Raw genomic sequence first — 71894 nt, forward strand, 5'->3', positions numbered from 1 at the left:
CACATCCGGAATTACCAATATAGGAGCACTCGTCAATCTCCTCTTTAGCTCTTGGAAGCTCTCCTCACACTTATCCGTCCAAGTGAAAGGTTGGTCCTTCCGTGTAAGCAAAGTCAGAGGCGCCACTATCTTGAAGAATCCCTCTATGAATCTCCTATAGTAGCCCGCTAATCCCACAAAGCTCCTGATCTCTGTGGCCGACTTAGGACTTTCCCACTTTACCACTGCCTCGACCTTTGTCGGGTCCACTGCAATCCCCTGGGCGGATATCACATGCCCCAAAAACTGAACCTCATCCATCCAGAACTCACACTTGGATAACTTGGCATACAGTTGCTTCTCTCTCAAAACACCAAGTACCAACCTCAGGTGTTCTGCATGTTCTTCCTGGGTCCTGGAATAGATAAGGATGTCGTCTATGAAGACTACGACAAACTTATCTAGGAAAGGTCGGAAGATCCTGTTCATATAGTCCATGAACACTGCCGGAGCGTTGGTCACGCCAAAAGGCATAACCACATACTCATAGTGGCCATACCTGGATCTGAAGGCTGTCTTCTGTACATCATCAGCCTTTACCAAAATCTGGTGGTAACCTGATCGCAGATCTATCTTCGAGAACACTGATGACCCATGTAACTGATCCATCAAGTCGTTAATCCTCGGGAGCGGGTACTTGTTCTTGATAGTCATCTTGTTCAGTTGCCTGTAATCCACACACATGCGTGAACTCCCGTCCTTCTTCTTCACCAACAACACTGGTGCTCCCCAAGGTGAAGTGTTGGGTCGGATGAACTGTTTCTCCATCAGATCTTCTATATGTTTCTTGACCTCTACCAACTCTGCCAGAGCCATACGATACGGGGCCATTGACACCGGGCCCGTCCCTGGTATTAGATCTATAGAGAACTCCACTTCTCTACTGGGAGGTAATCCTGGAACCTCCTCCGGGAATACATCCCCAAAATCCTGGACGACTGGTATCACAGACGTCGTCTCTCCTCTCTCCACCTCCATAAGTGTGAAGATCATGTAGCATTGCGCACCGTCCTGTAGTTCCCTCATAACACCCTGGGAGGACACCAACTCATGCTCCTCTGAGTCGGGAAACAACAACTTCTTCTCCCGACAATCTATTAGAATGCGATTGGCAGAGAGCCAATCTATCCCTAAGATCACCTCCAACTCCTGTAGATGTAGGCAGATTAAGTTCACCCTGTACCTGCGCCCCTCTACCTCCACTGGAAGCCTAGCACACAAGGATGACGTCCTGACCAAACCCGACGCCGAAGTAGACACCGCAAGCTCACACTGCAGCTCGCGCACCGGCAGACCCAATCGTTCCACACATGCATTTGACACAAAAGAGTGTGTCGCTCCAGAATCATATAACACACAGCAAGAAGAACCAGCTATCATGCAACTACCCATAACCAAGTTACCTGAGTCTGATGCCTCAGTCCCTGACATGGCGTACACTCTGCCCGTTGCCTGAGGCCTGTTGCCTCTGTCTCTCCCCTGATGCTGATGGGGTGTCTGAACTGGAGGGCGTGTCGCTACCCTGGCAAGGTTGGGACAATTCCTCCCAAAGTGGCCTTCCTTGCCACAGTTGTTACACCTACGATAACCATCCCTACGTGGACAAGCATACCTCGGGTGGGGTCCTCCACACGTGAAACACCGAACTCTGCCCTGCTGAGGAGGAAAGCTCCTAGACTCCTAAGGCTGATGGTGTGGTCTATCATACGGTCTCCTCCTCTCCTCATGTATGGGCCTGGACCCAGATGGTCCACCTATCCTCTGCGACGGTTGTGGCTGCTGTGGGCGCTGACCTTCCACCTCCCGCTTCATCTTCTCCATCACCCTGGCCTTCTCCACCAGAGCGGTAAAGTCCTTGATGGACAAGGGAGCCACCATCAAGCGGATGTCACCGCGAAGCCCATTCTCGAACTTCCTGCATCGCCACTCCTCATCGAGTGGTAGGGTGTAGAAACGGCTGAGGTGTTTGAACCTCTCAGCATACTCAGTGACAGTCTTCCCTCCCTGGGTCAACTGGAGGAATTCCACATCCTAGGCGTATCGGATGCTGTCAGGAAAGTACTCGGAGAGGAATCTATCCCTGAAAGTTTCCCACGTCACTGGCTCATCCCTCTCCTCCAGGATGGATCGGGTGCTGCTCCACCAATGCTCTGCCTCCCCCGTGAGCATATACACAGAGAACGCCAACCTGTTCTCTGCAAGGCACATCTTCGCATCATAGATGCGCTCCAGGTCCTTCAGCCATTGGTCCGCAGCGTCAGGACTAGTCTTCCTGTCAAACTTCGCCGGGTGGTGTTTTAGAAAGTCCTCCAGGCTCCACTCCCTGACTGCCGGTCGTGGTTCAGGACCAAACACAGGGGCAGCCGCCCTGTTCTCCTCCAACTGGCGAAGAGCCTCCATATGCTGCCGATGAGCATCCTCGGCAGCTATCCTCGCAGCCTCCATCTGTTGCATCACTGCCTGTTGCTGCTCAAGCGACGCCGCCTGCCGCTGCATAGATGCCTCATGCTGCTGCATCATCGCAGCACTCTGCTGTGCCATAGCTGCTACCATCGCCTCTATGGCTCTGGCGATATCTGGTGCGTCCCCTTGGGATGATTGAGAAGTCCTACGAGGAGGTGCCATAGTTCACTGGCACACAGAAAATCACTTGGTTAGGCTTGATAAAGGCAAGAATTCAACTAAGAACACTCAGAAGACACAGAGAAAGCTAAGCGGACAACTCAAGTTCACAGGCCTAAGGAATGACCGCTCTGATACCATAAATGTAACGTCCCATTTAATTATTAAACGAAATTAAAGGAAACGTCACGCGATAAAGTATAGCAGCATAGTCTTGGGGTCCTTAACGCAACCCCTACAACCTGGCACACCACGATGCCAACATAAAACAAATACAATTCTAACAAGGAGTGTAGAGTAAGAAATCATAAGACGATACAGGGGCCGGAGCCCTAAGAAAATCATGAATAAAATGACTCCAGCCCAGATGGCTAAGCTGCTGAATCACCGTTCCCTTGCTGACCACGAGAACCTTGCCCATCTGCTCCCATCAACCAAGTTGATGATCATCGCAAGGAAGAACAGCCACATACAACACAACCATGCAACAAAATGGGTAAGCTAGAGCCAACACATATTCATCATACAGTCAAATATATTTTCATCATCTCATAACCATATAACAACCAAACATGTTATGACTCTTCATTCAATACACTACGACTCGACTCGACTCATCCGGATACGTATAACTTGGTCGAATTCAGCGGATGCTTGCACTTGTGGTGGATACCTCTGCTCGACCCTAAGCTGCTCGATCCTGAGCTATGTAATACAAGTGTTACGATGAATCAAATTTTCCCTCACCACAAGGTTAGCCCTTAATGAGTTTCAAGCCTCCTGCTACCCTCACCACAAGAGTCAGTCCGCTCTAGGTGAGACTAACTGGCTCCTTAGAGTGTCAGGATACAACCTTACCTTGAATCCTTACCTAATTATACAGATGGGGCACCACCATGGACACCCACTAACAGGGGCCATGGAATTACGTCCCGACCACTGAAGCGCAACCCTGAAAGTCCCACCTAGAGACCCCAAGAAATTATGCACTGACACGGAACAACGTACATAAACAACCAATAATTTATACATATGTTGCACACAAGATTTCAACCCAACACCCATAACAAGATTCCATTTCTCATATGTTGAATCGCTACCGTCTCGTTATTCCCAAACATGAGTAAAGTGTTTCTCCTCATAACATAACCATGCCCCTGGTTTACCAACCATCAAGATTTATTGTTACTCATACCAAACTTGCCACTCCAATATCATGAATCATCTCATACCATTATCATGTTCCCGTCACGTCAAAACTCACAACTCACCACTCGCCCGCCACACCATTTATACAGGCAATCCAGTTCATAAATTTAAAGATAAAACTCATACTAGCATGTTGTTCACTTTTTAAAATCCAAGAAACATCGAGACCAAACCATTTCTCACCCAGCATCTCGCTCAGGCAGAAAGGTCTCGCCCAGGCGAGGAGGACCCTCGCTCAGGCGAGCTCCCTTCGCCTAGGCGAGAGCTCGACTTCCAGCCTGGGAACCCTGCGCGCGTTCTCGCTTAGGCGAGACTCTCCTCGCTTAAGCAAGACGTTCGTTCGCCCAAAACGTGCAGTGGGTCGCCTGGGCGACCCTTCACGAAGAAACACTTAGGCGAGTCCCTATAACTCTCGCCTGGGCGAGACAGGTTCGCCTGGGCGAGTCTATCAGACTCTGCCACTGTTCCTCTCTGCCATCAACACAGTTTCATTTCCAGACAACAAATCAATTCACACCATACGTTCACAGTCACATATAAGCACGAAAATCATGAAACAACATCCAAGCAAGCATTTTTATACCGAACAAGAGGGTTCTAGCTTCCCTTACCTGGGAATAGCTAGCAAAAGACCCGACGCGCCCTTTATACCGAACACACGAGCACAACGACTAAATGAACGAACGTAAGAGCTGAAAAGATGGCTGAACAGAAGCACGATATGGTCACTAGGAACCCTAGCTGGGAAAAGAACGGAATGAGCAAAAGAAACAAGTATGGGCCTGCCACAACACTTACATGGAGTAGGAAACAACCTCGAACTAGCTCGAAGACGGCAGAACCCTAACCCTAGCAGAGCGTCACGTGAGAGCAAGGGGATGACGGCTGGTTCTTTTCTGAAAGTGAATGAAATGTGAAATTAGGGTAACACTAAGGGTTCTTATATCATGGGCCAGCCTTTAGGCCCACTGTTGCAGGGCAGCCCTTAGAATTAAGGACAGAGTTACGTAAACAGATTTTTTTTTAATGGGCCTTACATTAATTATTTCAACTTTTAATATAAAAATATGAAATTAATGTATATTAATTATTTCTTAATCACCACTACTCACATTTTCGAAAAAAATATAAACCAACATATAAAACAAAAATTGCAAGGGATAAAAGATAATAGCTAAAATTCAAAATGAATAGACTCGAGGTTATTTAGACGAGAGAGACAAAATCAGAGGTCTTTGACATATGGTTAAGATATCCCATGAACACATCTGGATAACACAACGCTACTCTGTTTGCGTCAATTCCTTTATTTATTCTAACGACAAGAAACGCGCCATTTGCGGCTACCTCAATTTTTGTCGCTCATCATTTTGTCCTATCTAAATCTACTGCTAATTGCATTATATAACAGTTCTAGGCGCATTGCTCTCTGCAAACTAAATTTGGAAAAGAAAAAAATTCACAATTAATTTTAAAATAACAATTATACAATAAAAATATTATATTTAAACAAGTCAATTAAAACAAGAATATGATAAAAAAATAAAATATTATTAAAAACAGTCGTATAGGAGTAGTGTTGTGTGAAATATAAAGAGCGTAAAAACATTAGAAAATTTATTATATATTAGAACTAGAGAGATATAATGCCATTTTTTTATATCATATATATATATATATATAAAAGGGCAATTTAAATAAATAAGTTTACGTTGAGAAACAAATAATCATCTAAAATATCTGTTAGACTAGTTTTTTTAGGGTACTAATATTTGGACACTCAACAATATTTTACACTCATCTAAAAAAGTTAATTTTTTTAATAAGCAAAATACTCTTAAAAGTGAGTTATCAATCAGTGCAAGTGGTGTAAAAAAAAACACATTTTCCGTCTCTTTATTCTATATTTTGTCTAGAATGATCAATATACCGCATTCACTTTGTAACCGAAATATTCCTTGCAAAAGTAAGAATATATGAGTGACGAACCACGTTAAATACTATATAAAGCATTGTAACGTAACTCCAACCTAACACGAGGAGACAAAATGAGTTTGGCAAAAGCTTTGATTTTCACTATATATAAATGATAGACGTGCCGGCCCAAAGAAGCTATAAATGCAGCAAATCTATTCACTCAACTGCAACGAAACTAGCTAGCCATAAAATTAATCAAGCTTAACATCATAATGATGACAAAGCTTACCCTATTCGTGTGGTCAATGGTTTGTGTAGTGGCTGTGGCCTCTGCTCAAAGTGCCGTTGTGGAGTCTACGTATCATTTATACCAACCGGAGCAGCATAACTGGGATTTGCTCGCAGTGAGTGCGTATTGCGCCACTTGGGACGCAAACCAGCCCCTCTCATGGCGAAGCAAATATGGATGGACAGCTTTCTGTGGACCTGTAGGGCCTCAAGGACAAGATTCTTGTGGCAAGTGCTTGAGGGTACGTAGATAGTTTCATATCGACTAGAGATAAGACTGTTTCATAATATATAATTACATCAGTGCAAACTTCATCTTACAAACCGATTTTACGATATATGCTTTCTTTCGTTATGCTTTAAGCAATAACATTCACATGCATGCATGCTTTTGCTTTTGATCGATGAAGAAATCACAGTAATACTTTATAGGTGACAAACACTCGAACAGGAGATGAGCAAATAGCTAGAATTGTGGATGAATGCCAAAACGGGGGTCTGGACTTGGACGTTAGTGTGTTCCAAACACTTGACTCCGACGGAAATGGGAATGCTGAGGGCCATCTTACCATTCACTACGAATTTGTCGACTGTGCTGACTAAACATGTCTTCGTATAATTCAGCAGAAGGGTTGCTTCTTATTAATTATGTTTAATGAGAAAAGTACAAGCATAATCATGATCAATAAGTTATTTTAGGTACTTACCGATTGCATTGCATGCGATTGGAAGAAAAAATGTTGTTGTTTTATTCCGTTTCATTTTTTACACAATAAAAATCTTAGTGGATTTTGCTAAAGTGTTTTTTTCTTTTTTTGTATGAATATTATTTTGATAAAAAAAAATTGATGAACTTCACAACACTTCTATAAATATGATTATAATAGATTAATTTCTTTTGTAACTAAAATAAAGTAATAAAATAATATTTTTATCTAAATTGATAGTTTAAGAAAATATTTGGTTAAATTATCATTTTTCTTTTCCTTTATGAGTTTGATATCAAAGTTTCAGTCAACGGATGGATATAAATAAAGTGTATATTGTTAACATTGATTTGCGAGTACGTGGATTTGGTTTGATTTGATATTCTAAAGTTAAAAATAAACCAGGAATTATATTTTGATAATTTTTAAGTATTTTATAAATATAGAGAAATCAGAAAATGAAAAATAAAAAGCCATTTAAAAAATATCATTTTAAATTGTAAAAAAAATTGTCAAAATTTACTTGTTAAAAAATTATTTTTCAATAAATAATTAATAGGAATTTATATTGTTTAGGTTGGTTTTTTTTTTGTAATTTGAGGTCCATTTAAAGTCAAATTTGTAAAAATGGGTTCGTTCAATGTTTTTTTGCAAGGTAGGATCAAGTTATTAGGGTGAATGACGACATTACAAATGATTTTTTGTACGAATCCCTCGTAGCCAATAAAGTAGACAAAATTGAAACAATTAGGAGTAGATTCATGACACGATTTCACTTAAAAAAAAAAGAAATTGGCAGGATGAAAGAAGACTTCACCTATAATTCGGGATGTCAACGGGGCGGGTAGGGTACGGGTAGTAGCTCTCCCGTACCCTACCCGCTGGATAAATATTTGTCCCGTACCCGTACCCATATCCGTCGGGTATCCGTTATGCGGGTACCCGCCTATTTTTTTCATATCTGCGGGTATCCATGGGTACCCGCGGGTATTTACAAAAATATTTAAAAGAATAAATATTTAACCATAATTAGTGCTTGGATCAACAAATCCACCTTCTCCTATTGATTCTTGAAAAGCAAACAAATAAAAAATCATTAACAATTTATATTGTAGTTTATTTTTGAATGAAATATTAAAGAAATTACTAACTTCATCAATGTCCATATCTTGCAATATTGTATAAAGTTTCATGTTGTCCAATTTTAATCTAGAAGAGCCTGAAAACATAAGAAGTTCATTAAAATTTTTTAACAATCACTTTATTAAAATATCTAAGTAAAAGTGTTAATTTCATTACCTGTTGATCCATAACTAGTCTTTGACACACATCAATGCCTCCACAGTATCTAGAAGTAATCTACTCTGATCTGGGATAAGAATCCGACCACCATTACTGAATGAAGACTCATAATGTTTTTTAGTAGTATATATATGAGGATATTTTTATGAATTAAAGTTTAGCGGGTACGGGTATCCACGGGTACGGATACTATGATACCCGTACCCACCCTGTTAGCATGCGGGTATCAAAAATATCCATACCCGCGGATAGCAGGTATCCATTTTTAATATTCGTTTCTTACTCGTTGCGGGTTTTATCCGCGGGTACGGATTTTTTTTACATTCCTACCTATAATATCGTGCAACTTAATTATGGACACATTTTACAAATTTGAATTCAAATATACTCCAAAATAAGAAAAAAAAAACTACTTTTTAGTGGTGTGTGTTTAATATATGTTAGATTTTTTTTTTAAATATAAGTTAAAATATAAAAATCGTACTTTGAAAGACACAACAGTAACAGTAACAGAGAATTTAAATTCTATATGTAGGTAGGTATAAACTCGAGCGCGTAATGTTCTTTCTTGACCGTCAATTGAGCTAATTTAGACTTTTTTAACTCTATATAATATACCAATCATGAAAATGTTGGTAAAACTCTTGAATCACTCTTACCAACCAAGAAGAATATCTTTGTTAATAAATATAATAAATCAAGACAATAAAAGTTGAGTTATTCATATGAAAACTTTAATTCAACATCTTATACATGACGAGATTTCTTGCAGCAACTGCCAGATAGTGGACTATGAATTTATCAGTGACACAATGTAGTGAGCCATGTAAATCGCAGAAGCTTACGTACGTCTAGGTGTATAAATAAAAACAAAATCAACCAGCAGTGTAAAAATTCTTATTTGAACAAATCAAAATGCTAATTTTCCCATTTTATCGTTGCGATCTTCTTTTAAATTTATTTGTATTTGTTTAGTATAAAACTTTTATTATATTATCGAATCTCAGCGATAATTTAGGGGATGCGTTTAACAAATAAATTTTAGGTAGATGTATATTATATTATCGTGCAATTGAGATAATTGCGTTAAAGACTGTGTAACGTGTATAGCATAAAACATTGTACAAGGCTGCATGTGGGTGTGATTGCGAAATCAATACACGGGTGTTGACAGGGAAACCTTGTGCGCAATAATGTGTATTGAACAGTGCAGTGTAGTGTCGATATTCGCCGCGTACAAGAAAAAGCAAGACAAATATATGAGCTTCATAAAATCATATTTTTTCTAGTCCAGACAGGAAATTTCCACGTAAAAAAACTTCATTCAGTTTCTTCCACATAATTTTCAAGGGAAACATTTGATTCAGACCATTGTAATATACGAGTTACCACATTCATTTTTCGATCTGATGACTGAATATTCCTTTGGAGACTATGTACAGCGTTGCAATGCAACTCCAATGTAATAATACGAGGAAACAATATATGAGTTTGCAAAAGCTGTGATTTTAACTATATATCATAGATGTGCCGGCCCCTATTAAACACAACATCTAATTACTTCAAAGTGTGCCATTCTGTGACTGTAGAAGCTGAAGGCAAAGCTTTCCCAATGCATGAAGTAAGTCATATGAAATTGTACGTGTTTATTTGGTTTGACTTTTCATGAACTAAAAGTCGTACATGGATTAAATTTACCCTAATAAAGTAATTTTTATTAATTAATATATAATATTTACTTGAGAGAGTCGAACAGGGACAAAATTGAGGTGAGGCGGCGAGAACTTGAGAGTGGGCTTATTCATTGGATGTCCCAACCATTTTGTTTTGTTTTGTCGTGATATATGTATATAGACAGACCAATGATGCATGATGACTCTGACCTATGTTGTACCGGTATCATTCTCATCTTATCATTAAGAGCCTTACTTTGTTTTTTGTAATCAATTTCTGCTCTTGCCACAAACGATTTTTAGTAAACAAAATATTATATCATTCACAAACAGACAACAGACCAAATTGGCCTTTTTTGCTGTTTTTTTGTTTTTTGTTTTCCTTTTCATTACCCAGTCCCCATTCAGCTCCTAAAACAACGTGGTTGGACAAAACAAGAGTAAATCGATGAGTTGAGGAGTGAAATAGGGTAACGTTTTCTTGTTTTCTGGTTGCTAGACGGCAAGGAGCAAAGGATCATTTTTCACGCATTTTATTTGATAAGATAATGATATTATGATTTTTATTTTTTTACTTCTATTTTTTATATTTTAATGTGTTTTAATATCAATCATTGATTAATATATCACCATTTTTTATTTTAAAAATTAATAGTTCACACGTTAAAAAGTAAAAAATGAGAATTAGAAAATAATTTTTCTATTTTATAGGACGTTGTTCTAAGGTTTTCTGTATTAATTTTTAAACAAAATTTTGTCAAATTATAAATAATGAGGGTATGATTTTTTAAAGATCAGAATGTTAAAGACTTTACTTTCCATTAAGACTTTGTTATTTTTCTTATTTCCGTACATTCATTTCTTAAAAATAGTTTTGGAAAATATTATAATTATAGATAAATTTAATGATATGGATTAATTAATTTTAATTATTTTTCATAAATATAAATTCCTTATTAATGGGAGAAGTATATCTATTTAGATATAAATAGTATAAAAAGCTAAAAAATCAACTGTGATTTATAATATATTATTTTACTATTTAATAAAAAAATTCAGAATTTCTTTCAATGAATATTGGATACGTGTTTGTGTTTAGAGGCTTTGGCTTTTTTTTTCGTAAAGAAGTAAACGTGTTTGGGTAGATTTGCTGCACCTTCTTCTCTGAGTGCATTAAATGTTTGGAAAATTACTTAACAACCACATGTTGCTTACTTACTGTGTCTATCTTTTAATACTAAATGTTAATAAATGCTCAAAATAACAATTTTTGTATTATTCAAACAAAGATAATATTTATAATATTTTTTATGTACCCTTGTATATATTTTACGGAAAAAAACAATAATTTCCATTAACGATTACTGAATATTAAAACTCATATTTTTATACCAGTACAAAATAAACTTTAAAATATAACCCATCTCATTTATTTAATAATTCAAGTAAAACAAAATGATTTTAAAAAAAGAAATAGCCCTTCAAAGTTGCCTCAAGCTGATTGTATAATGTGACAGATCTCAAGGTTTCGATATATCACTGTTTAATAACTTCACCTAAAATACGAAAAATTAAATAGTTTTGTTATTAAACTGTTTGATATTATCCTTTGGATTATATATACCAAAATTTATTTTAGGCATTTGCCTTATGTATGTTTTTTAATTATATATATAACATTAATTAAAATAAAGTAGTATTGTTAATTAAAACATTTATTTACATGAGAAATATATAATTTAATTATTTTATAAAAAAATTAACATTTAGATTGATTGATTTCATATCATTTAAAAATTTATCATGTGTGAAAGTTTAAGATTTGAAGACTGCTAATTTCATTCCATACATAATTATATGTTTCTGATGCAATAAAGGGTATTTAAAAGATTTAATTTTTTTTCTCTGATAAATGAAGTTAGTCTAATAACGGAAACATTATACTCTTTTATTAAATAATTTAGTTGAATTGATTCAATAGTGCTATTGTAAATCTCTCATTATCCTTGAACCCTTCAAAAAAAAAAAAACATTACACCTTTTTTATAAACTTATGTCATACCTAGTAAAAGGACAAGTTTCACCAATATTAGCAGTAATTAATTGGTAAAAATAAATAAAGAAGTTTTTATAGTACTTTGGATTCCATTAACTTAAGATTGTTGAACTATTGAATCTTAATAGCTTAGTTTAGCTAATCCCTCTGCTTTTAGAATTTGGACAGTTTAGTCTTACCAATATTTTCCTTCTTACTAGGATATTAAATTTTTCCAAATTATTTTTCTTACGCTTCAAACTCTCCTCAGTTACCAGACAACGAGTGACTATTATTTTTCTTATCTTAATATCTACTCTCACATAAAATTACATAACTTTAAAACAAATTCATAATTCAAATTAAATGATAAAATGGACTTATTGAACTTTCAAGATAAAGATATATAATTGGTTAATAATATTTTGAAACAAGAAAGTTCAATAATTTAATTTAAATAAACTAAAATATAATTAAGTGAAAAAATAAATTGGTTAACTTTATGGGGTGAAATAGGTTAAGTACGCATACGCTACGTGATTTATTAGTGAGACGCTGCATAGATAGGATCTAGCACCCATAAGTCAACTTCCCTGTTAGAGATTCTTAGACATCAATGTTTGTTCCATTAAGTAGCGTTACACACACACACACATCTCAACGAGACCTTAGTTACTACATCTGATAAATGCATAAGTGGAAAACAAAATTAGTGGTAATGTTAATTAATGAGTATTGAGGCATAAAATTTAATTTTGTTTACGTAATTTAAGAGGAGGAGGAAAGTCACAGGGGTGTCAGAACTTGGGAAAAAACATAATAAGTTTTGTATGTGTGTTTGGGTGATGTTGGTAACAGAAAATTTTGCTATTTTGGGGGAAATGGTAACCAGAAAGGGAGAAGATAGGATGAAAAAAACGAGGAGGTTGGGATAAACAGTTAAGGAATAGTGATACATGGTATTACCAAAGTAAACAGTAATAATCTGGGAGAGTTGAAGTCAAATATGTGAATGACACACAAACACACGCACGGCACAAGAAGCGTTGGTTTGTTAGTAGTGTGTGTGTGTGTATGGCGTGTGTATTGCTTTGCTTCTTCTTCTCTTTCTCTTCATGCTCTCTTTTCTTTGTCTCGGTCTAACACCAACAACACCCAAACCCAACAACGACAACAACATTGGACGGTGCCCGGTTCATCTTTACGTAGTTTTTCTGCCGAAAATCGAACCCCATCTGGGGATTTGGCCCCCAAAAGCCGCCACCTGAATTCCCTCCCCAGATCCATATCGGTTCCACGTCGAATCCAACAGGGACAGAACCACCGTGGTGTGGTGTGGTTCACTTGGCAGGATTGGAATGCAAAGTTAATTAATTTATTCGTTATCGTAGCGATGGTGTCCAGCCAGGTGGTGAAAGTGAAGAGAGATACGCTACGACCATGCATGACATGCCCTCTCTGCCATAACTTCTACAAAGATGCCACCACCATCTCTCTCTGCCTCCACACCTGTTCGTCTCTCTTACCCTTCGATTTCTGTGCACTTTCTGATTTCTATGCTGCTCTTGAAAAAATTTACCCGGATTCTGACGTTGCTCCAGTTTACCTACCCCGCAATCTGCAATGCATTGCTCTTTGTTTAATCCCTCTGGGTTCTTACTCATCCTTGTCCTTGCTCTCTAATTTATATCTAATTGGCTGGATTTTCATGATTTGGGTTTTCAATGCGCTTGCTTGATACTTGTGATTGGTGATTTCGGTGATCTGGTTTCCTACGACACTTTCGTCTTAGATTACTGCTATTGCGTGAAGAGAACGTTAAATAATTGTTTTGTGGCTTCGGTAGAGCAATAAGATTGACATGATAGCTGGGCTTACATGGTTTACTTTTCTGTTTGTGGTTTTTCGGTTGTTTGCATTTCTATGATTTCACGGGTAAGGAATGGAATCATCCTAATTGTGTTTTGAGGTGGCGTACTGTTGTGAAGCTTTTTTAGGATGCAGTGGACTTTCATGATATGTTTGTTTGGTAATTCGAGCAGCGTGTGATGTTAATGACATTCCTGAATCACACACTTACATCTTCTTGCTTGCACATGTTTTGAGTTCATTTGTCGACACTTTCGAGGATCTTCTCTGCAATTCACTGAAGTATCATTCGAACACCAGTTTGCAGGAAGTGCATATATGATAAACTATCGGATGAGGAGATGGATTGCTGTCCTGTGTGCAACATTGATTTAGGCTGTCTTCCGGTTGAAAAGCTCAGGTCGGTTGCTCTTTGTTTGCCAACTTAATTTTGCATTTTTTGCAATTTATGAATTCTTTTGAACTGAACTGAACTAACATGCTGCTGGAATTTCTCGTTGGAAATGGATTAATATCTGCAACGTTGTTTATTCTGTTGCGTCTTCTCTTCACTTCGTTGTTAGTATTTGTTGTTTGCTTGTACATGAGAATATTTACTAATGCTCATGATCAATCTCTTCCTTTTTCTTTCTTGGTATAAAACCTGTTTGTCTGGTGTGAGCGAATGAAGGTTGTGGTCTTGAATATCTTTCACTGTGTAATGCAAAATTTCATCACTGAATATTCTCTTTCTTTAAGTTGGATTTATACTTTTCTCTTCCCTACTTGCAGAAATGTTAATCACAACATATAAGTTGCATCTGTGTTGAATTTTTTCACTGATAAGTCAGATACATAGTTCTGAACATCTATCATATTATAGAGGGCACCCTTCTTCCTAAGTCTGAAAGACTACTAATAGCTTAACATTTTCAACCGAGATTGAATCTTGTATGTGAATTTCATTTGCAGCTTGTGATTTTTGATGAAGACTGATATTTTTATATAATGGATCTTCAATATGAAACTCAGAGTGACGTCTTCTCCATCTTCAAGTATATTATATTTGAATGAGAGTTATACTTAGAGGCTGCATGAATAAATTGTTTTTGTAGATTTATATAAAAAAAACGCAGTTTAGTAAATTTGTTGGATGTTTGCGAAATAATCAAGGATTCCTATTGATTATATACAGGCCAGATCATAATTTGCAAGATATAAGGTCAAAAGTATTCCCGTTTAAGAGAAAAAAGATCAAGGCCCAAGAAGTTTTGTCTTCAATATCACTGCCAACTAAAAGGAAGGAAAGATCACTTTCATCATTGGTAGTCAGTGCTCCCAAAGTTTCAATGCAACCCGGCTTTACAGGAAAGAGAACTAAAACCAGTACAAGAAAAGCTGCTGCTGCTTTACGTGGATGCAGTTTTCTTCTTGAAGAATCCATAAAGAAGGAAGAAACAAATGGTGAAGATAATATGGTAAGCTCAATTTTATGGGGCAACAGGACTTGGTGTTAATTTTTCTTTATGTGTTTGTACTTTTTCTGGTTTTTATGTGACATTAATTAAGCCTTAGTTTTAAGTAATAATGGTCATGTAAGTCATGCACAATGTGATAATGGTCATGTATAATCATTGGTTCCCTATATGGTTGTAGGATCCTTCCATGGCTGAGCCTTCTAAAAAGCACAAGCCTAATGAAAATAAAGAGAACAGTGTGGAACATGCAGAAGGGAAGGTTGATCTCTGGACACCACTGAACTGTCTTGTTGAAGCTGCCAACCGAACAAAGTCCTCCAGGTCAAATTCACAAGCAATTCCTCCTGCCAAATTAGAGTCCCCAGTTACTCCTCATGCTGGTCAAAATATACCTGAAATTACAACCAAAACAGACCAACCTGTTTCTGTCCACAGTGAACTAAACATTCCAAAATCCAAAAATAAGGATACTGGACATAAAACAATATTTGTGGATGACAAGGATGCAAACAGCTTGCCTTCGGGACCAGTGAAGAGAAGAAGGTTGCGTCCTGCTGGTCAGAAAAGAGTTGCAGCATCTGAAATGTCTGCCTCATCCCCAGCTCCACTAAATGCAACAGGGAGCAAGTGCAACAGAAAAAACAGTCCTATCTGGTTTTCATTAGTTGCTTCAGAGGACCAGTAAGTCTTTTTGTATACAACAATCATAGTACTAACAAAATGTTGAGCTTCTGTTGTCATTAAAGAATTGATGTTATTATTCAGGAAAGGAGATGTTCCCTTGCCACAGATCTCAGCATGTTATTTGAGAATAAAGTAATTATTCTGATCTCATTGCTAATCTGTTTGTATAATTACTTTATTTATTTTGAATTAGAAGTTTTTCTTTGGTTATGACTATGACTTTCGCCTGTGGATAACTGCTTCTCATTTTGGTGTCATAATTAAGCTAGCAAAGAATAATAAGATATAAAAAAGCGCGTTTGTTTATATACGCTCTATCATGAGTTCTCAAACTCTTAAGGATTATATTGGAACTCAAGAGAAAAATATGTTACTGCATTTAGATATGACTGACAGATGTTCAGGCAAACACTTCATCTAGTATTGAAAGAAAGTTCAGAATGCAAATAGTGAAAAGTTAACCTTCCAAATTTTATAACTTAGTTTTAGACTTACTCTTTCCTTAGAACAACCATAGATTAAAAAATCAGCAAATTAGTGATCATTGTCTTACAGCTTGTTTGGTTTCACTTCCCACAGGCTAGCGCACATAAGGAACTAGGAAATCCAAAGCTAATGTGTATAGCTTTCTCCCTTTTTGTGGGAATTAAGCGTGAGTCTTTTGTGACGCAAAACCAGACAAGCTATAAGTCATATGTCGATTTCATTTTGCTGTGCTATTCTAGGTAGCAGATGCACAGATTAGTGATTATTGTTTGAATCACAGTTTTCGCGAAGAGAAACTCAGCTTCCATTTGAATAATTTGAAATGCGTTGATTTTTCTGGCTTTCATTTTATTGTTGCTTTATCTCTTTCTTTTTCTGCTAATTTTCTTAAATGCATTCCCTTTGTTTATGATAAGAATTTATATGTGATGATTATGTAATTCTTTATTCCTGACCTCATGACAGGGATGGTAATGTGCCCGTCTCATTTATTCAGAAGTACCTTGTGAAGAAACTTAATCTTTCCAGTGAAGCAGAGGTGAGTAAATTATCATCACTATTTAAGAACAAGGAATTGCTGGCACGTTCTCTATCTCCTCCTTTCTGTTTTTTTTTTCTTCTGGAATTAGTTTTGGTTCAAGGATTCTAAAAACTTGTGGTCCTGAATCGTTTTCTGAATAAGGTGTGTCTTTATTGTTGTTTGCGAGAAACTATAGGAAACCAAGAACATAGTGCTGCCTTGTGGAGAATTTTACTAAACTTTGTATGCTTTAGGTAATAGAAGCAGTAAATATTACAAATGCAGAACTACTGACACGACCCCATGCAACCACAGAATTTGCTGAAGATTTTGGAAACAAATTTCCTGTGTCGAAGTTCTAACACCAAGTCACCAATTAGGCACTAAGAACTGATTTAACATTGATGATACTGAAAATAGGACAATACCTGAATTTCGCTTATATTGGTCTCAAATTTTGTTGTCTCTGGTGCATCCCTGTCCCTAAGGTCCCAAGGATATTTAATAGTTGCATCATATATAGCTGTAGATAGAACTTTGCATGTTTTGCATGTTATGAACTTTCAGTTGCCATAAGATTTGAAGTTATTTGGACGTAAATTACGATTTAACAAGTGTTGATTTCAGAGAAAAAGAAATAATTGAAGTTTTACATAAGCAAAATTTGGGCAGTGGTAAGTGTTTGTAATTTGCACAGGTGGAAATAATGTGCCGGGGTCAAGCAGTTCTTCCATCATTACAACTGCATACTTTGGTAGATCTATGGTTCCGGACAGCCTCAACCTCGAAAAGGATACCGGCATCAGTGGGGTCTTCAGCCAAAGATTTTGTGATGGTTTTATCGTATTGTCGAAAGACATTGCCCCCTTGAACATGTTCCCTGTTCTATCTATATATATCATTTTCACGCGGTACTTTTACATACACACATTCAACTGTTTTGATACCGTTGTCTCCGACATTACTGCCTAGAGATTTGTTCATTTAGACGAGGAATCTGTGTGATTTTGTTTTGCTAGTGACTGAGTATGTGCAGCCACCAATTTTATTACTTCCCTTCCATTTGCTGTTATTCTTTGGATAATCGAACATTTTGTCAGATCATGTCTTCCCTTTGGTAAGAATCGTATCAGACTTCAACTACGTTAGTGTTTTTTACTTGAGTAATGGTGTTTTTAATATTATGCATTTAAGGTCTATGGTTCTCTGAGAATGGAAAGCAACTCAGGGATTTGATTAGGAGACAAAAATGAGAAAGGAAGAACCGTGAATAATAGTAAAAAAGCAAATAAGTAAAATACAAATATAGAATTGAAAATATACTTTTCTGTTAACCGCTTTGAATTTCTTTTAGAAAGTTGTTGATTTTATTAAGACGATATCTATTCCATCGATTAAAAAAAAATCAAATTATAATATACGAGTAAGTTTAAATTTCATTTTAAGACTATTTTATAACTTTGAGTTAAATTTAAATTATTTTACTTCAATGTGCTATGAGAGTCAATCCAAAATCTAAGTGGAGTATATTCAATTTATATTACTTGATATCGAATTTTCTTTCATTATCATGCTTTATATTTTTGGTGTAAAGTGATATATCGAAGATTTTATATCAACTATAAATATGAATAAAAATTTCACTTTACTAAATCAATTATGTAAAATCAAGGAATTTAGATTCTCTAAAGATTTTTATGTACCGTTTTTTAAATGTGCTTTTAAAATATTTGGTCATTAATTTTAAAGTTTTAAAATATCTTAATAAAAAATTTAGAATACTAATATAATATAATTTTAATATTTATTATATGACATCACAAAAAATCAGAAGAAGATCGAGTTATACTTAAAATTAAAATTCAAAACCTTAATAATATCAATGGCTTTAACTTCACTTTTATAAATAAAGGCTTTTGGTTTCTTTCATTAAATATAATTTATCTCTCAAATTTAATTTAATTTGAAAGTTATGTGACTAAATATTATCATATGATGTTAGGAACAAGGCAATAAGACAATAAAGAAAAGAATAAAGGAAAAAAAAAATAACACAAGAAGATTTTAATGTGGTTTGGCATATTTTAATGTGTATGTATAGTTCATGACTACATTAGAAATATTTTTTATTTCTAGTGTGTTCTACTTTCTCATTTTTATCTCTAGTCAATGTGAGACTTAGATTTACACTTGAATTCCTGATATATAAAAGCATGCTGACATGATTAGACTTTATTCACAAAAGTGAACTTAGAAATTAAAAAAAAAAAAAAACATTCCTTTCCCATTCTCAATCATTAAACACTTCAAAACTCCAACTTATGTTCAAGAAAAAAATATTGAGTCTGGTCTAAAATTTTATATATATATATATATTCAAACACAGTATCATTGATTTTCATAAATTTTCTTTTTATTTCTTTTTAAATCTCATAATTTTTTTCTTTATTTCTTTAATCCAAATAATCGAACTTTCACCTTTTTTTTAAACATACTTAAATTCACTATTAAAAAGTAAGACAAAGTTAACAATTTATCATATCTCAATCCCTTATTTCGGTTCAAAAGAATTGATTCTCATTAACTACTTAGTATTACATGAGAAAAAAAAAGTTATCTTTTATAATTTTCTAAAGTAAAGTGCGATCATTTTAAATGTCCAATAGCATTTAAAATAAATTTTAAAATTCCTTCTTTCACAAATTATATGTAGTGAAACTTCAAAGTGTAAAGTGTATATGTGATTAATTTAGATTTAAAACAATATTTGAAGTCAATCTACTACACATCACCGATAAGTATAGTTTTATTATTATTTTAGATTTAAAATGTTTTCCTTTTCTTTACTTTATTTTTTCTTAAAGTTTATAAAATAAAATTTTGCCGTTTCATATATAAATTATACTTTTAAAACAAAAAATATATAAAAACAATTTTTTGGCATGCCTCTTCGTTTTGAATCCAAGAAATCCTATTACTTCAATCGCTCCCAAGGTCAACATATTATTTTCAAAAATCATTTAATAATAATTTAAATTATTATATTTGTAAATAATATATATATATATATATATATTAATAATAAATTATTATTGTTATTATTTTAATTCAAATACAATATATAACATGAATCAATTTTTATATACTATAAATTTTATTTTATTATTAAATGTTAAATTTTGTTATAGCACCGGTACAAATATTAGTCCTGTTAACATTACAAGGGGAGTCATTAGTCATCCTTGTATTGTTGTCGGATCAGAAACCCTAATTTGAATTCGAATCACAAAATGCAGCAGGTAATGGAAAACCATGATAACTCTTCAGATTGCACTTTGCTATTTCCTCGGCTTCATGTTAAAGCTGATCGTTTTTGTTTTTTTAATCCGAAAAGGGGGGTGGATCTGAGACGGAAGTGACATGGGAGGACCAACAGAACATCAACAAATTTGGAAGGTTGAATAATCGCTTTCACGAGCTTGAAGATGAAATCAAAATCGCTAAGGTATTCTATGCAACTCTTTAATTCGTGTTCAGTTTCTACTATCAGCCCTTTCTGTTTAGTAGTGTTTGTGCAGAGCATTTTATTTACTTTTTTGGTTATATTTATCGAAATCCCTCTATGCTTAAGATTTAGAACTTATGACGACCCCCAAGTGTTAATGTAATGAATTTCATTTTGCAAACTGAGTTTACTAGATCAACCTTGATATTGTTACCAATTGAAACATGAGTTAAAGCCAAATGTTGGTGTGTAAACCTACTTTTGAGGGAAACCGAACATCATCGAATTGAGTTTACTGGGACACATGTGAATTGAAGGTGGCAAAAGGGTATTCCAAACGTCTTGAACTACTTCATGTAAATACTGATACTTTTTTTAGCTTTTCATTAATATATCTATCCTTGGGTGGATGCCTTTGGTAGAGTGGATAGACGCCTTTGGTAGAGACAGGACGTAAGTGAATAATTTCTTTGTATCAATACCAAAAATTTCCCTGGATCCGTGTGAACTATGTTAGGATAGTAATGTTAAGATTCTTGCCAACACTCTATGGCAGCGGACTAGAAAGAACATAGATACTGTGTGAAGTTAAGAAAATTGACTCCCAATTCTAAAATGAATTAGAGAAAAGATAGAAGACAATTACATGATTATATCCTGCAAAAAAAGAGTATGTGGACTAACTAATTCTAATTTTGCTTGAGTAACCTACTAAAGTAACATCCTTAACACACTCGCACAAAAGGTTTAAATTTCAGTTTTATTAATTTGTTTTCTCTACTCTCTGTTTCAATATATTTAAACACATGCACAACGGCATAATGAAATTTAGTTGTTGTCTTGTTGGTGAAGTGTCTGTTCTGCCAGTCGTGCTGTGAATTTAATTTCACTGCCATCCAAGCATTTTGCTATGGTAAATTTATTTGGCTTCTTTTTTCATAGTATGATGCAAATACAGCAAGGTATTTTTTATAGGAATCAAATGATAATTTGGAGGATGCAAGCAACGAGTTGATTCTCACAGATGAAGAGGTGGTTCGGTTTCAAATAGGGGAGGTTTTTGCTCATGTGCCAAAGGATGAAGTTGAGAGCAGGATTGAACAGATGAAAGAGGTGACGAGTCAAAAATTAGAAAAACTTGAAGAGGAGAAAGAATCTGTACTTGCTCAGATGGCTGAACTGAAGAAAATTTTGTATGCAAAGTTCAATGACTCGATCAACCTTGAGGAGGATTAGGTACTTACTTCTTGTTGATAGATATCTACTTGGTTACTTTTTTGTTAATATGACCTATTGGACCTCTGGAATTTGAATCATTTTGTCTCTTTCAATTTTAGAATGTTTGTTGTCTTGCTTGAACCTCTTTCAATAGTTGGCCTAGGTTTCTGCTTTATTTGGCTTCTTGAATTTCATGTTCCCTTAAACTATCCTCAAGGGGAGGAGGGGTGTGTAAAATCTGCTCTCTTATTGAGGTCATCGAGTACGTGAATTAACTAGCGGAAGGGTGTCCTAGTTTAGCTAATAGTTTTGAGATTAAGTTCGAAGTAATACAGTTGTAATGAGTTTTTGGAGTCAAACTCGAGTAATGAAAGATGATTCTATGAAAAAAAGAGAGGATAAAATACATGTGTAATCTGTTTAAAATTTTGTGAAGTTTGATTTTAGATTCTCTCAACTATTTCTGAAAAACAGTATTGTTAGTATTCTGAACCATTATTTGAAGTACTTTATTTCTTTGTAGAGGGTTATCTAAATATTTTGTGGACTAAAAGTGGTGCTTTTTAACATTGGAAAGACCAAGAAGGAATAATATATTTAGAGAGACCAAAACTTACCTTTAAAATTTAGGAAAATGTTTTTTGACACTAGATGCACCACTTGACAGCTCACTTTTAGAAGTATTTTCTTCATTTAAAAAAGTTAACTTTTGTATATGTAAAGAAAGAAAAAGATTAAAAGGTAAAATAGTGGATGTAAAGTATGTGTAAAAATATGTTGTGTGTCAAAATAATAGCACTTTAAAATTTAAATTTAAGATATCGAAAACATATTTTACTCTCCTATTATCAGAAAATGTTACTTCAAACCATTTAGTTTACTAGACAGTTTGGGTATATTTTTATATCGGTCATTGGAATTAAATAGCTCAAGAGCTACATCTTGGAAATTTTTAAAATGTTTTTCGTTAGGTTCCTGGCCTTGCATTAAGGTATTTGACATTTTATTTTAATATGTAATTTTGCATAAAGAATTTTAATGCAAATTACACTGGACAAAGTCAAAGACAAATAGAAGTTTTTTTTTAAATACTAATAAATAAATTATTCAACTTATACCATGTTAAATACATGTTTTCTTTCCATTTAAGTTGCATCATTAAATACTTGGTCCAACTAATACAAAATTGTTCCAGTTTAGTAAGTAATTTTAATTAGTAAGTAATAGTTAAATACTTAGAGTGGGAATATCCAAATTAATCACTGTATTCTTTTTTAAAATATTTGGTTGAAGTTGAAGAATGATCATACCAATTCATAGAATAAAATTGCATATCAATTTGTATTTAGAGACAAACCAGATGAATCAAATAAATTTTATTTTGGTATATAATGGATATAATGAAAAAAGTCTATTAATCTATTAAAGATTTATCTAAAATTATATTCATTTAATAAAAATTCTTTTTAATCTATCAATTAATATTTTTTTATGAATGGATATTCAGTCTTTCTATAAAAAATGATATTTAAAAAAAAGATTTTTATAGTTATGTTTTTGAAAGGTTTTCCAAATTAAATTTTGTAAAACAATTTTTTTATTTCTTTAAAGATAAATTTTAAAAAACTAACTACAAAATCGGTTGGATTAATTTTGTCCCTTTGATTTGAAGAAATAATGGATAAATTATTAGCCATTTATATACTAAAATTAATAAACTATAGATAAATGAATTACTTGGCATCCTTCTATCTCAATCACATTATTGATTTTATCACACATCAATTTTCGTACACATTATTTTTTCTCCTTATAGCTCAATCTCGTCATACATTTAATCTCACTTTATTGTTTTCGTATCTCCCTTATTCACTTTGTATTTATTGTACTAGTATACTTTCTCTTGAACAATTTGAATAACAACAGTAGAAACAAAACATCAATTCGCACACCTAACAGAAAGCACTCTTCTTTCTGTCATGGGCATCCACCATTTTCCAAGGATCCGACCGTATCCACACACTACATCAAACCATGAAAGATTCCAATGTCATTTTTCAAACACATTTCTATCATATCCATATCTCAAGTCAAAAGGCTTCCTAGTTCCTGCACTATTACGTTAATCACCATCTACAAAAACACACACACACATAGAGGCACACAAAAACTATTCGTCAAAAGTGAGGAGTTTAGAGTTAAAATGAACGACCAAATAGACAGTGGGGGAGACATCGTGCATGTCAACCCAAAGAGTAAGCATAAACTTTAGAATCGCGTCATGACAAGCAGCAGCCTCCAAAACAACTATACATCAAGGATAAAATTAGTCCCATTCTAATAATCATTGTAGCATACAAATCAAGAATCATATCTGGAAATCACCAAAAACTTAAAAGGTGAAGACAAATGTTATTCTTAAACCAACCATTCATGATTGCATTCATCTTCTCTCCTCACATAAACATCATAAAAACCAGGGGGAGCAAAAGCTGATTACCAATTCACGCCAGACATGCGCCGCTCATCATTGCATCGACACATACTAATCTTCATATAATATTCACCCAGCCATCTTTCAGGTACCCTTTTAATACGCTTTACTATAATATTATAATAGCTTTCTTCCCAAACTCACCCCCACACCCCTTTCACCCTTTCAGTGTGCTTTACCTTATTCCCAGCAACATTCAACAATGATGAGGAAGACTTCCACTTTCTTTCAGCTTAAAGAATCGCGAGAAACCCCCCCAAAGAAATTTTTACAGAAAGTCCACAAGTAAAAGGCTATGCAATCAATAAAGAGCAAACCAACATAAAATATGACAGGGCCCGCCCCTGTAACAGGTATGAGAAAATGAACAATTCCAAGACTACAAGCAAAATACAATCAACATTTGGTAACGAGTTCAGTTTAAGGTTAAGCAAATGATGAAAATTACCACGAGTAACATAGCAGCCAACAGAAACAAAACCGTCATCTGTAAGACACGTTAAATAGACTACAGATCTGCGATGGAAGAAAATGAGGTTATGCAGAAAGAGACCCAAACTTATCAAATAGAATGTAAACAAGGAACTGATAAATAAGCAAAATAGCTCCATGGGGAACAAATTTTTATCCTCGGAAAATCGTCGTGCCTCTATGACAGAAATCGATAAAGCCACACCTAATTCCAATACCCAATTCAATGTTGATCAATGCCTCCCCACAAACACAGTTACAAACCCATCCCCACTCAGGAAATTAACACACTTGCGATTCGCGACTACTCTTCAAAACCAAGTACCCAGCTTCGAAAATTGAGCCCTGCCTTTCTCAATTGCACATTTATACTTCTCAAACTAGGAAAAGAAAAATTCAAAAACCCGATGGTGGTGGCGGAATTGAATGTAATCAAATGGGGGTATAATTAGTTCTGAGAGGCTGAGTTCCCACAACGGAAAGCAACCCACTTTCCTCCTCGAGAAACAAATCTTCAGTAACCCTAAACGCACCGTGCAGGCCAACGAACACCACGGCGACGATCAAAGACACCAAGACGTTGAGGCCAACGTGAGTGGAGACGAGCGCGACGACAGTGATAAACGCCAAACCGCAGAGCACGGCTCTGTCGTCGAGGGTTTGGTTGAACACGACGAGGGGGCCGTGACGAGAGAAGTAGAAGTAGAACCAGGCAACAAAGACGAGGAGAAAGACGATCATGGAGATGGGATGCCAGAGGAGGCTGAGGAACACGATGAGTAGTGTTACGGCGGCGTAGTTGTAGCGGAAGTAGCTGAGATTTCTTCGGAGTCGGATCATGGCATCGTCGTAGGAGAAGGGGCGGGAGAGGGCTGAGAAGTCCAGGAACTCGCGCCATGGCCGAGGGGTGACGAAGGAGGTGGTGGTGGTGGTCGGCGGAGTGGCAGTGGTGGCGCCGGCGATGGTGCCATAGCCGGCGGTGGGAATGTTGGACATTTGGGAACGTAGGTTAGATCTGGAAGTGTGGCATGTCTGTATATGCTATTTGATTGAGGATTGATTTCACTTTCCCTCTCTCTTTAGGGCTGTTTAATTTCCTTTTCCTTTGCTTTCTCCCCATTGCACTTTCCAGCAAAATAATATCTTAATTTCCATTTTAATAATCTATTGTTTAAGCAAAATAAATTCAAGAAACCAGATCGATACAGCATAAAAGTTTAGACAAGAAAATAAAAAAAGATGAAAAAATATAACAAAATAAATTAAAATAATAATTTATTGTTTGTTTCTAAATAATAATAATAACTATTTCATTATTTTTATTAATAATGATAATATTAATTAACAAAACTATGACATCCTATAATTTCTATTATACAGAATTTATTACTATTGAAGTTTTTGTTTTATACTGATTTAATTCCGTTGGAAGATACCTGAACAAGAAAATAATTAGCTAATAATTATATTGTTTAATACGATTAATTATGATGTATTTTAAAAGTAAATTCACGCAATTTTCTTTAATTTATCTGTGCAGAAGTTTTATTACGATATTCTCGATATGTGTATTGATATAAGTATCTTATTAGTTTCTATGTTTATCTTGAAAATATCGATATCATACATATAATATATATATATATATATATATATATATATATATATATATATATATATATATATATAAAGTTGTTAATATAAAGAAATTATAAATTAATATTATTATTTTATAAATCAGATGTTCCATTAGTAAGTAACAAAAAGATATCTTGAAGTATAAAATATAGATACATATTCAACACAAATATGTGACCAAAATTAATGTATGGGAGAATATAATATGAACTTCATAATAATTTCTAAATTACAGAATTCTGAATGCCTTTAAAAATAATGCATTTTGAAATATACATTAAAAAAATCTGAATCTAAAATTACATTATAAATTTAAAACATATTTAAAAAATTAATGTTCCTTTCTTCCATCCTATGATCCTATGCTTTTCCTGTTCTTCTCCTTCCTTTCTCATATGGTGGATCTAAAGGTGGCACTGGAAGTAAATAGGTGCACCACCCCTGGATACATGGCTGGAGCAGGGGAGAAAGAAAGAATAAAATTATCATTACATCACATCTATGGAAGTGCAGAATAAAAGAGGGAGGTGCAATGAATAAACAGCCCATATTATTTTTTTATATATAATTTATACACAAACGTTAGAATTGTTATAATTTTTTTAAAATTTTATATTTGAATTTATAAAGTTTTTATTTTTAAAACAACACCAACATTTATCTATAAATTATGGATATATAAATATTTAAAATTATCAACTATAATAAAAATACCGTTGTAAAATTTATATAAAATTTAAATTTGATACAGGATGAAATTAATTCAATTTTAACAAAATTGGAACTAAATTGAGACAAAATAACAAATATAAGGACTACATTGAGACTTTTCACATCCAATAGTGACACGTGGCACTGTCACTACCACATCACATTGTCTCTGCCACGTGGCACAATGTCAGATTGACACGTGACAATTTTAAACTTTTTTAAAAAAATTATAACAAAAAAATTAAAAAAAAAAAAAAATCAAAAAAATCACGTGCTGACACGTGGCACATAATTAGCACTATTACTGGACAACTAACTGAAAGGAACTGATTGCAACGAATTTTCAAAAATAGGGACTCAATTGATTCAAATAAAAATGGGGGGACCTACTTGAGATTTCGCTACAAAAATGGGGACCTCTAGAATGATTTAACCTAATAAAATTGACATTTTTATTAAGTATTTGTAGAAATATTTTTAAATAAGTTTTTTTTTAGTTTTATTATTAAACAAAGTTAAACCCCAAACTTAATTTCAAAAATTAACAATTTTGTAATTATATACAAAGGCATCAAATGTATCATATATTACAAACTTAGTAAATATTAAAAATCAAATAACTTGTCACATACAAGTTTAGGAACTAAATTTCAAGTTCAAAATAAAATCAAAGTCCAATATTTTGTGTAGAATTTAAAGTTAATTTAAAATATTTATAGAAATATTTAATAAAACGTTAATTTTAGTAAGAATATCACCATAAAATTTATAAAAAAGTAAATTTAGTGTGAATTTGAGGAAGGACAATATTACTTCATTTTTACAAAAATTGAAACTAAACTAAAACTATAAAAAAATATAAGGACCAAATTGAGTTACTTTTTTGACACATGGCACAACTGTTAAGTGACACGTGTCAAAAAGAAAAAAAAATTAAATTTTTTTTTAAAAAATTAAAAAGAATTTAAAAAATCAAAAAAACCATAAATTGACACGTGGTATTGACTTTAATACCGTCTGGTCAAAGTTAACGGTGAGACCAAATTGAGTTATTTTTAATAAAATGAGGACCAAATTGAGACAACGAAAAACTCGAAGACTAAACTGAAATTTCATGACAAATAAAGGAATCAAAAGAGTAATTTAACCTATAAAAAATTATAAATTAGTATCATTATAAAAATATTATTGTTTTATAGATTAGATACTTCATTAATAAGTATTGATAAAATATCTTAAAGTATAAAATATGGATGCGTGTCCGATATAAATACTTGAGCAAAATTAAACCATCGGGAGCATCATAAGAAGTCCATAATACTTTCTAAATTACAGAATTCTGAATGCTTTAAAAATAATGCATTTTGAAATATACATTGAAAAAAATCTGAATCCAAAATTACATTATAAATTTAAAACATATTTAGAAAAATAATTTTCAGATGTTTCGAAAGATCATTCTAGAATGATGTTCCTTTCTTCCATAGTATGATCCTATGATCCTATGCTTTTTTCTGTTCTTCTCCTTCCTTTCTCATATGGTAGATCTAAAGGTGGCACTGGAAGTAAATAGGTGCACCACCGCTGGATACATGGCTGGAGCAGGGGAGAAAGAAAGAATAAAATTATCATTACATCACATATATGGAAGTGCAAAAATAAAAGAGGGAGTGCAATGAATAAACAACCCATATTATTGTTTAGGGTTTAGGGTTTAGTTATATGGACCTAAATAATAAAGTTCAATCTTCATTAGTCCAAATTAGGGATGATAAAAATATTTGTATCCGAGAATATCTACAGATAGAATCCATGACAAATAATTAATACCTGTGGATATTTGTTATTCACGGGTAACAGATATCAAGTATTTTAATACCTATTTATAAACGGGTCGGGTACAAGCATCATATTATCCTCATTTGCGGATACCTATTATCTATAAAAAATTAAAATTAAAATTATGTTTTATTAAGTTAAATTTAATTAAAATTATATTTTATTAGATCAAATTAAATTAATATTTATTTTATTTTATTTTACATTTTATTTTACATTTTTTTGTAATTTTATATAAATTTAATTTTAAAAATTTATAAAATATATTTTTTAAATATTTGCGGGTATCCACGGATATTAGTGAATTTTAAAATACCCAAGAATATTTTTTAAATGGATATCAGCGTGGATAACGAAACATGTAACAAATGAATTTTTTTGTTTAGGTCGGATAGACACTATCTGTGCCCGACCCGACCTGTTGTCATCTTTAGCCCAAAGGATCATGAAATGCTCGTGTGAAGAAATTTTTAAGAACCATCACAATATTTTGATACCAATATTTTTTACACTCCTATAATGATTATTTTACACTTAATTATCTCTTTTATGTTATAAATATAAAATTTTATTTATTTAATAGTCATATTATCTTAAAACCAGGTTATCAAATGATTGGGTTAAACTTAGAAACTCCTTTTATTTACAAATTAAGTTGAAATGAGTGCTACAAGTATCATTCACGAGCCATGAATGATCGTAGATTCAATCTTTTGAAGTGACTAAACTTACTAATGATCAAATCACTACGAACAAAAATAATATACTTATAACAAATCATGTCATTTTTTAAAATATCAATTATATATTAGTTTTAACTACACTAAAATATATACGAAGAAATGGATTGAAATTTTGGGGTAAAACTTATTTTAGTTGAAATCTAGGTTGCATGAACCATTCTCCACAGCATGACAACTTCTTTTCTTTATCATATTTATTATGGCCACCCAACTGCAAGGAAATTTCTTCAGATCACCACAATTTAGCTGCATTTATGAAGTTGTATACCCATTTTACATATTTAGCTTCAAGTTTTATTTGTAGGTAAAAATAAAAACAAAAAGCTGTGTTCGATAAGAGTTTACAACACTTTATTAAACACTTTGCATAATTTTTGTTTTCTTACTCGTTATGTGATGAAAGTGTATTAATCTAGAAAAATTATAATATACATAATTAGCAGTTGCTTCTTATGAGATCTCTTCCCATTGTAATGAAGATTGAATCTAGTGAATATGGATGACAAATATAGGTATTGTATAAATTTAAACATGTCTTAATGTTAATAAAAATATCCTCTTTACATTGAATTCTTTATAAGATATTTTTTTTCTCTTTATTTTAAGTTTTACGTTTTACAGAAAATATATATAATATTTTATTTTCTTCTTTCTGAAAGAAGTAGTAAATTTTTAATATTTTGGTATTTCGACTAAAAAATCGTTTTTATGTATGGATAGGACAATTAATTTGGGTTTCACCACGAAAAGAATGGAGAAAATAGAAGAAAAAGGGATTGGGGGAAAGAAAATGAGTACGCCATAATCAACAATTACATTTTTGCAAGTTTATGTTTTACAATCAAGTCACAACATGTGAAAGGATGTCCTAAGCTAAGGAAAGGGCGTAACACTGATCATCTATTAATACATATATATTTATGTATATACTCATGATTGGTGTGAAATCTCTTAAGTGTCTTCACAGTGAGAGCTCTTATCCTGAACTGAACCCACTTTGCTATTGTTTTTTTACTTTTTACCATTTCATCCAAAAAATAGCTATAGGAATTCAAATACACTCTGCCAGGGACACTTTAGGATTAGAACATCAAAAACAGAATAAATAAAATCGCTCAAGAAATCTGGGTTCATCATAATTGCGTCCATGCCTCTGCTCTAACCAAATTCCAAATTCGACCCAGCAAAGTGAATCTGTTAGCCTCCGTCAAAAAATCCCTTCCCAAGGAATAATCGTAATACAGTTTAAGCAAAGTCTCTTCTTTTATTATTTTTTTCTGTTTTTGTTTCGTCCCTTCTCTGTACAGAACATCCCACAGGTTATTTTCTCAAGATGATTGCATCACAGAACAGGCTACGGCTTGAGCCCAATGCCTTAACTTGGTCTTCACATGTTCAGGGTCATCCCCTGCAAAAAAAGATTGTACTTTAAAGCAATAATAGTGAATAATGAATAATGAATGTTGAATGAAGAAGATAAAGGGACCTGGGCTACAAATCTTCCAAGAGTCAGAGTCACTTCTAGGGCTTCCAAACGAGGAAGAACGACCTCCGAGGGAAGAGGAACGACTCTGAGGGGTGGAGACAGGGCTAGGAGACAACCTGCGGTTGACAGCGAAATAAAGATCGAGTGCGGGCAAGGTGTTACACAGTCTCTGACCGTCTTCCTCGTTGAATCCGAATCCAAGTTCTATACACCCTTTAAGCTCATTCAGGTCCTCGTCGGTCAAATCATCACATACCGTCGAACTTCTCCGCCGCTCCTGCATCCGCCTTCTTTCCCATGCAATGTCCCTTGGCTTCTCGCACATCGATAACTGCTTCGACAACCTCTTCTTCCACAATGGTGGCGCCAACAACATGTGTTGCAACTCCTCGTCTGACTCACTCGGCGATGAGGAAGAAGAAGAGGAAGATGACACCACCATCTCGTTATGATGATTATGATGATGATGATGATGATGGTGGTGGTGATGAATCTCCATCTGCTTTTCCTCTCTCATATGATGATGGTGATGGTGATGGATCTCCATCGCAGAGGGTGGTTGTGGAGGAATTGAAATTGATGTGGTGGTTGTGACGGCGGAGGCGGCAAGGGGGAGGCGCCTTGCGTGGCCTCGCCGTGAAAGGTAAACGGATTATGGTGGATAAATTAATGAATTGTTGGTGGAGTGCGACAGGGAAAAGGAAGAGGATAGTGTGTTCTAATATTGGCGGGTTTTGAGTTGGGGCTTTCAGTTTCCACCGTCCATTTGTAACTGTCAGCGCCAACATTTTAGGAGCAATATTTAGTAGGCTATGTTGCATCTTCTGCTTTTTTCAAGGGCGTTGCTACATTCTGGTGGAATCTTTGGGATCATACGTAACAATAATTCAACTCACGTGTCTCTCCACTTCGATCTTCTTCTTCACTTTTGTGTTTTAAATCATCACCACATACTGTTACTCGCTAAATTCATGCCAAAATTGTTTGTCATTAATGTTTAGGTAAGTAAAATTATAATCACAATCAACCACAAAATGAAATACAAAGCTTCTTATTAACATCATTCTAGTTCTATAACAAATTATTTAGTTTTCGATGAATAGGGATTTTTGGGAAAATTTATTTCTAATTATTATTAAAAAACTAGTTTTTTATTAAAAAAAATCAGAAAAATTAAGTAACATAATTTTATATTATCACATATTACAGAATTTAATACATAAAATTATTATAAATTTATAATAGTTATTTAAAAGACCATATAAAATTTCTCGTTAAAGTAAAAAACTTATTTTTTTTTAACTTGAAAAACAAGGTTTTAAGATTGCAAGAATATTGTTCATCAGCTATAAAAAAAAAAAAAATATAACATTATATTACTAGATTTATTTGGTACGATAAATCATTAATTTTTTTATTGAATTCTTTTCAAGCTAATTGCAACTATTTAATTTCTTAGTAGTGCATATAAATTTTCTAAAATATTTAGGATTTGAAAAAAATCATCACTGAATGACTGAATTTTTACTAAACTTACCCATAACCTTTGTTGGTCGGAATTAAAGAAATTTAAAGGGTGGAAGAGAATATAAATGTGTGAAAAATGAGTGAAAATGAAATTGATTGAAGTTAAATGAAATGGAAAGAGAGAATAAATAAATAGAAAGAGTAGATAATTAAATATTTTATAGGAAAGAAGTGAAGAAAAAAAAAATATAGTTTTTATATTAACTTTCATTTCCATTGTTTTTTAATTAAAAAAGTTAATTCAATGTTAAGTGAAAGTCATCAAAGTTATATATATTAGAATGTACGCGTGTACGCGTTATCGATTACGAAAAATAAATAAATAAAAATGTATTATGCAAGAAAAACTCTCCAAATCATGTCTGTTTGTGATTTCTTTATATAATTGCTTGTTCTATTATTATAAGAGTGTATTAATCGGGAAAAAAAAATATAGCATATACAATAGCAACTATATGCAGTGAAATTCCACTCTGATTAATAAGAATGAAGTGGAAAACAATGACAAATATTAGTATTATTCGACCCTCTAGTGACGAAAACTACTTCGATTAATAAGAATGAATATAAATAATATTTATTTTTTTTAATTAAATATGAGATGAGAATTATATATATATATATATATATATATATATATATATATAACTAAATTACCATACCCATATATTAATATATTATTTTCAAGAATTATACTTTCGGATGTAGGGTTGAATATTTAGTTAAATAATTTCTAAGTCCTTTAAGTCTTGTCTAATATTATTCGTTTGATGTGCATATTTATTAACAGATCGAGGTGTACATGTAAAACTCATTTGATGCTAAAGTCATCATAAATCGTTAGTTAAAACAATAAATGTTACAGGTAATGTGAAACAAAAGTTTTAATAACCAGATATTTGGTCTCAATTTATAATTTTTCTTATGGATCCATTATTCGGTCAATCACTCTTTAATTCATTTTGATTACTAACTTATTTATGTTAATTAAGTTACTAATTGATTCTCAATTGTGTTGCTTGGTTGACCGAATAATGAACAGAAAAAAAAAAAAGAAAAGGAATAGTAGTTGACACGTGACCTGCATGGTTGAAAAACGTGAACTATTTAAATACCGTTAGTAAAAAAAGACTAAATTGATCAAAATTTGACAAAAATGGGACCTAATTGAACACAAAACAAAAATGAGGACTAAATTAAATAAAAATAAGGACCAAATATATATTAAAGCCAATAAATAAAAATGTATTATGCAAGAAAAACTCCCTAAATTATGTTTGTTATTGATTGTTAACATAAAATTGAATATTACTGAAATCAAAACGAATTTTTTAAAATAAAACTTCTATAAATTTGAAAATTAAACTTTTATAAGAGAAGGAAATTTTGTATTTCTTCTAAAATAAAACTTTTTTTAGAAAACTTTTTCTATTTTCAAAATTTAATAAATTTCAATTATAAAATTATATATTTTGCTATATTTTAAAATTTTTTAAATAAATTTTAACCTTTTTTTTCTATTTAATTTTTTTTTATAAATTTCAATTAAAGAACTTGATTTATGTTATATTTTTATATCGTAAGTTATTTATCCCAGCAATTTAGGATTAATGATCTTGTATATAAAATGTAATTAAATCTTCTAATGATCTATTAGGAAATAATGTTAGTTGTAGGGATGGCAACGGGGCGGGGCGGGCACGGGTTTCGCTATCCCATACTCATCCCCGTAAAAAAAATTCATCCTCATCCCCATACCTAAACCCAACGGGTATTAAACTTTTGACCCATCCCCATCCCCACCGGGTATAACCTCGTACCCATACCCATATTCATTTTCTTACTACTTCAATATTAATTTTAATTAATTTTTATAAAATAATAAAATTTTTATGATAAAGGAAACATAATATTATCAAATATTCAATATTAGAATGATGATTGTTTCTTCCATATCAAATACTTTAAAATAAATTATAATTGTTTACATTTTATATAATAATACCAAATAAAATTTCATGAGAATTAAAACAATTATTAAATTTGCAAATATTAATGAAACATAATTGATAAAATTTAAAAATATTTTTTAAAAAATATAAAAGAAAAACAAATATTCAAATTAAAATATATTTTAAATGTTTGTTTACTTCAATCTTTTAAATTCTAATAAATCTTTTTTTATACACTAATAAAAGTTATAATACATCATTTGATCAAAATGATACAAAGAACATAATTGATATTTTAAATGTTTGTTTACTTCAATCTTTTAAATTCTAATAAATATATTTTTTATACACTAATAAAAGTTATAATACATCATTTGATCAAAATGATACAAAGAACAAATAATAATCATAATAAAAGTTTAAAATAAATTATAATTGTTTACATTTTAGATTATAATACCAAATAAAGTTTCATGAGAACCAACACATTTATTAAATTTACAAACATTAATGAAACCTAGTTGATAATATTTAAAAATATTTTTTTTAAAGTATAAGCAAAAAACAAATATTCAAATTAAAATATATTTTAAATGTTTGTTTACTTCAATATTTTAAATTCTAATGAATATCTTTTTTATATACTAATAAAAGTTATAATACATCATTTGATGAACAAATAATAATCATAATAAAAGTTTAAAATAAATTATAATTATTTACATTTTAGATTATAATACCATATAAAATTTTATGAGAACCAACACATTTATTAAATTTGCAAACATTAATGAAACCTAGTTGATGAAATTTAAAAATACTTTTAAAAAAAATATAAAAGGAAACAAATATTAAAATTAAAATATATTTTAAATGTTTGTTTACTTCAATATTTTAAATTCTAATGAATCTCTTTTTTATACACTAATAAAAGTTATAATACATTACTTAATCAAAATGATACAAAGAACAAATAATAATCATAATAATAAAATTTAACATAGATCTTGTATCTTTTGAACTTCAATTATGTTGGATGGTGATAAAAAATATTAATGACAATTACATTAAATTTTTATATTGTAGTAAATAAAAGTTATTTATATAATTATAGTGAAAAAATTATAGTATGATTGATAATGAGTTAAAAAATAAAAAATAATTAAATAAAATATATCGAAATAGTATTATACATAATGAAAATAAACAAGAAATAAAATATTAAAAAATTAAAAAATGTTTACAAACAATTTGAGAGACTATTGAAAGAAATCGCACAAAAGAAAACAAATGTATAATTAAGGGTATGATAAGTTGAAAAATATCTTAGAGATCTAAGCAAACTTTTCAAATATCAACATATATACTCAGTAGTTGAGAAATAACAAAAAATGTTTTAGTGAAATAAAAAAGTTATTCAAATGAAACAAAAACTAATAATAAGAATAATAAGTAAATGATTTTTTTTATATTACCTAGTAAACGAAATGTTTGTGCTATTAAATACTTAAATTGAGAGTATTAAACATTTTCATGTGAAAGAAAAATATACATTAAATAAAAATATTAAAAAATAATAGAAATATTCAAATGTGAGACATAAAATTTTTTAATTAACATACATATTTTTGAACATAATTACATAAAGATTATGATAAGATGAAAAATATAATTGAAATGCAAAATTAGTTTAATGACAAACCAAATAATTAGAATAAATAAAAAATAATATATATATATATATATATATATGGTTATTTAATTAATTAGGAATATTTTAATAATTTAAACGGGGACGGGTAATATGGCGAGGATATGTACATCCCCATACCCATCCCCATACCCAATTGAAAAAATCGGGGATTCCCCATACCCATACCCAGTCAATTCGGGGATTCCCCGTCAAAACGGGGACGGGTTCGGACAATACCCACGGGGACGGGTTTATTTGCCATCTCTAGTTAGTTGGGTAAAGATTAGGGATGCCAACGGGGCGGGTAGAGTACGGGTAGTAGCTTCTTTGTACCCTATTCGCCTCATACTCGTATTTATATCCGCAGGTATTTACAAAAATAATAAAAAATAAATATTTAACAACATATATTAATCGTAAATTCAAATAAAAAAAATACATAACATTCATAGATTTTAAAAAAAGTCCAAATAACTCATTTAATTAGTGTTGAATGACATTTTACAAAAAAATGATTTTTTTAAACTAATTGAATAAAAAAATAAATCATTCAAAATCAATATGTTAATATTTTAATCATGTTTTTTTTAATTTAAATTAGAGTATAGCGGGTACGGGTATCCACGGGTACGGATACTATGATACAGGATACATGTACCTGTCCCGTTAATATGCGAGTATTAAAAATACCCGTACCCGTTATTCGTGGGTATCCATTTACAATATCTATTTCATACATGTTGTGGACTTTATCCGCAGATACTCGCTGATACAAATTTTTTTGACATCTCTATCAAAGATATTAAAAAAGATAAAATGTCAAAGTTTTCGAGAAACCTAAAATGATAGGTAAAAGAACTGAATTATAAATCCACATTTGAAAAAGAAAAATTATCGAATTAATAATTTTATAATTTTATTTTTAGAAAAAAAAATCATGAAAAATTATTTCACTTTATATCGCTACATTATTTATATATATATATATATATATATATATATATATATATATATATATATATATATATATATATATATATATAGATAGATAGATAGATAGATAGATAAAAAAAAATTATGAATAAAATAAAATAATAAAATTCTCTCGTAACATATCTCTTATATTTATTATGTATCTTATATCACTCATATTTTGATAATCTCTAAGAGTTTTCAACACTTATAATTATATGGCCTAAACATATTTTATATTGTAATATGACTCTTACAATTTTATAAGTCCACATTAAATTTTTTATCAAATTATAAATTTAAGCGAATGTTTAATATATATATATATATATATATATATATATATATATATATATATATATATATATATATATATATATATATATATATATATATATATATAATATGCACGTAATCTTTAGTGGACAAGACTGGTACTTAAGGTTTGTTCTATTCAATTTTACGTTATAATTTATGATCTCATGAAAACTTTGTCTATTTTCTTACTTGATTAACTGAACTCATCCTACTGGGTTAATAATAATTGTGGCAGAAGGTTTAATCATTTAATTTTTATTTAGTATACTAAATATGGGTTCTCCTATCATCATCATCATCAGATTGGATTAAAGTTGACTAATTAGAAATTTTCTAAATATGGGTTATCATAAAAGGGTTGGTTCGGATAGAAAGAAGTAAAATATTTGTTCTACGTTTAAGTAGCAATACACTTGGAACGTAATACGGGGATTATCAATATTAAAATTGTATGAAAACAAGATTTTGTATATTATTTAATCAATTTTTTTTATTCAAAAATTAACTCATATGAAAGCAAACATTTTCTGTTGTCGCTGATTTTTCCTATCTAATACTGTGAGCAAAAAATGACAGATTGTCACTCCCAAATTGTATGGATATGGAATGCTAAAAATAGCTCATACTCGCCCGTTTAGGATTCAAAAAATGTCGCAACCCCTGGAAGCACAATTACGATTCTCACTCTCTATCATCAGTTCCCAAAAGCGCACAACGGAAAGGAAAAAAAAAAATCTTCCGAAATCTGAATTCTGGAGCAAACCAGACCACTAACTCCTGAAGAAAATAATATTAAATAATAAAGTTTAGGATCGTGTTGTGTTTCTTTGCCTGGTTTGGGCCGGTTCCACCAATCCAGGTTTAACGTTTACACCAGCATTAACGATTCACGGCGATGGTGGAATAGTGTTGCAACCATCGTTTCCATCACATAGAACAGACACCAATCCAATACAGTTTATTGTTAGATTCTGGCGTACAGGAAAACGAAAAAAGAACACCTTTTATTCACCTTTTTGGTTCCTCTCTCATCACGCCACAACACAAAATCTTTTCCTGTACGCCTCATCCTCTCATCTTCCACTTCATCCATGCACACCCGCGCGAGTCTCTTGCTGCTCTTTTTCTTCCCTGTCTTGTTAAAAGCCGCACCCTCCTCCGATAAAGACGAAGGTGGCAGCGATTCCTTGATGTTGGGATGTGGGTTGGACAAAAACGGTGGCAAAGACAGCGACGGTAGACAATGGAGCTCCGACGAGAAGTACCTCAAAACGAAAAACGACCTCACGTTCAAAGCCTCTTTCCAAGACCCTTCGCTTTTGTCCGAGGTTCCATATATGTCTGCACGAATTTTCAAAACCAAAACATCCTACAAGTTCCCCATCCAAGGTGACAAACGTTACTGGCTCAGGCTCCATTTCTACCCCTCCTCTTACGACACCTTCGACTCCGTTCACTCTTATTTCTCCGTCACCGCAAACAGCCTCAAGCTTCTTTCCAACTTCAGCGCCTCCGTCACGTGCCAAGCCCTCTCACAGGCCTACCTCGACCGAGAGTATTCCCTTGCGCCTTTGGATTCCGACACTCTCACCGTCACCTTCAAGCCCTCTGCCAAGCACGATAAAGCTTTTGCTTTTGTTAATGGGATTCAGCTCGTCGAAATGCCGGAGTTGTTTGACGAGGCTCCCTTGTTGGGCTTCGACGGCCAAACCATGGAGACCAACGCTCTGCATTTTCAGACCATGTTCAGGTTAAACGTTGGAGGACAATACATAGCTCCAAATAATGATTCTGGTCTATCCAGAATGTGGTACGATGATACGCCTTATATTTATGGTTCTGCCACTGGTGTCACCAACCAAGCTACCAAGGATGAAAAAATCGACTACAAAACCCTGCCAGAGTCCATTGCTCCTGTCGATATCTACTCCACTTCCCGATCCATGGGAGGCGATAAGAATATGAACATGGGCTACAATCTCACATGGATATTCCAAGTTGATCCGAATTCTATGTATCTTACCCGGTTGCATTTCTGCGAGTATCACTATTCCAGATTGAATCAGATTGTTTTCAAAATCTTCATCAACAACCGCACAGCGGAGACTGCTGCTGATGTGATTGGGTGGTCCGGAGGTAAAGGAGTGCCAACGTACAAGGATTATGTATTATATGTGAGAGATCGGCCAGGTGATGATCAACTCTGGCTTGCTTTGCACCCTGCAAATGAATCAAAGCCAGAATTTTACGACGCGTTACTCAACGGGGTGGAGGTCTTCAAGCTCAATGACACAGACCTGTCTGGTCCCAATCCTCAACCTTCTGACTTGCTGATTCAATATGAGCGCAAGGCAAATACTTTCCATAGCAAACATGAGACTAATAGGACTTTTGTTATAAGCACTGCTGGGGGTGCTGCAGGTTTTGCCTTGGTGGCTTTGATAATTGTTGCTGCTCGTCAGAAAAAGAAAAAGAGAACTCCGGGGACGTACAGCGCCACGTCCAGCTGGCTCCCTCTTTATGGCCATTCGCAGACAGCAGGCACCAAATCCACAGTATCAGGGAAGAGTGTGGGCCATGCCAACCTAACCGCCATGGCTCAAGGATTGTGCCGCTTTTTCTCCTTACAGGATATGAAGCAAGCAACCAAGAATTTCGATGAATCTAACGTGATAGGGGTGGGAGGGTTTGGAAAGGTTTATAAGGGTGTTATCGATAATGGGTTCAAAGTGGCAGTGAAGAGATCGAACCCGCAATCAGAACAAGGAGTGAACGAGTTCCAGACAGAGATTGAGATGCTGTCCAAGTTGAGACACAAGCATTTGGTGTCCTTGATTGGTTTTTGCGAGGAGGGTGATGAGATGTGTCTGGTTTATGACTACATGGCTCTTGGCACCATGAGGGAACACCTTTACAAGGGAACCAAACCATTGGACCTGCTATCATGGAAGCAAAGGTTGGAGATCTGCATAGGAGCCGCAAGAGGCCTTCACTACCTTCACACTGGAGCAAAATACACCATCATTCATAGAGATGTGAAAACAACCAACATTCTCCTTGATGAAAACTGGGTGGCGAAGGTTTCAGATTTTGGACTGTCCAAAACAGGTCCAAACATGAATCAAGGTCATGTCAGTACTGTGGTGAAGGGTAGCTTTGGATACTTAGATCCCGAATATTTCAGGAGGCAACAGTTGACTGAGAAGTCTGATGTGTACTCGTTTGGGGTGGTGCTGTTTGAGGCCCTTTGTGCAAGGCCTGCTCTCAACCCTAACCTTCCCAAGGAACAGGTAAGTCTTGCGGAATGGGCATTGTACAACATAAGAAGAGGAACACTTGAGGACATCATTGACCCCAGCATCAAAGGGAAGATGAACCCTGAAAGCTTGACCAAGTTTGCTGATGCAGCTCAGAAATGTGTATCTGATCTTGGATTCGAACGACCCTCCATGAATGACCTATTGTGGAACCTCGAATTCGCTCTCAACTTGGAAAAAAGCACAGATGGTTCAGCTGCTCTAGATCACGAAGGTGAGTTCTCAGAAGTAAGCTTGGAAGACAATACCAATAACAGGGCTGCTCATTACAAAAACCTCAGCCTTGAAAGCGAGAAAGGGCTTAGCCAAGACCCCAGTAATGATAACTCTGCTGTCATCTTCTCTCAAATTGCCAATCCATCAGGACGATGAACATAAACCACTATAGAAGCCAGGTTCAGGATTACAGAATCAGCTTTTAGCGTTTGTTTTAGAATACACTGTACACAGTTTCATACTTCTTTCGTTTCTTCTACCAGTTGTCCCGTTAAATAGCTCATATGTTTGATTGTCTATAGCCCAATAGCAACTTGTTGTACAAAAAGTCAGTAAAAGCAAGCTTACCCTGCTTGTTAGGTATATTATATGTAGATGAGTATATGTGAATGATCAGTATTGTGTCGTCTGAAAAATCAGCAGTTTCGGATTCAGATTATGTATGTGTGAACTGTGATGATTCTGTATAGAAAGAACTTGGGGTTCCTTTTTTATGTATATCACTCCATGCTGTGAATTGTTGTAGGATCATTCGTAATTAATGTTTAGTTTTCATTTGTTCTATTTCATGTGCAGCATTGTTTCTCAGAATTGTTTAATTTAATATTTGATGTAGAGATGGCAAATAAACTCGTCCCCGTGGGTATTGCCCGAACCCGTCCCCGTTTTGACGGGGAATCCCGGCATTGACTGGGTATGGGGAATCTCCGACTTTTTCAGTTGGGTATGGGGATGGGTATGGGGATGTACATATACCCGCCATAATACCCGTCCCCGCCATATCTCCATTCTCGTTTAAATTATTAAAATATTCACAATTAATCAAGTAACTCCTATATATATATATATATATATATATATATATATATTTTATTTTTTTTTCTATTTTTTTTTCTTTTAATTATTTCATTTGTCATGAAACTCATTCTCATCTCCAATATATTTTTTATCTTATCATAACCTTTATGTAATTATGTTAAAATGATGTATGTTAATAAAAAAAATATTATGCCTCACATTTGAATATTTATATTATTTTTTAATATTTTTATTTATTATAAATTTTCCTTTCACATGAGAATGTTTATACTCTCAATTTAAGGTAATATAAAAAAATTCTTTACTTATTATTATTATTATTATTAATTTTTGTTTAATTTAAAGAACTCTTTTGTTTCATTAAAATAATTTTCGTTATTTTTCAACCATTAAGTATATATGTTGATATTTGAAAAGTTTTCTTAGTTCTCTAAGATATTTTTCGTCTTATCATACCTTAGTTATACATTTGATTTCCTTTGTGTGATTTTTTTCGATAGTCTCTCAAATTATTTCTAAAACACACATTTGTTAGTTTTTTAATATTTTTATTTATTGTTTTTTATTTTTATCATGTAGAATAACATTTCGATATATTCTATCTAATTATTTTTTATTTTATAACTCATTATTAATCATAATGTAATTTTTTCACTTTAAATTCTGTTTGAAGTGGTTAAAATTTTATATATATATATATATATATATATATATATATATATATATATATATATATATATATATATATATATATATATAATGATATTTAGGAATAGTATATGATAATTCACTACAAGAAAAACATGAAATGGTGATTGATTTAGTCAGTAACCCATATCAGTCACTATTTTTCGTCATTGGTGGTAGTAGTTGATTTATTGTTTGAATCAATGACTAAATTAGTGACTGATTCAATGATCGAATCGATACTTGATTTAGTGACCAATTTAATTACTAATTTATTTGTAATTTAACAAATTTTTTGGTCACTAATGATATTTCTATTTAATTTTAACCACTTCAAACGTAATTTAATAATTAGTTCTCTAAAGTATTTTTCATTTTATCATACCTTAATTATACATTTGATTTCCTTTGTGCGATTTCTTTCGATAGTCTCTCAAATTATTTCTAAAACACACATTTGTTAGTTTTTTAATATTTTTATTTATTGTTTATTTTCATCATGTAGAATAATATTTCGATATATTCTATATAATTATTTGTTATTTTATAACTCACTATTAATCATACTGTAATTTTTTTCACTTTAATTGTATAAATAACTTTTATTTACTGCAATATAAAAATTTAATGTAATATAAAAATCATATTGTAATTTAATATTTTTTTTCACTATCTAACATATATTGAAGTTCAAAAGATACAAAATCTATGTCAAAATTTTATTATTATGTTTATTATTTGTTCTTTGTGTCATTTTGATAAAGTGATGTATTATAACTTTTATTAGTGTATAAAAAAGAGATTTATTATAATTTAAAAAATTGAAGTAAACAAACATTTAAAATATATTTTAATTTGAATATTTGTTTTCCTTTTATTATTATGTTTATTATTTGTTCTTTGTGTCATTTTGATCAAGTGATATATTATAACTTTTATTAGTGTATAAAAAAGAGATTCATTAGAATTTAAAAAATTGAAGTAAACAAACATTTAAAATATATTTTAATTTGAATATTTGTTTTTCTTTTATATTTTTTGAAATATTTTTTAATTTTATCAACTAAGTTCATCAATGTTGTAGTTTGCAAATTTAATAAATGTTTTGGTTCACATGAAATTTTATTTGGTATTCTAATATAAAATATAAACAATTATAATTTATTTTAAGGTATTTGGCATCGAAGAAAATCCTCCAAATATTGAATATTTCATAATATTATGTTTTTTTTACCGTAATTTTTTTCTTTTATAAAAATTAATATTGAAGTAGTTAGAACACGGGTACGGGTATAGGTACGAGATTATACCCGTTACCCGGTGGGGATGGGGATGGGAAAAAAGTTTGATACCCGTTGGGTTTGGGTATGGGGATGGGGATGAATTTTTTATGTGGGGATGGGTATGGGATAGCGAAACCCGTCCCCGCCCCGCTCCGTTGCCATCCCTAATTTGATGTGCTGTATGAATGAAGAGAGATAAGGATACCCCGAGTCTCTCGGTGTGTTGTGAATGCTTTCTTTTTATTTTATTTTTCCCAAAGATCATGATAAACAAGGGTGACAAAACCGGTTGGGTCCAGGCAATCCGTGTTAAAAGGGATGTGTTAGGTTGAAGATTGTAACCCGTAAGTACGTTATGGTCCTTCCGTCCAGCCCGTCAACTTGACGGACCAAAGTACGAACCAAACCGTCTTGACTCGTTTTAAAAAAAATAAAAATAAATGTAATTAAAAAGATTAATTTTTTTATATTATATTTTTAAAATGTGTAAATATATAATAGTATTGTAATTTAAATCATAACACCTACAAATTAAGTTTTAATTATTAGTTATAATTGAATAATTTAATATGTAAATTTAATAATTATTTTAACTTATCTAATTAAAAACATTAACTAATAATTCAAAAGTTTACAAAATATTTTATTTGATTAAATATGTCTTTAATAATAATTTATATGTATATATAAATAAATTTAAAAAATAAAAAAAAATTGAGAAATTTGAAAACAAATTTAAAAAAATTAAAAAAATTAAAAAAAAAGAAAAAAAAAGTGGACGGACCAGCCTGGACCGGCCAGTTAGCTCGTCCTATAATGGATTGTGATTATTGGCCTGTTTCTATTTAACGGACCAGCCTGACCCGATCGTTTTTTACGTGCCACATACGGGTCTAGCTAGCCTGTTTTGGCACACCTAATAAAGATATCCTAATTCTCATGCTCTGCGTTCTTGGTACAATTTTCTTTTTATATGTTTACATGTTTTCAAGATCACCAAATTAGAAATCTGGATTCTCTCTTTTGTGATGTTTTTGTATTTATTTCTTCAAAATATATCCATTTTAATACAAATAATACTAAAAATTCACTATAAATATAATTCACTAAATTGGTCTTTAAAATTAGCTACCAAAGTTTTGACTACCAAAGGAAATTGATCACTAAAAATTAGCTACCTAGATTTTGGTTACCAAAATGACTTAGTTTCTAAATTGGTCTCTAATTAATTAATGACCAATTTAGTGACTAATTATAATTTTTTATTTATAATAGTAATTATTTTAGTAACCAATAATTTTTTTTTTAAATTAGTATCTAAATTGGTCACCATATTAACTAACAACTGTTGGTCACGAAAATGAGTTACTAATGAAACATTTTCTTTTAGTAATTCTTCCTTTTTTTCTCATATGATTCTCATCTTCTCTTGAAATCAGAGACCAGATTTAAGATGCTTCGGACCTCTTCGAAGATGCCTAAACAATTTCTTCATTTGCGTAAGTAAAAAATCTAACCTTTGTCTCCTTGTTATGTTTGGGTTGTTTATCTTTGCTTGAGTTCTGATTAGAGCCTCATGTTTCTCTATAATTCTTTCGTTTTGGTTTCTTTAGGTTGATTGGGGTTTTGCAACTCAAAAATCAGGGGGTTCTTCGTTGTTTCAATTTTGGTCTACGTTTGAGATGAGGGAAGCTATTTTCTTTTAATGGAAATAAATTTGTCTTGCATGTTATAATTTGGTAGATTGAATTGCTTTAAATTGTTGTGTTTTGATGTGTTGAACTGATGAGCGCATGGGAAATGTTAATGGTTATTGGGTCTGGTTTTTGCATATTAAGAACAGATGAAAATCTTCTATTTTAGCTTAAGCGAGAGCCTTCTTGCTCAAGCGAAAAAAATCTAGCTTAAGCGAAAATAGTTATAATTTCACTTTGCTCTATGTTCGAGTTTTAATTGAAGCGAGAATTTTTAGCTTTAATGAGAGTCCATGTCGCTTAAGTGAAAAATTCTAACTGAAGAGAGAACCCCTATCGCTTAAACACGATAATTTCTAGCTCAAGTGAGAATTGCTACAGAATTAACTAAGTTAATTTTAAAAATATGATGTACTAAGTTATGCATAAATGATGTGGTATCTTTTTTAGACTTGACTTGGTATGTTGTTGGAAAATGTGATTGTTTGATATTTAAAATTTGAGATGAGATTATTAATATGTGAATATGAAAATATGTTTAAGGATATATATGATTGTCAAAATATTGTTGTGAAGTTGGGATGATAATGAGTTTGTGAATATATATATATATATATATATATATATATATATATATATATATATATATATATATATATATATATATATATATATATATATATATATATATATATATATATATATATATATATGAACACACTACAAGCATTGTATATGTTTAACTTAATTTCATGGGCCTCATGAGGAGATTTTAAGGTGGTGTTAATTTAATATATTTGTTGAATTATGGATTTAAGTAAAGTGACATCTTGAAACTTGAAACTCTAATGATCATTCACACTCAAATAGAGTAGAATTGTTCATGTAGTGAGAGTAGAAGGATGTCTTGGTATAAGGAATGATAATGGTCTCAGATGATCATGGATTAAGTTTGTGTGATAGGATGAATCTCATTGACAATGACTTTGTAGAGCAATAGAGGGCACCACGAGTGTAAGTCTCACGTGAGTCCGATTCTAAATGCATGTATCTGGATAATCGGGTTTAGTATCAGCTGTTTGTGTACAAGTTATGTGAATTAATTGTAGTAGCCCATGTATGAATTATAATTGATATGATTTAAATGGTTTTGTGCCAACTCTTTTATAAACTAGCTTACCCTCTTATTTTGTGGTCTTGTGTTGTGTTCTTCTTTTGCGATGATCACCATTATAGTGAGAGCAGATGAAGATGCAGATTTAGAGGTACCTTTGAAGGATGAGAAGTCCATAGTTAGAGTTGTGAGATTGAGGCGAAGGTTTGAGTGGTGAATACGTTTGATATATGACTATCTTTAAAGTTTTTGTTGTTGCTATATAAATAGTATATTTTTATAGTCTGAACTCTTAAAGGGTTGTATTAATATACTTTTTATTTTGTTAATCTGCCTTTGAATATTTTTTTGAATTTTTTTATTTTATTATTTTATACTACTAAAATGGGATGTTACATGAATAAAAAAAAACATGCTTCACAATTCAAAATAATAATACTTTGGTTATATTTATTTGACATCTAAATTTAAATATTTTATGTATATTATTATATTATTAAAATGAGTGTTCACAATTCAAAATAATAATACTTTGGTTATATTTATTTTACATCTAAATTTAAATATTTTATGTATATTATTAAAATGAGTGTTTATTTTTTTTTTTAATTAAGAGTGTCAAATTAACATTTTTCTTCATGGAAGCTAAACTTACTCAAATAAAATTAAAAAAAATAATACAATATCAATTAAATTTTGATAACTTTTTCTTATAACCTGAGTTGGTATCTTTGAATGATTTCTTATTTTTTCTATAACCCGAGTTGCTTAGACTTTTAAAGTGTTGGTTGGCCATGATAATTCCTACCTAGGTAGGTTTCCTCCATGTTGGAGCTTCCAGGTTGGTGTTACAGTAATGAAACTTTCCTTCTCATTGAATTTTCTCTGGAGACTCAACTGCAATATTGAAGCTTGATGCTTTTTTGGCAGTGGATGTTTCTTCATGTATGGCTCAGCACAACCAAAGGGTCATATTTTAAATCTTCATAAAGAGTCTTACATGCCTCAACAACTTTGGAGCTCAACACTAATGTCTTACAATAATTTATTAAATCATACATAGTTGTTTTTATTTTTTTTAGGTAGTGATAGATTATGAGATGACTTTTTAAAACTTGTATTTTACATTGTAATTTATTTTTCATAAACTAAATTTATTTATATTAATATTTTATCATGTAGTTTTATTACATTTGAATATAATCAAATTTTTACTTAAGTTTATAATTTAGTTTTTTTTAATATTTTATTAAATTTTTGAAACCAAAGTATAAAAAATATCTACTGATATCAGTACATGCTCGAAAATATAAAAAAGAAAAAACCAAGTATGTTTTACACAAGACTTGTTGATATTATCTCTACTCTCTCTAGCCCACTGTAATCCTTGATAGGTATTTCACCCAACCATTCTAGTTGAATCTTACAGATGTATTATGTGCATAATTAAACCGTTTGCAAAACAATGACAATGGTTTCAACATGGAAATTGAATTAAGAATCACAAATACATAATAGTTGCAAAACTAAGATACAAAAAATGTCATTAAAATCAGTGTAAAAAATCACATGTTATTTGGCAATGAAAACCACAAAAAAACACACCATCCCCCAAAACTAAAAGTTCCGGCAAGAGATGGAAAAATGTTAATGCGCCAGGATCCATGCGTCTCCGCTGACTTAAATTAATAACCGTAGATAGGAATGAATCCAAAGGCGGAGATTTAAACAAAGCAAAACATAGCGAATCCGTGCGAACCTCCTTTCAACCAATCAGAGTTTACGAATTTTCCTCTCCGAGCACTCTATATAAACTCTCTCCACCACAATTTTCTATCATCCAAATTCTTCTCTCTGAGCATCTAGTTGTTATCTCTTTTGTCACAACCGTTAATTCTCGTTCCTTTCAGCATCAGTTCAGCCATGTCTACCGCTAAGGTCAAGAAAACAGCGGCGGCCGCAAAGAAGCCGTTCTCTCACCCTACCTTCGCCGTGGTACTTTTCGATGACTTCTTCAATTCAATTATCGATTAATAATAATCTTTTGTTCTATTTTAGTTTGTTTATTTATGAATATTTGTGTGTTGTAGATGATAGCTGAGGCAATTACGAGTCTGAAGGAGAGAACTGGTTCAAGCCAATATGCGATAACGAAGTTCATCGAAGGGAAGCACAAGGAGTTGCCACCAACCTACAAGAAACTTGTGCTCATTCAACTTAAGAAGTCTGTTGCTGCTGGCAAACTTGTCAAGGTTAAAAACTCTTTCAAACTTGCACCCACTAAACCTGCCGCTGCCCCTGCCAAGGCTGCTGTTGCTGCTCCTAAAAAGCCCAAGTCCGTTACCAAGACCACCACCAAGGCTGCTTCTACTGCTGCTAAGAAGAAGCCTGCCGCCAAGCCCAAGTCTAAGACTGCTGTGGCTGCCGCCAAGCCCAAGGCCAAGCCTGCCAAGAAAGTTGTTGCCAAGCCTGCCAAGAAGACTCCGGTAAAGGCGGTGAAAAAGCCCAAGAGTGTGGTTAAGAAACCCAAGAGCGTGAAATCTCCTGCCAAGAAGGCCAAGAAGTGAACAAGTGGAGTCGGTTGGGTTTTGGTTTGATGTTACAGTGTTATCTATTTCTGGTGCGATCTTAGTATAGGTGGATATATTGTTAGAAAGAGAGTATTTGATGTAAATTTCTTGTTAGAAAGAGTTCTCGTTTGCATTGAATACAGTTCTTCATTATTCATTTTTTGGTTTACTTCTATGATCAATTGGATTGCGGTTTTCTTGTTCTTGATCATTATAGGTGTCCCTTACAGCATTTCAATGTGAGACTTCTGTGCTGATAAGAAAATGTCTCTGAATTTCTAAGAAATTGTCTGTTAATTGAAAGAATTCTTTCAATTTGTCTTCTTTTGTGTCACATGAAACTGAGGAATACCGTGGATCATGAATAGAAGGAATAATTTGAAGACTCTTTAATTTACCTCTATTCTTTATCGTAATGATATTAACTTTGTTTAGGATTGATTATGGTAGGGTACAAAATTATAATTTTATTACAGAAAGTAATCTCTTGAAAGATGTATGAGCTTTGGAGGTTTCAGTTGAGAGGCTGAGATGACTCGGTTTGACAAAGGTTGAGTGGGTTAGCCTGTTTATTTTATCAGTTTTGAAATCAAATGTTATTTTATAAAGAAATATCAGTTTAATTTCTAAAATTCTTAATATATTACTATTTCAAGATACGTTTGAAGTTCATTTTGAGTTAGTAAAATAAAATGCTTTCTTTAAAATTATTTGTTACTATTATTTTATATATAACCTATTTTAACTATTTTTTTTATCATCTGATGCTTATTTCTAATTTGAATATTACTATTCTATGTAGTAGTGTTATGAAAGCCTAAATTTGGACATTTAGAAAAAGATTGGCCTTATTATTCATGGCGTCCAACCTCTAGTGCATAGTCTTATCCGGTGTGGGAGATAATGTGCCAGAAGTACATCCTGATTCTTTTAGTGATATTCTCCTTAATAACTTCGAATAGTAATACTTACCTAAATTCAATCATTTTTTTCTTCGGAATCCTAGCCTCTGTTCGCAAAATTAAAAACTAACAGCGTACAACACATTTACAAGAAGAAATAAAAATATGAAACCGTGTAATAGATGCAAGCGTGTAACACTCAGGCACCCCTGACGCTAGTCCTTGAGAAAGGTAATTATATTTAAAACGCCTGGACTAGTCTCTGGGGAAAATTCATACATTGGTAAAAACATATTACATCAATAACTCTCATCATTATATAAGAAGACATAATAAGGTGTAGCAATATAAGTTACAAAACATATACACCGCAAGTCACAAGAGTCAGTCCGGGTGAAAAGAAAATGATGAAGCCTCTTCCGGTCTCAGCAGTCATGATTGAACTGAAATGTCTGCATTTGCACGGTCTGTAATATTGGGAGGAGCCGTTTTTGTTTCCTTATCCACTTTCGATCGTTCTTTCGGTTTGCAAACGCCGTTGTTGTTGCTGCTGTTGCTATTGCGTCGAATGTTGTTTTTGTGAGGGAAAGGGGCATTGGAACCACTCTTGATGTGACCTCCACCTCCTGTGCTGTGACGCGCTCGACTACAAGCTTCTGGAGATGAGTTCACAGTATCCCCAAAGCTCCTTCTCCGACTTAGTTTTGGTGACTTCGGTCGAGTCAGTGGCAGCTGTCACTCACCAAACCAAACCCAATTCATATATTTTTCAACAAAAGGCTCCAAATTGAAAGAACCTTTAGTTCAGAAATTCTTATGGTAGTTTATAATATTGATAGAAAGAGGCCAAAGTACCTTCTTTAGTTCAGTCTTAGGAGGAGGCCCTTCATAGTAAAAGCTTGGTACTGGATTTGCTTTGATTACCAAGTTCTTTCTCAACTGCTTGATGGCTGCTTCTTGCTCTTCCTATCATTATTAATTATTAAATAAACAATGACAAGTTCTTGTATCGATTCAATGAGCAAAAGATGACATGGGAGGATACATAAAACAAGTAAAACAGGCTTTGGTAAAATGGATGAGTGGGTGGTGTTTGTAGTTCGAAGAGGAAACAGAAAGATATGAACTTTTAAATAACATTGTGTGTAATGCAACTACAAGATAAAGACAGTACCTTTATCCTTGCCTCATACTGGTTTTTCTCTTCTCGAAGAGCTCGATGTTTCTCTTCCAACTTCAGATAAAACTGGATACATAAAATAATAATAATATCAACATGGAACAATCCTCTGTTTTAAATTATATACAAGAGTCAACTTGTCGGTCGATCAATACCTCCCTCCGTTTCTCTGCACGTTCGGAGCATCTGAACGTAGGGGCTGAACCAAGAGTCACCTTAGATCTGGCTGTGCGCATAGACATAGCACTAGTATTTGCGGTCAAGGAACATTTGATAAAGTAACAGCCGTATTGTTTGGATGGTTTCAAAATAAGAAAAAAAATCTCACTGAAATTGATAATGTTATAAATGTTTTAGTCTGTACAAGTATGAAGTGTCACATGCCAAAAGATTCATCTACTGTAGGTAAAAGTTGCTCTGTTAACAATAAATCATCAAAATATCTATGTTTAGAGGATACGAGGAAGCAATAGACCAATTATCTTCATCGTCATAGTTCTTCTTATCATGTTGCAAAGGCTTGCTTGATGAAAAAGGTGAGTTTGGCTGAAAAAATGGGACTATTTTGTTAGTGACTCAAACAGAAAAACAAAACGTTGCAAAGCATCCCGGCAAACGTCAAAATATATAAACAGGAAGTCTATTAACAGAAAACCTTAACAAATTAGCAATGCTTACAAAATAAACCATTCGTGTATTTCTTTGCTATGGTATTTTGAGCTTCCCAAGATCGAACATATGTATGTCTCAAATTATTAATACCATAAACTATCTTTATCTTCATTTCGAGATTTAAAAAGATTTCTTTGGCAAGCTTTCTTGTTTGAATTGCAGAGGGTTGAGAAATTAAACCTCTGTCAAAGAAACATATCTCGCACAAACAAGCATGTCCAAAAACAAAATGAAAGATCCTTGTTCTGTAATTCTAAGTAAAACTGCAAACAACCTATTAATAACATATATGCATAACATTCACCAGGTTTATTACACATCCTGGGCTACGTTATATGATTACGTATGGATTAAAGTGGCTCATGCTTCAACATCAACATGTGATGGCATAACAACAAGCAGGACAATCAATTACCTGTGAATTCTTTGATGAGATAGGTGAGTGCATGTTGTTAGTGTTTGATGACAGATTCAGACCATTTGCATCAGCTTCAGTATCAACAATCTGTGTGTGAGATTCATGCTTTTCAGTAACCAGATCAGTTGGATGTGTAACAAAGTGACCAGTATGCTCTTTTCCAGCAGGCGAGCTAAACTTAATACTGTCACCAATTTTGAGCACTTCAGAACTCTCAATCTCCTCCTCCGGCAAGTCAGTATTACAGTTCGTTGTTTTGGCACTCAAAACATCCTTCTTCTCATGGCTTTTCTCCACAAAAGAATCACCTTTGGTACATTCCTTTACCTCATGGTCCTTTGCTTGAGCCTTAACTGCTGCTATTTTAGGAGAAATGCACACATTATCGTTAGAACTACCATAGGAAGCTGGTAGTACACCATTTGGCTTCTTGTCCACAACTTGCATTCCTGTCACTTCTCTCCCCATGGTGCTGCAGGATTTAATTTACAGGATGAGTGACACAAGACTATGACAAAGATTAAATGTAGAAATTTCATTTATCAGCATTAAAAATTGAAGAAATACTACACAACTAAAACAGAGTTACGCCACCCCATAAACCAAACAAAAAAGTCACTTCATATGTTTAAGGTCAGTTTAGAACACTGTCCTGTAAATGAAGGTAAAAGATTATGGGATTAGTTAAATATCCTTATAGAGATTAAAGAAATAGTAAAAGGAAGCTACTTCTTCCGAATGGGTTATAAACAGATCCAGGAGAGCATCTAGTTCAAAAAGAAAATGTTGTTCATATGAATATATTCACTGGAATTAGTAATTTTGAAATTTTCATCAACTGCCCTGTAACCTCCGGATTCTGAGCTAATTATTTCCCATTTTAGAAAGGAAAAAAACTTCTCGTCTTCAACGCGCTTTGACGTAGAACGAGAGAAAACTGCAAGAGCAGACATTTCAAGGTCTGGCATAACTGCATATTTTTTCAGAAGTGCAAACTAAAATTGCACATTAGAAGGCAAAATGAAAATTAGAAATCTACTCCAATATGATCTTTAAATGAAAGGTAAAGAAATATATATTTACACAGTAGAGTAATAAAGAGAATGAAAAATAAAAAAAAACAACGTTTCCCTTTGTCAGGAAGAACAGAGAAACGGAGACGCAAAAGGACCAATTCCAACAACTACATTCACCAGTAACATGTTTGTTAGTCAGTAGAGAAAACGGAAAATTAAAGCTTTTGAAAAGAAAAGAAATTACATAAACCCGGCAAGTGAAGAAATCAACCGAAGAAATGACAACCCTTAAAATAAACAAACAAAAACACGGAAAAGTAAAAAGGAAATCGAATTCCACTTTTGACCCAATATTCACAACCCCATTTTGAAAAGGAGAAGGCTCACAGTTAGCGGCGAAAGAAGATGAGGTTCTGAGGAGCTAGCCAGCACTGGCGAGTATGAAAATGAACGAATCAGAAGAAAGATCAAAGAAAGGAGAAGCCCACATCACAAATCACAGAAAGAAGCAGAAGAGAGTGGAAATGGCAGATAAATCTCTCCACTGTAGCGCGAAGCAGAGTTAGGTGCAACAGAGATCGACACCCACATTGTAAAGCAAAAGAAAAGCAAAGGCAGAACGGGAACAGAGTGAGCAAAGAATGAGAGAAATGTAGCTTACAGTTGTGGCCTGATCTCACAAGATCTCCTTCTTCTTCCTCTCTTTCTTCCTTCTTTCCTCTCTCTTTTGCGTGTGTGTCTCTGGTTGTGTGCTTGTTTTGTTTTATTTCGTTGTGGGTGGGTGCCAAATACAAAGAAAGTCCAAAATTTATGTTTCAATAATATTCTTTTGCTTTATCAAAAACCTCCTTTCTCTTTTTTATTCTCGCTCTCCTCCTGTTTGCGTTTATGTTCCTTCCTTGGTTTAACATTATTTATAGATGGTCTTTTCTGGTTTTTAACGGCGATTTTTCACCGAGACACTTTTCCCCGTAGGTTGTCGGAACATTTAACGGCGTTAACTGAGAGTGAGGTTAAAGTCAAATAAAAATTAAAATGTAGAGTAAAAGGAAGAGAAGACGAATGATAGTAGTCATCCAACAGATAAGGTATGTGCTTTGGTCTTATAGATATGCCTAAATATAGCGAAACAATTATAGCCTAGTAGACCAATATCTCCACCAAAATAATACACAACTTTTTCCTAATTTTTCTACACAAAAAATAATTACACGGTATTCAAATTTTGATATTGCATCGACATCACCAGGAATAAGACCGTGATTATAGGATATTAATTGTAAGCAAAGAAAAAAGTAGTCCAAAAGAAGGAATGCATTTTCTGTTATAAAGTTGTTGAATAACTAATCTAGAATATGTTTTTAAAAAACAAGTATACGCACTACACTTTAATACACGAGAGAATTGTTTGTTTTCATTAGAATTAAGCATTTCATTCACATCAACTTCAATCCATTAAAGTGTGAAGTTACTTTACATGCTTTCGATGATAATCCAACCTTGTTAAGAAACTTGAATAAACATCCTCTTCGGGCATGTTAATTAATTCTTCACTTTTATTTTTTATTTCCTTTTATCAAAATTTATCGTTTGGGTATTCTCCCTCTTTCTTGAAAGTAAAGCGACAATTTGATAGTACAACGATAATGATTAAAAGTCATCATAATCATGGAGAGGTTTAAGCAACAATATCGGATTAGGAAGGGATGAAAAAAAAAAAAATCTTCTTTTTACTTTTTCCCCTCTCTTTTGTGGGGTTGTTTTGTTCGTTCTTCTACTTCCCTCTTCACTTTTTCCAAATTTCTATTCTCCATCTTTATTTAATAACCGTGTCTGTCATTTGACCAGACATAAAGGTTCGTTCTGTCACCCAATAACTACTACCAGTGAGTAGTAAGAATGATGCACACTCATCACCCTAACCGCTACAACCATCTTCACTCAATTCACTCCCAATGTTTCTCCTCGATGCTACCGTGGAACAACATTGTAAAATCACGTGACAGATTAAATGTAACTTTCATTTCTAACTCGTGAACATTATAATTATGGCATCAAATCTCATCCTATGTTTCTCTGGGTGTGGACAAGGTTCAGGTTTCACAAATTTGTGTGACACATACGAGATAAACTCCACGTCATTAACATGGTCTCATTCAAGTGATATGAATTGAAAAATGCGTACGTACCAGACTTTAGAAGCTATGGCATAGAATTGTGACACAAATTATGAAAGTTCTGTTTTCGACAGAAAAGTGCACGTTTAACCTTCATTCCATTATATGCAGGTATATGTATATGGTTGATTAATTGTTCTCGTCACAAATCCCAAGCTTCTTTCTTAAGATAAAAGGTAACATCTTGAAAGTGTATTTCTTATTGTTAGGTAGGTGTATAATCAATCAATGATAAATGCACACACACCATTTTGTTTTCTTCCGGATGATCAAACGTTGAAAGATGCTTGCCAAATTCATGTAAACACAAGTTACTAACATTTTCTTCTGTATGATGATTGTTAACAAAGCATCTATTTTATATCAGAGTATATATATAGAGTAACAAAAAAAGGCCAACCAAGAAGCTTATGTTGCAAGCTATGTTTATTTTTGAATATGGGCTAACTCGATTAACTCCATCGTTTTTTTTCATCATAACATGTTCCCACACTTTCTTTATAGAGTCGAGGTACAGTAGCAGGGACACCTTTTCTCTTTTTTCTCGTTTTGCTCATCTTCTAAGGCGCTCATTCTCTTTTTGAATTTGAAGGTATAACTATCTTCGTACCTTCAACTACTCCATTTCAAATTCTTCTATTAAAAAAGGTATAGTTTAGTTAGTAGAAACTACTGATAACTTCGTTATCAATTTATTGCCATGTTAATTACTAACTAAATAAAGTACTGCCACACTTGTAGGTAGATGGAATTTAGAAAAGCCTTTGAAAAATGAGGTTCTTTATTGGCAGTGGAGAATGAGAGGAATCCCACATATTAATTGCTTGTTTAATAATAGCATATGTTGGTAGAAAATATTATTAGTCACAAATGCTAACAAGGAGATTTGCATTCACTTTTTTTTCTACTGATTTTTCTCTGTTGTTATTCTACTGTATCTTCAAAATACACGGATGATCATTAATTTTAAAATTTTAATATTTAAAGTATCAAAATAGTGTATTTTTAATGTTTAGCATAGGACAATATAACAAAACTCAGCAAAGAAATCAGACTGAGGTCCAATAAATAACCAATCTTATTAGGATAGACTTCAAATGACTCTGAAACTATTTTAAAAGATAGACTTTAAGCCTAATTCAATTTTATTAAACAAATTTGTAAGATAAGATTTGTATTTACTTATACATTCTCTGAAACTATTTTATTTCTAGTTGATATGAATTCCAACATTGTATAATAACTTGCACCGGCTTAAATTAATTGGCCAAATTATTCATCACCTATATTCTGAGAGCTTTTACTTGATGCGTACATTGACATTGTTGTATACCTAAAAATTTGAAATCAATAGATGTTCCTTGTGTGTTATTTCATCTGATTATTTGTTCGAAGAAGAAGGGTCAAAATTAGTGGTGAAGACCGAATAACTTTGTGTCAGAAATGGGTGTAGTAAGAGGCAATGAGACACTCTTCGCTGTTACTTGTCTCTGGACATTCTTTATTCATCGTCTTGCATTTGTACGTTCTGTCATTGCAACATAATATTGTTGTGGTTTGTGAACACTATTTATGGAGACTTGTGTTTTATTGTCTTACGGGAATCTATTCTCTTCCAAATTCCTAACTCTGGAACAATGTAGAACCTTTGACCTTTGAACATATAAAGTATGCTACTATTACTACACCATGATTTCCCAAGATTTTGCTTTATCTTTGGTTTTGCACCGACGGAGAAAAAGACTTAAAAAAGATGCTTTGTCCAGTTACTTTTGTGTATCCTCGACTATTTTAATGTTTGTTACGGTTTCATTTCAATAATTAAATTCTGAAAATTAAAATCCTTTCTCAACATATACTAATGTCATAAAGTAAACAGTATTGTTTAAACAGGTTTAATTGGCCATATATTTAAACTCTATTTTCAATCGTGGGCTACTTTTTGGCCCGCACTTTAATATTCCATTTGTTTTCCCCTTTCAAGGTTTCCCATTTGTTTTCCCCTTTCAAGGTTTCCACAAACTGAAAAAAAAAAAAGAAGTTAACCCTTCGTTTCTAATTAATATTGACCTTTCCACTTAATCTTATGAGGAGTGTTGTGCTGAAGCAGAAAATTGAAGAAAATTCCGAAGCGTAAGTTGTTAGGACGTATGTTGTTTTGCTGTGTCCGAGGTACAATGATTAATGTTAATTCAACTGTGTAATCGTTTTAATTGAAGAAGCATCAGTGATTAAGATCTGAAATCTATGTACCACAATTCCAATATCTAATGCAGTTGAGACATCATGCCCAATACCTACAAAAGATATATTTCAACGCCAAACCCAAACAATTTTATCAGAGTAATAGTTTTAATGTGTTTGTTACAACTTCTGAAAATAATTTGAAATTAAAAAGAATCAGAAAATTGATAACGACCAAAACAAATTTAAAATCTTTTTCTATTTTTGGGCATAATACTAACGCATGGTTATTCATTAATTACATGTATGGAACGCATAATTGTAAGTATTTTAATAATTAATGACATTTAAGTGTCACCCAACACGTTATTTTCAATCAATTTCGAATACCTTATAGAACTTAGAGGCTAGTGCAGTATCTTAACCCTTCACCAAATGATAGTTTCAGATCAGAGACTCATTTGAATTAAACCAATTTATATTATCTTTATGGTTAAAGTCTCTTTTTACATAAAAACAAGCTCCAATATTTTATGTAGATTTTGCTTTTGTGCTATGGTTGACCTTTATGTTCCAAACAAATAAAAAAATGCAAATAATAAACATTATCGTGGAGGATCATCAATCCTCGTCATAACACGTTTTGAAATCAAGAAATGATCTTTTTCTGTTATACGTAGGATACATGTATTATACTTCACGTTCCCAAACATGCATATTTATATAAATTAGAAAATCGTGAGGACGAGACATGAAAGCTTAACCGATGAATGATTATACGGTTGAGAAAAATTATATCAGAAAAATTCACCGGAAATATATAATTTATGTATTTTATGGTAGATGGGACCAACCATTTTCACTGCACATGCCTAAGTTAATTTCATCAAAACTGATGTTTCAGCCGACATCTCCATCGTTCAACTGAAAATATCCTACTTGTAAATCTCATAGATAATCAAATACAAAAACTTACATTCGCATCAGCGGTCTTTTTCTAATAAACCTTAATCATGGTTAAGAATTACACTTTAAAATTAATTTAATTTTATAAAATTAGTTTGTAAAATAAAATTTATATTTTATTTTAAAAAGTTGATTTTAGTTCTAACTTAATTTTAGAATATTAATTTATAAAATAAAATTTATATTTATATATTTTAAATTTATTTTATCTTCGATCGATATAAAATTTTTAATAATATTAAAAATAATAATAAAAGAAGGTTCAATAGATATGTTGATGTCGAGGATGATCTTCTTTTTCTATAAGATTTTTTTTTTTTATATAATGCACAAAATATTTTTATTTTATTTCAAGACATAATTAAATTACTCATTTATTTATATATCAAAATTTTACATCGGTTAAAAATTATTCTTATTTTATAAATTGATAGCGTAAGTAAAATTTACTTTTTTTAATATGAAATAAATTTAATAATTGGGATGTATTGTTAGAAAGAAAAGGACTAAAGGAGATCTAGAAGTGGAAAAAGGGTGTGTGGGCACCTTTGATTTGCTTCCACGGAACTAAGCATTACAATATTCCAATAAATTGGTCCCATATTAAATAACCTGTGCACGTGTGGAAATAGACTCCCTCTCTATACATTTGTTTCTATTAACAACAATTATGACTTTCCCTTTATTCTCAAATCTTCCTACTACCTATTATTTCAGCCTAATAAAGTATTAAATCTTTTTCTTTTTACATTTCAACGTGGAGAAAATAGGTTGTCCATTCATCTGGCATATGTCATTGTAATGCATGCTATGATAAAATTGTTAATCTTTATAATAGCTACAAAGTATCTCTCTTTAAATGTTGATAATTAAAAAAATCAATGAGTACTCTTTCTTTTACATTAGAAGTAAAAATATGATTATGATTATGCGTGAATTGGAAGTTTATTTAAAGGATGGAGGGATGTTAGGTTTAAAGGCAATAAATGATGAGGAAATGGATTGAGTAAAGCTTGGATGCTGATGCATGATCTATAAGGCTTCTAGAGTGCCTTAATGGTGAGCTTGCTAGTGTTCCATGGGTTGTGGCCCGGAACGTATCCTTGGGTTGTTGCCCGGGACAGGGGTTAAGCACGTGGCATTCTATGGGTTGTGGCCCGGAATGACTTCCTTTGAGTTGTGGCTCGGGATAGCGGATGAACACGAGGAACCCTTGAGTGGTGGCTCGGGTTGGCGAGTGTTATCGGTGTGAGTGTGCTGGTTGTAGCCAGTACGGATGGGTCCAGTTGGATTGCCCTCCTCAGTGGTTGCTGATGAGTTTGGTAGTCCTGGGACGTTACGGACTCTGTTCGTATTTGGGAACTCCACCTGGCGTTATGGTGTGTGATCCGTAGCATGGTTTCCGCACGTGCTCTATCGGTTGTGGCCGATAGGTGTGGCAGCAAGGCACCTTGAGATACCTAATAGGACATGTAGATGGATGCTAACATGGTTGTGGCCATGTGAAAGAATTGGAACGAGGTTCCCTGATGTACTTTATATACATGGTGGTGGCCATGTGGAGGGAAGGTAACGAGTCTTCCACTAGGTGCATCGGTGTACATGGTGGTGGCCATGTGATGGAAATGGAGTAAGGTTCTGTGGGAAAAGAAATGATATTTTTTATGGTTATGGACATGTATAAAGAAAGAGTTTGTGTTATTGTTATATTATTTGTATTGGTTATACATGTATATGTATGTTGGTATATTTTTGTGTGTTTCAACTGTTAGCTCACCCTATCTGCTTGTGGTTGGCGATGATCGTGTACACGGTACACGTGAGCAGGTGATGATGCAGGTGAAGCTGGTGAGGCTTAGCGACGGAGAGGGGATGACCATGGGATCTTTTTCTTAATGTTTTCTTTACTTTATTTGAAATGGATTGTAAAGACTCATGGAATATTTTGATTACATTTGCAATTTTGTATTTATGGACTTCTTAGTAAAGTAATAAAGATTTAAAGTTCCCGTGTTTTTGGGAAATGAAGTATTATTAATCAAAATGTAATTAATTACTTTATCTTATTTTATTAAATTCGTAATATCCGGACGGGATATTACAGGTGCACACTTCTTGTGTACCTTATATCAAAGGCATGTATACGGATAATTGAGTCTAGAAGAGTCTCATGATATGTATGATTTTGTCTAATAATTGTAAATATATCTATTATGATAACATAATTTAGTGTAGTATGTTGTGAATATAAATACATGTGTACCTCTTCTCAACTAGTTTACCCTTGCACTTGTTGGTTGTTGTGTTTTTGTCTTTCCCTTTTGTGATGATCACATATTTTGTGGGAGCAGACGAAGTTGCAGGTCTATAGGCACATCTGGAGGATGAGAATATATCTATTATGATAACATAATTTAGTGTAGTATGTTGTGAATATAAATACATGTGTACCTCTTCTCAACTAGTTTACCCTTGCACTTGTTGGTTGTTGTGTTTTTGTCTTTCCCTTTTGTGATGATCACATATTTTGTAGGAGCAGACGAAGTTGCAGGTCTATAGGCACATCTGGGGATGAAGAGCTATCAGTTAGAGTTGTAGAAGGTCTCAAAGAGTTTTAGTAAGTGATTACTTTTGTATATGCTTGACAGTTTAGATTAAGTGTATAAATGATATATTTTTATAGTCCTATCTTTTGTAAGACAATTTTAATATATTTTTACACTAGATTATATATTTTGAACACTATGATCAAATATCATATTTTATTAGTTTCAAACTATAAAATTGGGATGTTACAATTATCTATCATATATATATATATATATATATATATATATATATATATATATATATATATATATATATATATATATATATATATATATATATATACACATATATATATATATATACATATATATATATATATATTTGTGTTATATTAGTGATAATAATTAAATATATAAGAATTGAGCATATTGGTCCCTTCAAAAATTTTTATTATTATTATTATTATATAAATAAATATATATATATATATATATATATATATATATATATATATATATATATATATATTACACACTTTTTATTTTTCAATTCTTTTAATTGTTTGACTTATCATGAAATTCATTTGCATCTCTAAGATATTTTTTATCTTATCATAACTTTTATTCAATTATGTTCAAATGATGCATGTAAATTAAATATATTTTATATATCACATTTGAATACTTTGACTCTTTCTTAATATTTTTAGTTATTGTACATTTTCTTTTTACATAAGAATGTTTAACACTCTCAATTTAAGTGTTCAATAGTATAAACATTTCATTTACTAAATAATATAAAAATATATCTTCTTTATTCTATTATTATTATTATTATTATTATTATTATTATTATTATTATTATTTTCATTTGAAAAACTCTTTTATTAGATCTCAAAAAATATTTTTCATTTTATCATACAGTTAAATATATATTTATTTTTCTTTGTACAATTTCATTCAATAGTATCTCAAATTATTTATTAGACACACATTTGATGTGGGGACCCAAGTTTTCAGCCCCTAATCTCTTTTTTTCTTTGCCACCCACTTCACTAAATTTTCATCACTCTTCACAGCACCTCTTCTCTCTTCTTTTCCTCTACCATCTCTCTACCAAAAAGAGAATTCTGAACCTACTCTTCATCCATTTCAGAGCCCAGACCTGAGGCTAGCTCATGATCCCCTATCTCAACTGCAATTCCCCTTCTCCATGTAAGTTGTACCTAATCCTTACATTTTCTTCTTCAATTCGAAAATTGTAAAGATTTCCTTACTGTTGAGTCAATTTTGAGAACCAACAATCACTCTTATTCTCTGAACCTACAATTCCAGCTTATTAGGTTGTACAATTGAGGAGCTCTTGGTAGAAAGGATTCTAGCTAGTTAAAAATCCTATAGAGGTAAGGGAAGCTAATTCCTCTTCTCAAAACTTTATGGAAAATCCATGGATGAGCTTGAATTGTATAATTAAGTGATGAATTCGTGTTTGTAATGTGTATGTTAGTGAAAATCTCTGGTTGATTGATAGAATCTGGTTTGCTGCATGTGGGAACAGGTGCATGACCTGATATTTTCGCCTAGGCGAGTTACTCTCGCCTGAGCGAAAGCATCAGGAGATGCACCTCTGTTCCTGCGCGAGGTCTCGCCTAGGCGAGCTGGGGTCGCCTGAGCGAGATAGCGATCTCGTCTGGGCGAACCAGCCTAGCCTGAGCGAGAATTCGCCCAGGTTTTTCTTTTTGCCCCTGTTAGTGCCTCGCCTAGGCGAGACTGACTCGCCTAAGCGAGATGACCCCTCGCCTAAGCTAAACCTTCTAGCTTGAGCGAGAGGTACTGCAGTAGTAGTGTTTCAAATATGTCTTTCTTAGTAAAAATATATGTTTTAAAAGCATCTTTTTGCAATTTAGACTTGGTATGATTGAAATGCTATCAATGATGTGTTGAATGATTTAATTAGATGAATATAAATTTGAAGAAGAGGAAGTTGAATGGAATTTCAAGGGAAATTCAAGTGGAGTAGTAGTGTGTGTAAGGATGTGAGGAATCTAAATGGTTGGTATCCTGAAACTCCAATAATCATTCAAGCTCAGATAGAGTAGAATGGATTATGTCGTGAGGAGTAGCAGGAGGTCCTCGTCGTCAGACTCGATCAAGTCTTAGACGTGGAGGGGACTTACCCTGGGAATGGTCGGGTGAATACTCCATGTGTCCAGACTCTGCAGAGTCTGGAAACCGTTACAGGTGCAAGCCACCAAGAGCTCCAACGTCACTTACACAATCCGGATATAGAGTCTATAATTTATGATTGAATTACATGCTATAAATGATATCTTTTATTGTGAAGTGTGTTGATAATTGCTTCTTTCAGTTAGCTTACCCTTCTTGTTGTATGTCTGCTTTTTGCATATTCCCCTTTGCAATGATCACCTATGTTTGGTGGGAGCAGAGCTGAAACCTGATGGAGACGCTTCCTCTTGAGCAGAAGTTGGAGATTGGCAAGGAGCGCCATTATAGTTAGACTTTTACTGTATTATTTTGAGGTCTTGGGTGTAGTCTAGGACCCCTTCTACCCACTCCTATCTGATGTATATGAGTTCTTCGATGTTTACGTGTGGAGGACTGTACTAGAGATGTTTATTCCACGCATGTTTTGTTTGCTCTTACTATCTGCTATGTTTGACCATAATATAATGTTTTGTTTGATAGTATGGAAAACTATTAAATGGGATGTTACATTTTTGGTATCAGAGCAGTAGTTCCTTTAGGGTCTGTAGGTGTGAGCTTGCCTAGTTTCTGTTGTGTGTTTCTTATAGTAATTTGGCACAATTGTGGAGTTTGCTAGATAAACTGATGTTTCTCTTTATGTGGTCAGAGCTATGGCACCTAGACCTCCTCCTCCTCCTATTCCTAACCCGGATAGCTCTCACTTGGTGGGGACTATTGAGGCGATGTTGGCAGCCATGCAACAGCAAAATGCTAACATGGTGAACCAGCACAACTTGGCCTTGCAGCAGATGGAGTCTGCTAGGCTCGCAGCAGAGACCACCCAACAGAGGCACTTGGAGGCCTTACATCAGCTAGGGGAGAATCGATCTGTGGCTGGATCTTCCCAAGCTCCACCACCACGAGTGCAAGAATGGAGTTTGGAGGACTTTCTTAAGCATCATCCATCCCGCTTTGATGGCAAGACCACTCCAGATGAGGCAGATCAGTGGATGCGAGATATGGATAGGATATTTGAAGCCAAAAGATGCCCACCAGAGAGTAGACTGGCATATTCTGAGTACTTGCTAGCCGGAGAGGCTGTTCATTGGTGGTCTAGCATGAAAATGATGTTAGAAGACAGTAGGGAGACCATCACTTGGGAGCTATTCAAGAAGAAATTCTATGCTGAGTACTTCTGTTAAGACTTTGGCAAGTGTACCAAGTCGCGCAAGTAGTAACCGGTAAGACCGGGGTATCGTTTCCCAAGAGACTCGTGTATACTAAATATTTGCGTAATTAGTGACTAATTTAAACTAACGAATAAATCCATATTTTGAGTTTTACTGTATGAAATTAAACTTTGCATAAATAATTAAAATTGAACTTGGATATTTGAAGACTCTAGGAAATGGTAAAGACTAGAAATGCAATGGATTGATATTGTTGGAGTTAGACTTCACCTACTTCACTCTCATGTATATTAAGCAATAAAACTCTTCTCCATTAATTACTAATGTCAACCCACAAGTTTACTCAAACTCTAATCCCTTAGTTGAATGAGCCTAGGTTTCCTTATTTAGAGTCAATTCCTTGAATCCCTAAATAAACAAACCCGCTTTACAAATTAGGGTTTAAGACAACTAATGGGTCAAGTTCCATTCCTAGATACAAGTTTCATTAGGTATCTTGTTCCAATTCAAGGTTTCAAGAGATATTTTCCAATACCTAATGACCCAAATATCATGCAATGAATGGGTAAAACAAAGCAAGCTTTAAATGCATAAACCAAGATACTAGAAATCAATGGAAGAAGCATATATATATTCAAACCATTCGAAAATACATGAAAGTTCAGTGGCTACATCTAACCCCAACAAAAATGGGTTTAGCTCTCCATTGTCATGGAGAGCTCAAGCTTACAAAATGGAATATGGAAGAGAAAGAGATACAAAGAGGAAGATGGAGCTGTTCCCACAAGCCCTAGCACTCCTCCAAGCTCTCCAAATCACGTTGCTCGAGCTCCAAAATGTCCAAGATCCGTTTCCCCTCGCGAAAACAGAAGAAAAAGAGCCAACTTGCCACATCAGCGAAAACGGGCGTCTGGCGGAAGGGTCTCACCGCCAGGCGCTAGCCATCAAACAGTGGGCAAATTCCTCATCTACCGCCCGGCGGTGGCCAGGTGCCGCCAGGCGGTGACAAGCAGTGGCGCCTGGCTGGCGCTTGTCTGGCGCCTGGCGCTGGCGGCCTGTTGCGCCTGGCGCTGTATTTCTGTCGCCGGGCGCTTCCTGTTGATATTTTTGCTCTTCTCCTTGCTATTCCGGGTCACTCATTTATCTGGACTTTTGGAACAAAGCTTCCCATCTACAAAAAGGACACAAAAATGGGGATTAGTGATATATTTAGATCAATGTAACCTACAATGTATTTATTTACAAAAGTAAGGTAAAATTGAGGATTAAGTAGGTTAAAGGCTTTGGAAGAGATGATTTTGCTAATGAAATATAGCTTGGATAATGGTAAAAATTAACATTATCAACTCCCCCAAACTTAAAACCTTGCTTGTCCTCAAGCAAAAAGGTAACTTGGCCTAGATGAACAACACAATTGTAATGATCTAGCAAATCAAGAAAACATCTATCAATTGTGCCTGCTCTTATTTGAAAGATTGTGTAGCACAAGTGTTTCATTAGCAAGGCAAACTAAAGCTATGGTGTTCACAAAACAAAAATATCACAAGTGCATGCAAGAGTTTATAAGGGATCAACAATCATGGCAAAATGTTTCCTTGATCAATGGGAACCACTTCTCACAAGAATAAGTGTTTCACTCAAGCCCACTAGTGTATGGATATAAACAACATTCTCTCTACCATCACAATGCCACACAATTTAACTTTGCTTTTTGTTCAAAATGTCTAAGACTTTCACAAGCATGCTATCATCACAAGGTCTTTTATGGCTTGTATCGTGGCTAGGCTAAGAAGGAAATTTGGTTTTTCAGGATAACAAAAGTACTTTGAGCTAAGAGAGCAACTAATCAAATCATGAAAGTATTTTTCTCCCTTCTCTATTGAACCAATGAAACCAATTCCCAACTTGTTTGCACCAATTTTCTTTTTCTTTCTCTTTTCTTTTCTTTTTTTTTTCTTTTTTGAATTGAACCAAAAACTTTACAAATTTTCCCATGCTCCCTTGTATTAGCAATAATTCCCCCAAACTTGAACCAAATTCATGACTAGCAATCATTTGCTCTCTCAAGCTCAAAGTAAGGTAGTCAATATCTTCACTATGCTCAAGGTTCAAGGAATGACACATATTATCTTTAAGGCTCAAAGAAGACTCAAGGGATTTGCACAAGAAATCAACTTAAAAAGGATTGGCTCAATTATGTAACAAGAAAAAGAAAGATGGCCTTGATCACCTGTAGCATGCAAGTAAATGAATAGCAATTGAACTCAAGCAAAGTCAATTATGAGTCCACAGTGATAGCATTCACACAATTAAACTCTGGGGCACAACCTCTCACAGGGTATTTGGGTTCCACAATTGTCAACATATGCCAAAATCATTGATCACAATTAAACTCAAGCATCACAATATCAAAATGAGAACAACCACAAGCTCATGCTCACAAGCCAATTCAACATCATTTCATAACAAGCACAAAAGATGATCATGAAAAGTAGTAATTCAATGCAAAAGATTAGTTCACCACAACCAAGTTACAAAGTTCTACACTAAGCTAAAAAGTTCAAAAACTATCAAAAGAAAGTTAAGACTGAAAACTAAAAGCATAAAATAAATCAGGACTATCAACAAAACAAGTCCTGCAAAAAGTGAATCATTCTCTCCAAGTGCTCAGGCGTCATCCTCGCCCTCTTCGTCTAGATCTTCCTCCTCATCCTCTGCAGCAGCTGAGGCTCCACCTCCTCCAGCAGTATTGGCCTGGGCCCCAGGCCAAGCAACAGTGACAGCAAATTCCTCAGCTGATGGGGTGTGCAACTCAGGAATAGTTAGGGAGATGCCCCTAAGCATGTCAGCATTGGCCATCCCCATCCGGTATAAGGCCTGCATCTGGGGTTCCAGGAGCTGAAGGTGATCGAGCTTGGCCTCCAAAGCCTGCAACCGCATGTCAATGGTGGGAGTTGCCTCGGGCTCGGGCTCTGGCTCAGCTTCTGGCTGTCGCTGATGGCACCTCCTAGGTCTGGGAGCAACTGAGCAGAACCTCTGAAAATATGAAAAGTCTAGGTCCTGCGTTGCTTTCTCCATCGGGGGTACAGAAATGTCCACCCCTGCCAAGTTGCAAAGATGGGTGATGAGAGAGGGATGGCCAAGAGCGGCCTTGCCAGCGGCGTTAGCACACCGGTGGATCTCATTGGCAATGAATTGCCCTACGTCCATCACCCGACCTGTCAGGATGGTGTATAGAATGGTGGCGCGTCCCTCCGTAAGATCAGACACATGGGAGCACGGGGAGATGTTGGCGTGCACAAATGCTGACCAGAAGCGGGCCAAGGGGTGAAGGGAACCTCTCTGAATCGTACCCCTGTGAAATCCTTCACCCGCCAAGCAGAGTGCTTGGAGCAGCTCTCCAGGCGCCACGCCCTCATCTTCCAACACTGAAAACTGGCACTCCACATCATCAGCCAGCTGGGTGCCCAAGAACTCGTTGATCGTGTCAGCATCAAAGGGCACCCTTTTCCCCCGCACATAACTGAGAAAAGTGGGGGCTGCGGAGGTGGTAACCTTGGCATTAGCATAAAATTCCTTCACCAAGGTTACACTAAAAGTGCTAGGATAGCTACCCAGCCTTTCCCAGCCACGCCTGATCAACTCCAGCTGAAATTCGTTGACCTCCCCGGGCTTAAGAATCACTTTCCTCTCTGCCACCAACTTTCGTTGCATGACCACTTGGAAGCGGTCCTCATTATCCTTTGTGAGAAAGTGATGAGAGTAAATTCTCTCCTTTCGCTTTTACCTTTCGAAGGGTTCCCCACGGAGGTCTTCATTCTTTTGGGATTTGAGGAGGATGCCATCTGCAAAATAAACATTGGTACAAAGAGGCAATTTAAAGTTAGCATTGGAGTGAGAGATTCAATCAAAAAGAGAGTTAAGTGCATCTAAAGACTAAACTAGACAACAAAACATAGATTCATTCAGATGCCAAAAACTATTGCAGCTCTAAAGTTTGACAAACTAAAAAGCAATTGAATGAAAATGGGAAAAAGAGAGCAAAAACAGGGGCCACCGCCTGGCCCCTCCAAAACGGCCGCCAGGCGCCAGCTTGCAGCAGTGGGCACTGCTGGGCGCCACCGCCTGGCGGTAAAACAGGCCAAAATGGCCACCGCCAGGCGGTACACAACAGGGCAGCAAAGTATTATGGTCAACGAGCACAGAACAGCAAAAAGAAAAGAAAAATTAACTACAGTGGCAGCCCAGAACAGCAAACACGAGTTTATACCCACAACAAGCAACAGAAACAAAGTATCAAAGCAAAGTAAAACCATAAACTAATGAATTAGGATTTTTAAACAAAAAACGAGCATCAAAAACTCTAGAGACGATGAGAAAAACAACACAAGGAAGTTACTTGAGTGGATTGCACGAGTGAATGTTGCAAGAGGTGAGATTGGAGAGTCCGTGAGAGTGGGTTTGTGCGTGGAAGGGGTTGGAGCAGCGTTTCGCCTGGCGAGAGTGAACTGTGAGTGAGTGACACGAGAACGGGAGTTGGAATCAGGTTTGAATTTGAGAGAGATTGGGAAATAGAGTTAGGGATTTGAAGATTAGGGATTTGGTAGAAGTGAGATCAAGGAATGAGAGTGAGGCGCCAGGCGGGAGTAAGGATTAGGGTTTGAAGAGATGGGAAAAATGGGCCAGCCAGAAACAGATTTAAAAAGCCCAAACAATCAGCGCTGTGGTACCGCCTGGCGGGAGGTCACGAGCCGCCAGGCGGCGTATCAGTAAAATGCCTCTGCACCAGTTTTTCTGGTGTGGCGCCAGGCGGGCGCTAGGGAGCCGCCAGGCGGTATGCTTCTGCAGTGCTTCCAGTGGTCAATTTTTAAGATGGCGCCTGGCGGTTCACTCCCTCCCGCCAGGCGGTTAAGCTGCAGGGGTGGATTTTTTTTATGTTTTTGGGTAATAGTTGGGTTGGCTTTGACTCTATTGTGCTCCTACCAACCTTTCACTCTTGCACACATCCTTTTTCAAGCTTTTCAACTTGAAACCAAGCATTCACACTCAAGCAAAACATTCAATTCACAAAACACATGCACAACTTAACTTAAGATATGAATTTACTACACAAGCTATACTACTAATATTCTCACAAACAACCAATTTTACACTACCACATTCTATGATGCACAAAGGCTAAACTCAATTCAAAATGCTACAACTAGCACATGCTAACACCATCCTAAAACTAAACATGCTTAACAACATTCTAGGCTATGCTTCCACAAATTCACAAATGCAAATTTAACACAAAATTCAACATCTCAACAACACAACAATCATACTAACACAATTCACACATGCATACAAACATCATACTGAATTGAAAACAAAAATTAAAAGCTAGAATGAGTTTAGAGCACTGAGTTGCCTCCCAGGAAGCGCTTGTTTAACGTCACGAGCCTGACAGGTAAGGCGCTTAAGATTGGTTGGTGCTTTTGGTGTGCTCCTTCCCAACCTCACACCTATACAACTTCAATTGAGCACTAGTCACCAATTTAGTCCTTCTAGAATAAGGAGCTTCAATTTCAATTCTTCCATCAACTTTGATGTCTCTAATAACCCATAGCCTTGCCCAATTTGACTTGAATCTTCTAGGAGAAATCTTCAAATGTTCCTTTCTCATCACAATTGGTTGGCCAGGTCTCAGTCCATTAGTCCCCATCAAAGAGTGGTGGTGAACTAGAGCATCATCTTTCTCTTCCCTCTCTTCATTCACTTTTGTAGAGAAACAATTTGAGCACTTTCCAAACAACTTAGAAGCTTGCCACGGTCTACTAGTCACAGATAAGACTTCATTGATGGCCTTAAGACTAGTTTCTTCATCAGTTGATTCTTGCACAGCTTCAAAAACGTTGAAATTCACTTCCTCATCTTGGTCCTTCAATTTCAGCGTTCCCTCATCCACATTGATGACAACCTTGGCTGTCTTCATGAATGGCCTCCCAAGAATGAGTGGTACCCCTTCATCTTTCTCCATCTCCATCACCACAAAATCAACCGGGAACTTGAGCTTATCTATCTGCACCACCATATCTTCCACCACGCCATAAGGGTATTTGATGGAGCTATCTGCTAGTTGCAAGGTCATCCTTGTTGGCTTGGCTTCAAGACCACCAATCTTTCTAAGCATAGATAGGGGCATCAAATTAATGCTAGCCCCTAAGTCAACAAGAGCTTTCCCCATATCTTGATTTCCAATGGTGCAAGGGATGGTGAAGCTACCCGGATCCTTGAATTTTGGAGGAAGATTTTTCTAAATAATGGCACTACAATTCCCTTGCACTTCAATGGTTTCCTCTTCTATGTATTTCTTCTTTTTGCCAAGGAACTCCTTCATGAATTTTGAATAAGAGGGTATTTGTTGCAGTGCCTCAGAAAACGGGATCTTGATCTCAAGTTGTTTGAATATGTCCTTAAACCGAGCTAATTGTCTCTCTTTCTCTTTTCTTGAAGGATTTTGAGGATAGGGAAGGGGTTTCACAACAACCTTCTCTTTTTGTCTTTTCTCTTTATCATTCTCTTCACTTTTATTCTTTTCTTCTTCCACAACAATCTCTTCATCAACTTCTTCCTCTTGAATCTTTTCTTCATTCTTTCTCTTTTCTCTAGCCTCCACCTTTTCTTTACAACCTAGTCCAACCTCCTTTCCGCTTCTAGTGAAGATGGCCTTACATTGCTCTTTGGGGTTGGCTTCGGTGTTGGCGGAAAAAGGACTTCCTTGTTGATCAGCCAATTGCTTGGCTAATTGCCCCACTTGCACCTCCAAGTTTTTTATTGATGCATCAATGTTCTTTTGATTTTGAATTGACATTTGCAAGAACTTTTGCATCATGTCCTCAAGCTTTGAGGTTCTGTCAGTCAAAGAGGGATGTTGGTAAGTTTGTTGATGTGGGAGCCTATTGGAAGGTCCTGCTTGGCTCATGTTTTGGTGAGGTTTCCATCCTTGATTAATATTCCCTGGTCGGCCTTGATTGCCCATATAACTAACTTCCTCTTGAGATGTGCTTGGCATAGCACATTGCCCATTGGTATGGTTTCCTCCACATAACTCACAACTTTGCACTTGTTGGAGTTGAGCTACAGAGGCATTTTGAAGCTCTTGAGGAAGTTGTGACAATTTCTTCATCAGGGTCTCCAGCTGCTGAGTCATAATCTTGTTTTGAGCCAATAGAGCATCTTGAGATTGAAGCTCTAGAATACCCTTCTTTTGAGAATGGGCTCTCTCAGTGTAAGCTTCATTATCATTAGCTGCCATATTCTCTATTAACTCATAAGCTTCCTCTGGCGTCTTCCACTTGATACTCCCACCGGCAGA

At 33.9% G+C, this 71894-nt stretch overlaps 8 protein-coding genes across 11 annotated transcripts; 5 read left to right on the top strand and 3 right to left on the bottom strand.

Moving 5' to 3' along the window:
• The first annotated feature begins 6042 nt into the window (after positions 1-6042).
• LOC114189582 (pathogenesis-related protein PR-4-like) lies at positions 6043-6711 on the top strand. Its single transcript, XM_028078186.1, has 2 exons — positions 6043-6317; positions 6508-6711. The coding sequence occupies exons 1-2, from the start codon at positions 6060-6062 to the stop codon at positions 6676-6678; spliced, it is 429 nt and encodes a 142-aa protein (XP_027933987.1). The 5' UTR covers positions 6043-6059; the 3' UTR covers positions 6679-6711.
• A 6026-nt stretch (positions 6712-12737) lies between these two features.
• Positions 12738-17907, top strand: LOC114191995 (E3 ubiquitin protein ligase DRIP2-like). Of its 2 annotated transcripts, none has more exons than XM_028081490.1 (7): positions 12738-13303; positions 13962-14061; positions 14836-15118; positions 15297-15799; positions 15884-15934; positions 16754-16826; positions 17506-17907. In XM_028081490.1, exons 1-7 carry the CDS (start codon positions 12805-12807, stop codon positions 17677-17679), a joined length of 1683 nt encoding a protein of 560 aa, XP_027937291.1. In that variant the 5' UTR covers positions 12738-12804; the 3' UTR covers positions 17680-17907. The 2 variants fall into 2 exon arrangements, with proteins under 2 accessions (XP_027937291.1, XP_027937292.1); XM_028081491.1 differs by lacking the exon at positions 12738-13303 and adding an exon at positions 13310-13444.
• Positions 17908-20004: 2097 nt separating this feature from the next.
• Positions 20005-21935, top strand: LOC114191876 (probable prefoldin subunit 4). The gene is made up of 3 exons (XM_028081321.1): positions 20005-20107; positions 20203-20313; positions 21289-21935. The coding sequence occupies exons 1-3, from the start codon at positions 20099-20101 to the stop codon at positions 21547-21549; spliced, it is 381 nt and encodes a 126-aa protein (XP_027937122.1). The 5' UTR covers positions 20005-20098; the 3' UTR covers positions 21550-21935.
• A 2630-nt stretch (positions 21936-24565) lies between these two features.
• Positions 24566-25634, bottom strand: LOC114191877 (PRA1 family protein E). The gene has a single exon (XM_028081322.1). It carries the CDS (start codon positions 25490-25492, stop codon positions 24929-24931), a length of 564 nt encoding a protein of 187 aa, XP_027937123.1. The 5' UTR covers positions 25493-25634; the 3' UTR covers positions 24566-24928.
• Positions 25635-30224: 4590 nt separating this feature from the next.
• LOC114192652 lies at positions 30225-31588 on the bottom strand. The gene is made up of 2 exons (XM_028082426.1): positions 30914-31588; positions 30225-30835 (listed from the first exon to the last, which is right to left on the bottom strand). The coding sequence occupies exons 1-2, from the start codon at positions 31458-31460 to the stop codon at positions 30756-30758; spliced, it is 627 nt and encodes a 208-aa protein (XP_027938227.1). The 5' UTR covers positions 31461-31588; the 3' UTR covers positions 30225-30755.
• A 6666-nt stretch (positions 31589-38254) lies between these two features.
• LOC114192738 (receptor-like protein kinase ANXUR2) lies at positions 38255-41388 on the top strand. Its single transcript, XM_028082536.1, has one exon. It carries the CDS (start codon positions 38467-38469, stop codon positions 41062-41064), a length of 2598 nt encoding a protein of 865 aa, XP_027938337.1. The 5' UTR covers positions 38255-38466; the 3' UTR covers positions 41065-41388.
• A 6919-nt stretch (positions 41389-48307) lies between these two features.
• LOC114189802 (histone H1-like) lies at positions 48308-49286 on the top strand. Its single transcript, XM_028078500.1, has 2 exons — positions 48308-48500; positions 48596-49286. The coding sequence occupies exons 1-2, from the start codon at positions 48429-48431 to the stop codon at positions 49070-49072; spliced, it is 549 nt and encodes a 182-aa protein (XP_027934301.1). The 5' UTR covers positions 48308-48428; the 3' UTR covers positions 49073-49286.
• Positions 49287-50135: 849 nt separating this feature from the next.
• Positions 50136-54159, bottom strand: LOC114192665 (protein WVD2-like 1). Of its 3 annotated transcripts, XM_028082442.1 has the most exons (8): positions 53925-54154; positions 53651-53694; positions 52245-52719; positions 51618-51703; positions 51313-51403; positions 51152-51223; positions 50833-50943; positions 50136-50709 (listed from the first exon to the last, which is right to left on the bottom strand). In XM_028082442.1, the coding sequence occupies exons 3-8, from the start codon at positions 52713-52715 to the stop codon at positions 50410-50412; spliced, it is 1131 nt and encodes a 376-aa protein (XP_027938243.1). In that variant the 5' UTR covers positions 52716-52719; positions 53651-53694; positions 53925-54154; the 3' UTR covers positions 50136-50409. The 3 variants fall into 3 exon arrangements, with proteins under 3 accessions (XP_027938243.1, XP_027938242.1, XP_027938241.1); XM_028082441.1 differs by lacking the exon at positions 53925-54154 and having other exon boundaries at positions 53651-53918; XM_028082440.1 differs by lacking the exon at positions 53651-53694 and having other exon boundaries at positions 50200-50709; positions 53925-54159.
• Positions 54160-71894: the final 17735 nt, after the last annotated feature.

This window comes from Vigna unguiculata, chromosome 7 (assembly GCF_004118075.2).
Source record: "Vigna unguiculata cultivar IT97K-499-35 chromosome 7, ASM411807v1, whole genome shotgun sequence".
In the NCBI taxonomy this organism is placed as follows: domain Eukaryota; kingdom Viridiplantae; phylum Streptophyta; class Magnoliopsida; order Fabales; family Fabaceae; genus Vigna; species Vigna unguiculata.

Excerpts from the sequence above, each read along its gene's own strand:
- LOC114189582 (XM_028078186.1), top strand. The coding sequence starts at position 6,060 with ATGATGACAAAGCTTACCCTATTCGTGTGGTCAATGGTTTGTGTAGTG. Across the intron at positions 6,318-6,507 it reads CTTGTGGCAAGTGCTTGAGG|GTGACAAACACTCGAACAGG; the intron begins GTACGTAGATAG and ends AATACTTTATAG.
- LOC114191995 (XM_028081490.1), top strand. The coding sequence starts at position 12,805 with ATGACACACAAACACACGCACGGCACAAGAAGCGTTGGTTTGTTAGTA. Across the intron at positions 15,119-15,296 it reads CAAATGGTGAAGATAATATG|GATCCTTCCATGGCTGAGCC; the intron begins GTAAGCTCAATT and ends ATATGGTTGTAG. Across the intron at positions 15,800-15,883 it reads TTAGTTGCTTCAGAGGACCA|GAAAGGAGATGTTCCCTTGC; the intron begins GTAAGTCTTTTT and ends GTTATTATTCAG.
- LOC114191876 (XM_028081321.1), top strand. Across the intron at positions 20,314-21,288 it reads ATGAAATCAAAATCGCTAAG|GAATCAAATGATAATTTGGA; the intron begins GTATTCTATGCA and ends TATTTTTTATAG.
- LOC114191877 (XM_028081322.1), bottom strand. The coding sequence starts at position 25,492 with ATGTCCAACATTCCCACCGCCGGCTATGGCACCATCGCCGGCGCCACC.
- LOC114192652 (XM_028082426.1), bottom strand. The coding sequence starts at position 31,460 with ATGGAGATCCATCACCATCACCATCATCATATGAGAGAGGAAAAGCAG. Across the intron at positions 30,836-30,913 it reads TTGGAAGATTTGTAGCCCAG|GGGATGACCCTGAACATGTG; the intron begins GTCCCTTTATCT and ends CTTTTTTTGCAG.
- LOC114192738 (XM_028082536.1), top strand. The coding sequence starts at position 38,467 with ATGCACACCCGCGCGAGTCTCTTGCTGCTCTTTTTCTTCCCTGTCTTG.
- LOC114189802 (XM_028078500.1), top strand. The coding sequence starts at position 48,429 with ATGTCTACCGCTAAGGTCAAGAAAACAGCGGCGGCCGCAAAGAAGCCG. Across the intron at positions 48,501-48,595 it reads CTCACCCTACCTTCGCCGTG|ATGATAGCTGAGGCAATTAC; the intron begins GTACTTTTCGAT and ends TGTGTGTTGTAG.
- LOC114192665 (XM_028082442.1), bottom strand. The coding sequence starts at position 52,715 with ATGGGGAGAGAAGTGACAGGAATGCAAGTTGTGGACAAGAAGCCAAAT. Across the intron at positions 51,704-52,244 it reads TCTCATCAAAGAATTCACAG|CCAAACTCACCTTTTTCATC; the intron begins GTAATTGATTGT and ends CCATTTTTTCAG. Across the intron at positions 51,224-51,312 it reads GTGCAGAGAAACGGAGGGAG|TTTTATCTGAAGTTGGAAGA; the intron begins GTATTGATCGAC and ends TTATGTATCCAG.